Source organism: Chelonia mydas, chromosome 3 (assembly GCF_015237465.2).
Source record: "Chelonia mydas isolate rCheMyd1 chromosome 3, rCheMyd1.pri.v2, whole genome shotgun sequence".
In the NCBI taxonomy this organism is placed as follows: domain Eukaryota; kingdom Metazoa; phylum Chordata; order Testudines; family Cheloniidae; genus Chelonia; species Chelonia mydas.
The window spans coordinates 97,846,758-97,918,846 of NC_057851.1; the positions used below are offsets into that span (position 1 = coordinate 97,846,758).

Here is a 72,089-nt window from a genome sequence, read left to right on the forward strand (position 1 = left end):
ATCTTTGCTTCACCCAGTTAGTTTGTCTATTTTATTCCATTGCTCACAGCATACATTCTAGCATCTATTAAGAGCAAATTAGTACTTTGACAACTTGCAAGCTCTTATAGTACTGTTCAGAACAGTATGAAGTTATTCCCTAGTACAAATTCACAGAGAAGAGTTAAACTCTGGATAAACAGAGTAACTCTTGAAATAGCTATGTTGAAAACTTCTCTATGAATTTGCATTCTCAACTTGGAAATTGCAAGACTCAAATTATTTTCCAGAACCCTGGTCAGGAATTAAGCAGTATTTTCTAGCCAATGGTGTTTGATAATGCTGTTCTTTTACTTCCACTAATTAGACCCTTTGTGACTAAGTGGTGAATTCATCTTAGGACATTTTGTTGGGGAAGAAAAATCTCTCATCTGTACCCTAAAGTAAACCTTCAAGGGCCAGCAGACTGCTATGGCACCATGTGAAGTTGATTTGCCCTACCCTTCTGGGCAGTCATAGCAGGGTGCTACTAGGATTGTAATCACAATTTTTACACTGTTGCAATAACACAAGGAAAGCCCAGGACAGGAACAGGTTCAGTCAATTTCCTTCATCAAACCCATCTGATAATCGCTTGTGGAAAGAGAGACAGAGGCAGAATTGGAGGGCCAAGAGGGAGATACAAGAAAGGTGATTAGGAAACAAACAAAAATAAAGGAGTACAAGCCATTACTTCTGTATTTTGGGCCACACCAAGGATGCTGTCCGAGCTTAACAAATAAATAAGGGGTCCATGATTATTTTTTATGTAATTTGGTTAGGTTAAGTGAATAGATTTTGGGACCAATATATTTTGCCTTATGTTCATTCATTGGGTAATCAGATTCTGAAATAAATTGGTTTCTTGGAGTTGAAATGGTTGTCATTAGCGCAGTCCTCTTAATGCTGCCACATGCCCCCAGCACTATTTAAGTCCTTATAACATTTTAATCTTTTCAATTAGAAGGTATGTCTGTCATACAGCAAGGACATAAGCAAGAGAGAAGTCAGGAAGAGTTCAGGGAACTGAGCCCTCTTCTGTGATCATAACAGAAATGATTACACCAGAAAACTAAAGCCTTTTCAGATATACATGAAATACAATATGCAGAAATGCTATTGTGGTTTTCCTCCCCGAACCATAAAAATAAAACCGCAAGTATATTTTCTGGCTGCAGAAAAGGGTGGCCTTTTGAGACCATCCAGAAAGGGCAATTTTCAACATTTGACTCACCTCTAATGGACAACAGTGAGTCACTGTTCTGTGCAGTAATCAACATCCCTTAGTGTTATACAGAAGCTTCTGAAGTTTTAGACACTTTTTGTTTGTTTCCACTTTTCTTTAAAGTAGAAACTACTAGAAGATTGCTTCCTCCTTCCCCCGCGTCATCTCCTCCCCAAATAATTGTCCCCTTTCATTTAGTCTTGCGGTCTTTATTGAATATTTCTGGGGTTTCAGAGCCCTCCTGGTTTAGGCATATGGTTAAAAAATATTATTTAAACATTTTTATCTAAAGCTGGGTTTGTAAGTGGGTGAATCACAAAATTAATCCACTAGCTTTTTCCTTATGAAATATGTTCTGCTTGAATCTTTCAAGCTCCTTTAAATCAACTAGAGTTATTATAAAAGTTGGGGGGAGGGGTGGGGCGGTGGAAGAGAAGAAAGCATTGAGGCCTAGTTTCTATTCAGGTATTAATACTCAGTTTTATCTGGAGATGGGGGAGAACCTCCAGAGTGTTTTACAAACCAAATTCATACGAATTCCCCAGATAGCTCTTCCCTCCAATACATAACACTCCACTTACAGACTGAACTGAGATTAAAGAGGCCAATTTAAAAAAATCTTTTAAACCCTAAAGATGTATAAACACAAAATTCCCAAGCTAGTTAAAACAAGTTTCATCTTTGGCTGAAGCTGGAATTTTAAGAGACGCTAAAACACTGTATGGGAAGCAATTCCTGTCACATTCAGTCATATATACATCAAAGAGAGGAAAAATATTGGAAAATGATTAAGAAGAAACTCTTAAGGGCCCAACCCATCTCAAGATATCCTTGGCATTGGGAGTTGCAAAAGCCCTGGGAGGCAACAGATACAGATGAAACCTCAGTCTCCTATGAAAGCTATTTCAATAATACTTTGCTGGCTTGCACATTTTAGAGCTAGGCAGCAGCTCAAGCTAATCAGCTGTTTACTTCCCTGCACCCCAACTCCAGGACATTCAGTCTCTCCCAGTATTCTCATTCAGGACCACTTAGTAGGCAAGAGTTGCAGTGACTTTAGGGCTGGAGTAACTATCCTTTTTTGTGGACTGAGCAACTGACCAGGCTCTGAAATCAGAGAAGAGAATGCTTTCCACCTCTTCTTCTGCTCAATCATGGGCAAGTCCTGACAGGGCTTCCATGTAGAGTTGGTTGGGAATTCTTTGGAATGAAAATACTGGTCAAAATGAGAGAATGACACACCAGAATAGCCAATAGTTAAATCACAGCAATGCAATTGTTCTTGAGGCACTTATAAAAACACTTGTTACACTCCTTATCGAATACCATCAGGGCTTGGATGAAATGAGGGAAAACCATGACTGTAAGTCACTATGGTTTGAGTGGAGAAACGATGGAGTAAAGAAAAATAAAATGCTGCTGGCCATTTTCAAAATTGAATTGCCTTGTTTTTTCAACCTGCAAAGATGGGTTAAAGCAATATGCGAATTAAGAAAAAAAAAGGCGAATGTGTAATACTTTCTTGCACTAACAAGCCTTTGACGCTAGACAGGTTCCCCGATTTTATCAGAGATTCCAACCTCTCCCACACAAATTGCTTCCTCTACTGAATTTTTGCACAGAGGCAAGTTTTATATATTATATGACTGACAGTCACCATCACTCTACTGTCCCCTATGCAAAACATTGCACCTTTGCATATGGAGATCAGAACACATCTTGCTGCATTTCCAACCCCAGCACCTTCACATTATTTTAACAGCAGCTAGAAATATTATTGCAAGATGGGAAAGCACCATAGGAGTGACTCTGTACACCCTGAAATGGACACAAATAGACAGCACCTCACTAATGGACAAGCTTCTAACCAATGGTATAAAGAAGAAAACCTATGACAAAATTTGGTCCTCTTATGATGACCTATTTGAAGACATTACATGTTCCTCTCCACCTTTTAAGTCAGAATTTTGTTACAGTTATGGACATCTCTAGTTACAGCTTTTGTACACTTACAAAGTTTGAATAAAAGTATGACCTACCCGTCTTCAATGACAAGAAAGTAAAGAAGAAAACTTAATTATTTGCATGCTTACACTCTGAAAACGGTTGCAGTTTCTAAGGCACAGTTTGCTTTTGTGGTATGTCTTGGGCATTGTTTTCAAGGAAATTGAGTGGTGATAATTAAGCTATTCTGCAATAGCTCTTCCAGAAGAGCTCCCTGTGTGGGCATTCTATTCCAGAATAAAACTCACTAACTCTGGAGTAATTACATATTCTGTAATAGCTATATTGGTCAATTTCCCCATGGAGACAAGGTGTTACAATTTAAGTGACAGATATTGAGATTCAATTTCAAGCTCACTGAGGAGGCACTGTGCCTGCCTTTGTTTGCACTGCACTGGGCACATTGTGGATACTATCAGAATATAAATGTGCAAGTGAGAAATAAGGCTGGTACTGTATGGGTTCATGTCTATACCCACACGCTCCCCTCTCATTAACAGTTAATGCTTGCAAGCCCCAAAAGCGGTTTAATGAAAACGCTAAATTAAGTGACTCCAGAACACAGAACTTGTTCTCTAGCACACTTCAGAACAGCTCTAGAACATTGCTATTTCCAATGCCATTAGCAGCTGGGGATAGAAATCTGATAACCAACTGTATTTTCTCTTTTAGATTACTACCCTCCCACCCCACCCCCTGGACTAAAAACAGTTTAAAATGCTTTAAAAAAACAATTCATTTGATAGCCAACTTCCAGCCAATCCCTCAGTTTCTCAAACAGTGACATTCCAATATAGTTGCTGATTTTATGCACACAGTAAGGGGGCCTGCCAGAACAGGCTGTTGGATAATAAGTTAGTTTGCAGATACTGTATAATACTAAGAACAATTTCCAAGAAGGAAAAAAACCTCCCAAAAACCTCTGGTGTTGTGATTTTCACCCCCTTTGAAAAAGTAGGAAAGAAAAGAAGCTCTCCTGGTGTGTGGTTAAGATAACTACAAAGGAACTATTCTTACAAGGTTTCATCAGTAAAACTGAAATATGCTTTGATTGCCTTTTTTTTGGCCTTGCTACTCTGACATGTTGATGGATAATGCAGAACAGTGAATGTCTGTGTTCTAGAAGACACTTAGGATCTATATGAGACTATCCAGATGTTTTGTCTGATTATCTATTAAGAACCTAAGCTTTCTTTCAATACTTGGGGATTACATTTTTAGAGAGAGAGAGAGAGAGAGAGAGAGAGAGAGAGAGTGTGTGTGTGTGTGTGTGTGTGTGTGTGTGTGTGTGTGTGTGTGTGTGTAGGGGGGGCTATGTCTATAATGGGAAAAAGATTAGGAAAAGTAGCTCCATTAGAATTTCTGTTGTTTAAAGTAATTGCTGACAGACACCTAAATTGTGTGCCTTCCATCACTTAATTGCTTTAAAAAAAAAAAAAAAAACCATCCTCCTCCTCCTGCCTATGCCCCCTTGGTTTTGTCAGGCTGAAGGCCCTGTCTGAGCTAATCTGCAATCAGGCACTTGTCCAGTGGGGCTAGGTTTTTATATTTAGTTTAGGGGGGTTGAGTAGGCTGCCCTACCTCCCAAGAGAGTGCAGTTTGGCTGAATCTGGTGGGCAGCTCACCCTGTCTGATCTACTCCAACCGCAAAGTGACTGTGCCCTGATCAAAGGCTTGCACTACATGGTTTCGGACAACTCATCCCCACTACTATGAGTAGAGGGAAAGGAGGAATCCTTCCTGCTTCCCCCTCCTTTATCACTTGTGCAATGGGGAACAAGATCCTTTGCTCACTCCCTTCCCTAGTACCTAAGAAGAGAAAAGGAAACATCTCCCCCAACCCTTTCCTAGGAGCAGGAGAATGCAAGTAACGCAGACACTATGATTACAGTATGCACAAAATAAAATTTAGTATCTAAGTTATACCATGAAAAGTAACTATGTAAAAATGGCGCTGTGCGATTCATCAGATCTGCCCAGTGCAAGCATTCAGAATGCTGTCTGCTTACAGCTAACTCCTGCAAATGAGAGTTAGATGGCATGCAAGGTTTAAAGTACCCACACAGGGAACAGAAATGTGACAGAAGGCTCTTCAATCTAGCAGACACAGGTATAAACAAGATCCCATGGGTGGCAGTTGAAACTAGACAAATACAGACTACGAGTTAAGCACACTTTTCTCTTTTTAAAAAGCAGTAAGGGTAATTAACCACCGGAACAATATACCATAGATTTTAGTGGATTCTCCATCACTGGAAATTTTTCAATCATGACTGGACATTTTTCTAAAAGATATGCTCTAGTTCAACCATTGCTATTGGACTTGAAACAAAATTAATTTGGGAAGTCGTATGGCTTGATCACCATATTTGGGGTCAGGAAGGAATTTCCCCACGGTCAAATTGGCAGGGATACAGGGTTGTTGGGGTTTTTTTTTGTTTTTGCCTTCCTCTGCAGCATGGGGAACAGAGCACTTGCAGGTTTAAACTAGCGTAAATGGTGAATTCTATGTAACTTGAAGTCTTCAAACCATGATTTGAGGAGTTCAATAACTCAGCAAGAGGTTATGGGTTAATTGCAGGAGTGGGAGGCTGAGAGTCTGTGGCCTGTGAGGTGCAGGAGGTCAGATTAGATAATCATGCTGGTCCTTTCTGATCTTAAAGTCTATAGGAGAGGTGACCACAATGGCCTCTTCTGGCCCTATACTCTAGGGATCTGAGAGCAAATTATCTAGAGCCTGAAGCTTACAAACATTTACACATATGCTTACCTCTAAGCATGAGTAATCCAGTGATTTCAGTGGGACTACTCATGTGCTTAAAGTTAAGTATATGCTTAAATATTTGAAGTGCGATTTAGCTGCTTATACCATGCCAATTTCCATGGTATCCAAATTAAAAGAGCAAACTGTATCTAGTTTTAGCTTGTGCAGTAATATAATTATAAACTAAACTCCAACTGCAAGTCCAAGTTCTGCCCTCAGTTACGCCCACACAGCTCCCTTTGAAGTCAATGAGTTTGCACAGGTGTAACTGATGGCAGTATGTGCCTGCAGAATTTTCAATACCAGGGAGTGGTGGGTGAAGGAGTGAGTCACAAGATGGAGAAGAAAGCTATTTTCAGATCCTAAATTTGTATTTACAGTTCTGACATTTAGGGAATCACAAGTATTTTTGTTGGTTTTACTTGCTGTATCCAAGTAAATGTATAACAACCCCACAGTGACACTGTTAGAGAGTCTCTTTTAGGTCACCATACTCAATTCTAACCAAGATTGAGAATGGACAAAGAAATTGGCCCACATTTTTTTAGAAAAGCTTTTATAAAAAATTCTAAAACCAACAGACCATGTTCCTGCAATTAAAGAGATTCCAGTCGCTGCGCCCCCACAACCAAAAAAAAAAAAAAAAGCCACAGATTTTAAATAAAAGAACATACCCCTGCCGTGTTTGAAACTCAAATACCTCAGCACTAAGAACTGGAAATTAAAGCGTATTTCTTCCAAAATTTAACACACATCTATAGGTGCCCCTCCTGTAATTCTGGGCTCCTATCCTATATATTAAAAATTACAAAGAACTGGTAATAAATATATCCTCCTGAACAGCCAGCCTTCAGAAAGACGTTAATTTCCATTATCCAAGGCTGGGTCTTGACCCTGCAATCTGAACTCATACACATGGATTCCCATTTACGTCAACAGGCCCACACACAGATGTAAAGTCCTTGTGTGGATCAGATTGCATATTTGCATCTTACAATTTGAGTGTGTCCCCTTTACATGAGTTTTAATCACTTGGTAAGTGATGTGTGCTGGTACAGAAAAACCATTCTGAAAAACCTTCACTTTAAAAACAAACATCTTTATTTTGGATTCATGGTTACAATTTTAAGTCCACAGATACTTACAGTTAAATGGTTCTCAATTAGTAAATCTCATCTTGTCATGTAAACAGTGCATTCTCTATCAAACTGCTGTACAAGAACTTTATAAAATACAGATTAAGTGACATTTTAATCTGCACAATATTCTTGATTAGTGCACTATCATATCAATTAGAAAGGCAAATAGATTACCTTTCTAATTATGGATCAGTACAAAATGGCACAAAAAGGAAAAACATTGGAAAGCTGTAAGCCAAGCTTCTGAGCAAGTTGAGTCAGTTCAGCTGATTGGCATTTGGAAATAGAGATCTTAATCAGTCATGAACACCAAATTTAAATATAATCCTTCTCTCTGATTGTGTAAGAAACAAATACATTTTTTACAAACTGGGGTCTGTACTGTTCAAAGTATTTGTACCACAACAGCAGGTTCAGATCACTGGAGTTCAAGTGCAATTAGGAAACTACAAATTTTCCACTGTTCCCAATATCATACTTAAGAGTCCACAACTAAAATTAGACCCAGATGTTCAGTCAAACATGTTCCATTGTGCATAATCATTTTCAACACTTATTTTAGGCATGAAAGTACGAGATTTGTATACATAAATTAGGTGCACGAATACCAACTAAAAATATGGCCCAAAGTCTCATTTCTAAATTTAAGAGCTTAATCAAAAAGCCTATATTAATAATTTATTGCCATCCATTCTACCTATAAAATAGGCTTTGCCTGGCACACAGATACCTACTGCCAGATAAAGACAAATGAAATCTATGAAAGATTTCCTAGTCAAACAGAAACTGAACACCTAATCCAAAGGCTTCAATAGTGAAGGATAGCTTTCTTACATCAACGTGATCTTTTATGTTATAATCTTGAATAATGCATAGGAGACAGCGAGTGGGAAGACCTATTCACCAGCTTAAAAATAATTTGTGACCATAAGTGTGTTGTCCCAATGAGAATAAGTTCAGGAAAGTCTGTTTTCATTTGGCAACACTTAGAAATATCAAAGCAGATTATGCCTCACTTTATCAAAAATTCTGATTAGCCCAAAATATTTAGAGGTGTTTCTTTATTAAATTTACCATGAAAACTAAGTTTATAAAGCTGACTGATTGGCTATACTGGCAAGACAACATTCTCAAATCCAAGAATGGAAGGAAGTTACACCAACTAGTGGTACAAACAGTCATTTTGCAGGTTTTTTTTTTTAAAAAGCAACAGTGATAAAGTACAGAACCATCATTTACTGAACAGCTTCAGAAGCAGACAAAAATGATTGTAGGAGTTTTCTTGCAGAATTTAAATAATGCTCTTTCCACAGTTTTATCTCGTAGATGCCCATATGATGAGTCCAAGAACCACTGCTCCAATGACAAGCACAAGAATGATGATGCACATTTTCTTTCGGGACTTGCGCTGTGAATACAAAAATATAATTGTTGTGCAGCGTTAAGAACTACTTAGCAACTGCTTCTGTGGTTCTGCTATTTACACAATCTAAATGAGCAGTGTACTTTAAAAAAAAAAGACAATGAAGACAGTGAATGGTTAACAGGCAGAAGTCGTTCAGGAAACAAATAAAAATTATAACTTGACTCAGATTTCAAGGGTATTTGGAATTCACACTGGAAAAATTCATTACATTTCTTGTGAGATGCCAGGGAGAATGTATATATAGATTTTTTTTGTCAGTAAGGGGTGGAGGGGGAGGGACAGTGGAAAGAGTAGACTGGGACAGAAGCAGAGAGTATGGGTGGAGATAGGGGCTGTGAGCTGGTTGGGGGTGCAGGAGCCTGGGACAAGGAACCAAGGTGTGTTTTGGGAGGTGGGGAATTAGGACGAGGAGCCCAGGGAGGAAGACAGACTGGGACTGGAACCTGGACAAAGAAGCGGGGAGGGGATAACTGGGATGAAGAACCAGGAGGTAGGTCTCTCCTCCAAGTTCTAGTCTTCCACCCCTCCCCTCAGTAAAAATTCAGTGTTCTCCCTGACACGCAGCCAGTTCCCAGACCCCCACCGCCAGTAACACACTTTCACTCAGTCTCCCAAGCTAACTCCCAGTCTCCTTGCCCAACCATTCTCTCCCATCTCCAGCTTCCAGTCTACTTACTGAGCCAGCCCGAGTTTCTCCCCCTGCACCCTTCCAATCGCAGTCTTGTTGGACTCCTTGTCCCAACCTACTCCTTTCCCATATGGCAATCTGGTTCCCTCCTCCCTCACTCCCTGCAGATGAATCTGATGGCTTCCTCCTCCATGCTGCCTGGGTACCAGCAGGGAAGTCATTGTGAATGCAGGAGAGACAGGCTCTCCATTCCAGGGCCTGAGTCCCAGAATAGCTCGGATCAGCCATTACAGGGAAGGTCTGGCTTCACCCTCACAGCCCTGAACTGGAGGGAGCATACTCGGTTGCTCTGTGGGGATGGCACATATGCAATATGCTCAGCACTAGGAGCTGTGAGAGGTTTGAGCATGCTCAATGAGGACTGAATAATTATATTTTAGCTGCTAAATATCAAGTAAGTCTTTACTGAGTATGCATGAACTATGTTTTTTTTCAAAGGCTTATAACTTGGCCAAATTTGGATGGATTTTCACAGGGATGTCAAAAGGCCCATCCTGACACAAAGGCCATTCCTCAGCCAAATTTCAAGTCCCTCTCCAAAATCCATGGGATGCTAAAACTTTTCAAATAAAAAGGTCACCAGAATTTTTTAGCGTGGACAAAAGTTGTGAATGTTCCGCTAGCCTCGTTCTTTGAAACAGATGAATCGTTTAAGATACATTTTCCATTCCAGCGTCTGCCTGGCTGAAGTTTTCCGGAAAACTTCAGCCAAAATGATTAAAATGTGGAAACTTATAAGCAACTGAAAACAGGGTCTTATAATGGGAACTGTTGGGCAATCTTAATAAGTGGTGCTACCAGCCCTGCCTATATTTTAGAAAAAAGTTGGCCACCTTATTTTGTCCCTTACAAGCCAGCAGACAAATACAGGTTTAATAAAATTTTCCCCATTGATCTGTTTGCCTGGCTATAACTGCAACATGTGTAAGACTTTAAAATGAGAAGGCCAACTTGAGCAGAGAAGTGTTCAAGGAAAAGAATGTATTACTAATAAGATTATCTTTAACAAAGGCCAAAATTTAAGGATCTCTAAATAGACTTAAAAAAAAAAGAAGCCTTTTACAGGTTTCTAAAACTTTTCTCTTTCATTTTATTTTTAAAGTCCATGAACACTGCAAAAACTGGAAAGCAAAGTCTTCTATGCACAGAAGAGATTTATGCAGCCTGACCAGCAGCAGCACAAAACCTCCCTACACTGCCCTACCAATGAACCCCGATCCTGACTTACGGAAATTACCAAGTAAAGGATAGGTTCATTCTCCAAGCACATTCAATCCTTCCCTCACTGTACTGGAAAGGAGAGGGTCAGTTATGATGGTTTTTTAGACTTTCAGAGGGCACTGCCTTTTTGTTACTATCAACCTGGGCTGAATTTGGAACAGTCACCCCGAGATCCTAACCTATGCCAGTCTTGGGCCTTTGAGTAAGTCTCCAAACCGTTAAAACAATTAACGAGGAAGAATTAAATTTTTATTATAGAAGTTGTGGTTTAAGACAAACAACTGAAAGGGACAATTATTGATAGATGACTGGCAGTTTGCACAGATATTACCTGGTAGTCTGCTGCTCTTGACAGCTGCTGGTTTCCCTGCTGGACATGTACCTCAGCATTTTCTACATTGGCTTCTATGCTGTCTTTTAAAAAGAAAGAAAAAGTCAAATTTTCAATTAAAGCCTGATGCAGTAAAAGCCTCATGTGTTTGCCACCTGTTACTAATTCAATTACAGCTGCTGCATTTCTGATCTTCCATATTCCCAGAGCAGACATATACTCTCACAAAATTAAATCCCAACAAGCCTACCCCTAGAATTTCTATGTACAATTGCATCAGGTAAAGTACTTACTGCAAGACAAAACCACCACCCTCCGAATGATTAATGGCTAAAATCAACAACATGGTATAAACAGGACCTAGAGGTAATAGTTTACCATCACCTCATGGTATTTATTTTCCTTTTAACAACTTTTTATTCAGGAGAGTAAGTTTGTATCCCTAAATAAATCAATCCCTAAAAAGCATTAAAACTAACTTTGATAAACACAGTAAATAAAACACTCAAATACACATAGAGCAAAGTGCAAGAACAATCACTTTTGACTTGCATTTACCTTCACTAAAACACAAACTTTATCCTACTGCATTACGGAACTATCCTCGTTTGTCATTTTTCCTGTGTGTACTGTAACAATGACCAGGATAACTTCTGAAGCGCCCAGAGTATTTCAGGGTTGACTTCAGATATTATAAGAACTTCCAAGTTCAGGTATTCTAGAAGCGGAGGGTTGGCTTGGGATGTGGACCAATAAGGATAGTTTCTCAGAAAGCTGGTGTTTGAGAACTGAAGAGTGCCTACAGCTCAGAGAAAGGTGTAGATATGAGAAGAAAGTGGTGACAGATGAAATGAGTGACCCAGAACTTCTTAAGAATACCACTTGGTATTCTTGGTATGAAATCCAGTTGATGGAAATTTTGTTTGAAAGATTTGGTGGATCAGTAATTATTGAGAAGGTTTTGTGGTCGTGCGCGCATCTGCGCGCGCACCCCATAGCCAGTCTGTGAATATTGCTTAGAAGAGTGTTATTTAGTTGTACTCTGAGAAAATGGTGTGCATTTAAATTTGCATTTACTGAACTAACTAAGGGCTTACTCAAGGTAATTTACTGGCATTATCAAACCAACATAATGACAACAGTGTAACTCCCTGCGTGGATGATCTTTTTTTGGAACAACAGTGTCTGTTGTGGGTTTAGCTTAGGGCAGGTCTACGCTACGGGGTTCAGTCGACCTAAGTTACGCGACTCCAGCTACATGAATAACGTAACCAGAGCCAATGTAACTTACGTCGACCTTTTGTGATGTCTACACCATGCTGGGTTGATGGAAGAGTTGCTCCCATCAACTTACCTTATGCTTCTTGTTCTGGTGGAATACCGGAGAGCAGTCTATTTAGCAGATCTTCACTAGACCTGCTAAATCAACCCCCGGTGGATCAATCACCACACCCAGTAAGTGGAGACAAACCCTTAATTTGCTTTGCCCAACATAAAGAACCGAGGAAATAAACGTTGCTTTTTTTCCCCCTGAAGTTTCTTTATACTTTGCATTTTTTCCCCATTTTAGGTTGGTCATTCACTCAGAAATGGGGAGAAAGACATTTCACAAAAATAAGTGCAATTAAAACCTCACAAAAATTGGAAGCAAAACTCAAAACAAAGGAGTAGGACCTGAAACTACAGTTAAAGCCATTTTTCCAAGTGTACTGGATTTCCTGACTACTTTAAACAGATCACCCAACAATCTCTGCCAATGTAGAACTCAAAAAAAGCTGCATCAAAATCATCAAATTTCATTTTGCTAGTTTCTGGAAAATCATGATTTTGTGGTTTAAAAATAAGATCCAAGCATTATTCATCATGATGAATAATTACATAAACCAGTGGGAAATTATTCTCTTTTCTCCCCCACCAATTTCTAAATTTCATGTAAATTTTCTAAAATATTTTATGATCTGTGCTTACCTATCACATCACCCTGTTCATGAATCATCATTCCTAAATCTTTAAATATTTCATTGATGTCCATAATATCTGCCTGCAAGAGAAATTTTTTTAAAAAACAAACAATTAGCAAATACCATGGGACACTCCTGTAGTTGGCTAAGCATTGTGCATTATTTCAGACAAGGCAGCTATGGTTTCCTGCGCCAAGAAGCTAATATAAATTCTTTTTCAAGCTCAAGTTTTAATTTGGATTAAAAGAATACTATCATGTTCACCTAAATACGCAAAATCAGTTGCACTGTGCATCCTATTAGTGCAAGAGGCCAATTTCTAAGGTCTTGTCGACACAGAAACTTGCAATGGCTTAACTAAAGGTGTTCTTAAACTAGCTTAGGGCTTGTCTATGCAGAGAATTAATGCGCAGCAAGTTGGGGTGGAAATCTAGCGCTTACTCTCTGCATAAACATGACCTTAGTTAAATTAGTGCAAAATTCAACGTAAACACACTGTCAGTTTAAGTCTAGCTTATGTCAATATGCCTTAAATAATTTCTTTAGTGACTTAAACCAAATGGAAATAAGTCTTCCCATAAGGTTTTCCAGCAATTTAACTATGTCTGTTAACTCAAACTTGTACAACTCTTATTGACCAGCCCTTAGTTACCAAAAATAGTTTAATCCAGTAGAGGGCAGTAACACATACACAATATTAACTATTACAATGTGGTCATGATAAAGTGACATGTCACCTTGTTGTTTTGCTTACATTTCCTATTTATCTAGTTACCCACATCTCTTTGGTTTTTCACAAAAATAAGTTCTTAAACAATCAGTATTGCAAAGCCTATGAAGAAAAAGAGGACTGGATTTTATTTGTCTCATGCGTCACCAAAATTGCCTGCTTAAGGTCAAATTCCAGACTCTTAATTGTTGGAGGAGTTTGTTGGAGCTCAATATAATATCAGTCAGTCTGGAATCCATCATTCATTTCCACTGGTGTTTTAAAAGGGAGTTACTTTTTCAAAACCCACAACAGCCACAATGCCATTAATCCTTAACCTATATTTCCATTTCTGAGTCATTTAATATGTTCATTAGTACTTATTTTGATTTAAAATATTGGAATTTCCCCTGCCTCTCCCATCCAAGTTTTTTGTTTTGCTATTGGTAGATGAATGCACAGACAGATGGATTGTCCTCAAGTATTCCTGTTCAGTCCCAGAAAAATTCAGTCATTACTGGAGTCAATATTTCCTGTGCCAAACTATTGGTACTTTATATGCATATATAGTATAAATAGGAGTTAAACATATTAAATGTAATAAAAATGGGTATCCTGCATTTCCAGACAATGATATTAAAGGCAATGGATACCAGGAAGAACTGAAAAATACCTACACCTGGAAAATTCTGTAGAGGGGACATTTTGCATTTTATTTAAATTTGCCTTTGAAAAAAGATGGACTTAATGGAGGAACAAGCCATGGACAAGAACGAATGGCAATACTGGGCTACACTGCATGTCTGTAAAGATGCTTTAGGATGAGGAGAAGTCTTTGGGGGAAAAACGAAACAAAAACAAAAAAACACCACCCCATAGTTCTAAGGATATCTTCATGAAAACCCAAGTTCTATCTTATTGGTAGACATATGGGTGACTACTTATTCCTCAAGTGAAGTCAAGAGAGCTTAGTAGACCATGGCACTGCTTAATAGAACAGCGAAAAGTTGTTTTTGTGTAGGGAATTCCGTGTGCAGTTCTTTACTTACTGCGTAAAAGCAATTTCTGCATTAAAAAAATAATTTTCTAATGTTTAATGATGGATTCTTCCCAATAATGTTAATACCTGCTGCATTAGGAAGTATTCTCAAGTTTGTTCTAACGCTGCACATAGCAGCGCTGCTTACCTCAAGCTGCCTGATGGAGGACTCTCTCTCCTCAATAAGACGGAGATCATCTTCTGTAATGTCTTCATCTTGCACTTGTGCTTGAGGTTGACTGTACAAAACCACAAACAACCCCAAAAAACCCCCGAAGAATATTCAGACCGGCTGAACTGCTCTTATACACAAAGTTGAAATACACTTCATGTTAAAAAAGATTAAAGTACAGAGAATACACATTAAATTCACTATTAACAAGACATGATGTTTTTACCTTTGCAAAATCTAAGTAGAGCTGATGTGAAAGGCCTGAATCCTCAGGCCCTCAATAAAGAAAGTTATACAAGCAAGCTATTAAACAGCTTTGACATATGAGGGGGTTAGGAGGAAGGAGAGTTTGGTACAATGCCTATCACAATTAGGCCCTTATCTTTGTTGAAGCTTCTGGGCTCTATTGTAATAGAATTGTATTACATTTTTCAGCAACTAATTTTAGTTTTCTATTTCCTTCTGCAGGGAGAGGGAGAGATCAAATTCCATTGTTTCAGTTAACAAACAGAACACATTAAAAGCCAGAAGACCCAGAAACTGAGTCTGACAGTGTTAAAGCAATAACTTTAAAGATTTAAAAAAAAAAATAGAAAAAAGAATAAAGAAGATATTATTGAAATTGATATTTTCAGTTCTAATTTCAACTTCTGTAGAATACTAGCAGCTTGTGATCATTAGCTTTTAGAGGGGTAAAAAAAAAACAACAACAAAAGAAACATAGCATGCCTTAACAAATAGGTTATTTAAATGCACTGGATAAGTGATCTTAATGTTGTTTCACCACACAAGTTCTCTTAAAACCGGGGACTACAGTACACAGTGTATCTCAAGTAAGTCCCCATTATTGGAGTTAACCAATCAATTTACAAGACAAGTTATAAGGTTTATGCACAGCCATCCTACCTGTCCCAAGAGACAAGTGTTCCTTCTTTGTAACCATCTTCTGAAGGACCAGCCTGTAGGAAAAGCAAAAATTACCATTTTATTTGCACATAGTAAAGGGCACATAGTAAAGTGTTTGTCGACATTCCCACAATGAAACAAGATTAAAGGGCCTTTAACTTCAGTTAGCTCTAAAACAAAATGCCACTTATGTTCTCAGCGTGGGGCTGGTGTGTGTGCGCAAGAGAGAAAACTGAGCTTGGTAGCAGCCTGCAATATATTTTATGCCAATACACAGTGCTGTTGTATTCATTGAGTCAAAGGTCAGGATTGAGCCTATACTACAAAAAAAATAAAAAAAAATAAAATAAAATAAAAATCAGAGCATAATTTTGCATTCCCAAATGTCAAAAGTTTAGTTTTCTAAAATTAACTAAAGTTCAATTTAAAGACGGACATAAGTAAAGACACTCTAAATGAAAGCTACTACTTTACTCAATGTTTCCTGCTCCATAGCCCATTACAGCCTCAATCCTGCAAAGGGGTCTAGCAGATGGATCCTTATGTCCAAAAAGAATCCCTGTTGCTTTAGGGAACACTACAGACATACAAAGATCTACCTATATGATTCCCACAGCAAGATCAGGGAATATGCACTATGCGGAGCACCTATGAACACCTTTGTAAAACCATACGTAGGCACAAGGACAAAGTAAATCTTTTAAATCAGGAATTATTATGAAGCTATATTTTCCTTAATCAAACCATTAAACTGAAATGCAAGTTTTAAATTTAATATCTTGTGTTCAGAGGCAAAGTAAAAAAAACCCCACCACACAACTATGCAGGCATTGTGTGCACATTCTACATCTCCTGCGATACTCACAATTCCTGTAAGAATGCGGCTCTCAAGCTAATAAAAAGAGGCAGGTTTTATGTAAATAATGTTTGAGTATAATAATATATTTCTGGATACTTACAGATACCCTAGAGCTGGCTCTTACTCTGGCTACAAGATCTTTTTCTTTCTCAGCAGCTTGCCTTTGGACCCTCTGGAAGTTGGTTAGTGCAGAACTGAACTCCCCCACAAGACGATCTTTCTGTATTTTTCTTTGACGCTATTGGAGGAAAGAGACAGATTTTAACAACAACATAAAACAAGCTGGCTCTTGTTCAAGGCTTTACAAATAAGTTATTTCAAGGGTCCCCCCCCGCCGCCTTCTTCCTGTTAGTATGGGCCTCACACTTTAAATAGAGAGTATCATGGGCATGTTCCCTCCCATTTGAGACTGTATGGACTACCTCCCATTTGGGTTCACATAACAACCCTATCACTATTACAGCAGTTGTGAAAAAGTAGTATTAGGAATGCAATGTATTTTCAACTGTCTTATTGGTATTTAAAAGCTGGAATTAAGGAGGATCCAGCATCACACATCCAGACAGCTTTCAGTAAACCACTAGTGAGAACTTCTGTCTTATTTATTAACTATTAAGTAGGTGTACTGTACAATTGCTGAATATTTTGATATTGTAAAATTTAAACTGTGTAAAAACAGCCCAGAGCATCAGTGGGAGTAGGGGAAACTCACTGATTTATTTATAAGACAGAAGCGCTGAATGTATGCCCTGAACTGTACCTGAGAGGAGAAACGACCTTGTAATCATGTGTCACAAAAATATCAATTTCCAATATCTACTCCTATTGAGAGTGGACACTGGGAGGGCATGAGAGAATTTCCTCGAGATTTCCCCATCCACATAGATCACATTGACCCTCCCTTTGAATTTGCAAAGAGCTACAACTTGCCCTTAGTCAATCACCTCCACTTTTCCATCTTGGAGTCAGGAGCAAGGGTGGGAGGGAAGAGTCTGGTCAAACAACATGGTTGAGTTTCTTACCACAAACTTTCAGACTCCAGGGACAAGCAAAAGAGGCACTTCAATTTTTTTTTTCGGGGGGTGTGGGGGGGGGGGGGGGGGGGGGGGGGGGGGGGGGGGGAGGGAAGGGGAGGTCCAGAGGTATTTATGTACCATGTGCAAAGTTTAAGCAGCAAATATGAATGAGAGAAGTGATTAAATAATTATAATCTGTGGACCATATTCACTCATTTTAAATCTCTTAATCCTACAGGTCACAACAACACACCATCAGCAGCAATAGTAATTACCCTATGTGGTAGCAATTCTTGTCATAGTGCTTTAGTTCTGATACATGGTAGGAGCAATTGCTTACAGAAAGCTGTTGTGCATTTTACTGCAGTTGAGGCCTATTACGGGACTTCTACATAGCACTGAACATTCATTTTAAACACAGACCTCACTTGGATGTTGTCAACGTCTAGTATTCATATTATTGCTCATTACATAACTAAAGCCATTCAGATACTTTACATCAGCCAACATTATGTCCAAACGATCCATGTTCTTCATTTTTATACCTGTTCGCTTGTCGCAGGCAGAGCCCCAAACTCTTTAATGTTCTTGTCAGTTTCTTTGGCAAGCTGGTTTGCATGCTGCTGCTTCTGCTGCCTAAACCAAACACAGTCTATATTATAGCCACTGGATTATTTTGCTGGAACAATTTCACTGATGCTCAGGAGCAGTATTTTTAGAAGAAAGTTACCAAGTGTCTTACTAAAGATTTATTTATTGGCATTTCTATTAGTCACTATACTATCTGTGAACTGATCACTGATAGTATGGGTGTTGGATGAGACACAGACCCTGAAAGAAATGATGTTAAATTAATGATCTAGCAGTGGAATCGGCCACAAGAGGGCCACTGGCTATTGTACAGAAAAAGTTACAAATACCAGAGCAATTTTGGGAAATATCTATAGGCAAAATTATTTGTAGAAAAATAAAAAGTAAGTTGCAACCTCAATGAAATGAATCAAGATGGTTTTGCAGTGGCCCCTGAACAATGAAGTATACATATAGCAGAGTTCAGACACGCTAAAAAAGAGAAGATCCGGAAAACCTGATTTATCTAAAAAGGAAACTTAGCAGTCAAACTTTCATTTTTTAAATTGTGGTCTTTGGCTCAGGTGTAAATTTAGGATCATGCCACCCACTCAATCTATAGCAAATTTCTTCCTGATGTCAATCGGAGATTTGTACCAATATAAGGGGAGGATGTGTTTTATGTGGTAACTAAACTTGTATTACTTGTTCAGTATCTTTTAGTGGAGAAACACACTCAGCGTTAGGAGCACAGCTATTTATGCCCTTTGTTACTCTGCCTTCCTCATCCTCCTTTCCTTCACTGCCTTTTCCATGCCTGTGACGCTCCTTACTTTCCCTTTCTATTTCCTTCCCTTCCTCACCCCCAGGGGTTTAACTTCAATCACCTCCCCCATTTCATCTGCAAAATGATCAGCAATGAAAGGGTTAATTTGTGTGTTTGTTTGTTTTAATAAAAAGCACACCAAAGTGTCCTCATTAAGCTTTAGAGGCAAAACATTTCAATGAGGTAATAGAGGCCAGGAGTTCCCACCTCTCAGGGTATGTCTTCACTGGCAATGTTAAAGTGCTGGCTGTGTAGTTGTGGCACCAGTGCTGGGAGAGAGCTCTCCCAGCACTGTAAAAAAACCACCCCCACGAGAGGAGTGGCTCCCACCGCTGGTGCACTGCCTATACATTACAGCGCTGAAACTTGCATCGCTCAGGGATGGGTTTTTTTCACACTCCTGAGCAAGGAAGTTGCAGCGCTGTAAAATGGCAGCATAGACTGAAATTGTGACAGACGCGTTGTCTATCTGGAGACTGAGGCAAACAGCACTGCTTAAGTCAACCATTCAAAAGTGACTGGAAAGTGATCTTCACAGTCTCAATTTTTTTTTTTTTTTTTTTTAAAAAGAAAGCTTAGATTCTGCAGAATGACTCAAACAGAAAAACATGAAGCATGCCAGACCCATCCCAAAGAACAGATATTTTAAACATCTGCCATATCATCATCATCATCTTCCTGAACATTTAGAAGCAGCCAGGGACACAAATGTATTCCCAGATTGCAAATCTGTACAACAAAAGGCGCATGGCTTCCCCAGTTTCAGGGAGCAGAGCATCACTCCTCTGGTATACGTTCAATTTTCCCCCACACTGTACCAGAATAACTTTGGTTTTGTAGATGTAGTTGTAGCCAGTTTACCCTCAATCCAAAGAAAACATTACATAAGTCAGAGATCCCCAAAGTGCGGGACATCCCACGGAGGAGTGTGGACGAATGTTCAGGGGAAGGGGCACAGCTGGGGCCCAGGCCAGCTCTCACAGCCCCGCCTCCAGCTGGGGCCCCAGCCTCCGCCACCTAACTTCCCCTCCCTCCCAGGGATGCGTCCCTGCTCCCGGCCCTGGCTCACAGGGCACATACCGGAGGAGAGGGGGGCACGCGAGGTAAAGAGTTTGGGGACTACTGGCATAATCTGATCAAACCACACTAGCCAAGATCAGATTTTCAACTAATGTAGGTATGCAATTATGTCCTTAATTTTCAATATATAAATCACTGCAATCATATGTGCAAATGGCTAAAAAACCAGGAAGCAGCACTAGAATGCCCAGCAGCATCCCCTCCCGCCCCCTATTCCCCGCTCCATGCTGAATGATGCCAAGTGCAACAGGAACTTTACTAAACTCAAAGATTAGTTACTGTGCAAGTGTTAGAGTTTACTTCCAATCACTGTCATCAGTAGGAAATCCATTGTGGATCCAGGGTTGTATGTCACCAATTTTGTACTCCTAACTCAGAGTAATTATATGTCCTGCCCAGAATGAATGTAATAGGCCTGGTCTAATGTACACTTCCCTCCTGCCATTCAATGGCTACCATGCTATATTAACAGCCACAGAGAAGTCTGCCAGCTTTCTCACTCAAGGAGTTTGCAGATGCAGCCTGTGCATGTGTGTGTTAGGATTAAAGAGCAAAAGTAGTAGAGTTTGGTCCAAGTCGAATGAGCCTCTGTATTGAGAAACAGAGTGGCTAGTAGTCTCCTTCAATGGGACATGAATGAAAGCCCATATTCAGCGGGCTGAACTGCAGTGTAACTTCTGACAACTGGCCTTATTTCACTTCTGCTTTTTCTAGTATTTTCGGCATATGTTCACCTTGTAATTTCACTAGATACTGTGGTTAGCATTGTTTAACAGTCTCACTTTTCCCTCTTGCAGTACCCCACAAAAGCATCCCCCTCTCCAGACTATGCCACATTGAGTGCTCTACAAAAAGAATGCTCTGGAGGTTTTTAAATCCCTAGAGCCAAATCAGTACCTTCCAGTGCTGTCAGGTTGTCTGTGTTTACATTTAAACACGCATATGTTCAGCAGAAGTACTGAGAACTGCCAGTTAGGTAGGTTAGCATGGCAAGATCCTATAGGTTACAAGAATACCTCAGATTAATTTTTTCATGTTTAAACTTTAATACTTCTGTTCTACTTCCACCATCCCACTCCCAACAAGGCTGGGCACTTTGCTAAAATCACTGTCACCTACTGAGGCAGTATTTACAATACAGTGAAATGAAAGATCTTCATGTAAAGTACTTACAGCTGTTGCCGCAATTCAGGCGTGTCTTGTGGTGTTCCAAGTTGATGCAGTATTCTTTGTATTTCTGCAGCTGTTGGTGAAGAGGAAGAGATTTTAATGATCCAATTAGATATATTTCCCACTTTAGTTTTATGCACTTTTGCTTGGCAACTCTAAAACCATACACGTTTTTGTCAACAAGCGTATGTACACCTGTGATGGGCCAAACAAAATGTGATTTTAATAAGCCTAAATTAAATCCTAGACTATATTACCAAGGAACACAACATGCTGAAATATCTAAGCAGCAAGTGGTGATGCACAGATGAAGTTAGTTTAAGCCAGACTCCTTAACTCAAATTTATCTACAGTTATTTTAAGAGGCAATACAAATTGTGTACTGGTTTATTCATCCTGTGTGCGCCAGATCAGACAAACATCTGAAAGCCTGACAAAATACTGACATGTGTATAAATATTCATAACTAGTACGTTAGTGAAACAGCAGCTCACAAAACATGCCTAAGCTTAAAAGTAGTACTGATACAAAATTAATATTGAGGGTTACATTTGAAGTTTGATTTATACATTTGGTTCAAATGCTTTAAAGAGTCATTTTCTTATGGGATACAATGAGAAAAAGACAGTTACCTTTTCCGTAACTGGTGTTCTTCGAGATGTGTTGCTCAGGTCTATTCCACAATAGGTATGCGTGCTCGCCACATGGACCGGTGCCGGAATTTTTTCCCCTAGCAGTACCTGTAGGGGGGAGTGCCCCTGCCCACCCCGTGACCCCTGGAGCGGCACCTGCCTGGCATGGTATAAGGAGGGCTGCACTCCCCCCACCCTCAGTTCCTTCTTGCCAGACAACTCCAACAAAGGGGAAGGAGGGTGGGATGTGGAATAGACATGAACACCACATCTCGAAAAACACCAGTTACGGAAAAGACAATTACCCTTTTTTCTTCGAGTGATTGCTCATGTGTATTCCACAATAGGTGATTCCAAGCTATATCTGTTGGAGGTGGGTAGGAGTTCACAAGTTCCCAGGACAGAGGACAGCCCTGCCGAAGTCGGTGTCATCCCTGGCCTGGGAGACTATTGCATAGTGCGAGGTGAACCGAAGACCACGTGGCGGCCCTACAAGCGTCCTGGATGGGGATGTGGGCCACGAAGGCAGCCGACGAGGCCTGTGCCCGAGTTGAGTGTGCCCTCACAATGGGTGGCAGGTGAACCCCTGCCAGCTCATAACAGGAACAGATGCATGAAGTGATCCACTTAGAAAGCCACTGAGTGGAAATCGACTGACCCTTCGCACACTCAGCCGAGGCAACGAATAGTTGTCAAGACTTTCTGAATGGCTTGGTCTGCTCGAGGTAGAAAGCCAGAGCTCGCCTAACGTCAAGCATGTGGAGATGGCGTTCCCCACTAGTCGCGTGAGGCTTGGGGCAGAGGACTGGCAGAAAAGTGTCCTGACCCATGTGGTAGGTGGAGACCACCTTCCGGAGGAATGTGGGATGTGGGCGGAGCGGGACCTTGTCCTTATGAAAAAACGTTGATGGCAGTTCGGAGGTTAAGGCCCTGAGCTCCGAGAGCTGCCTAGCTGACATGATAGCTACCAGGAAGGCCACCTTCCACAAGAGGTGAGACCAGGCATGTGGCCAGTGGTTCAAACAGGGCCCCTGTGAGATGAGCCAGCACCAGGTTTAGGTCCCACTGTGGAACCAGGGGCTTGGAATATGGGTAGATGCGGTCCAAACCCTTAAGGAACTTGCCGGTCATAGCATGGGAAAACATCGTGTGCCCTTGCACCGGGGGATGAAAGGCCGATATGGCCACCAAGTGTACCCTGACTGACGAGGGCGCCAGTCCCTGGGCCCTCAGGTGGAGGAGGTAATCAAGGATAAGCTGGATTGGGACGGCCGTTGGGGAAACACCCTGGCCCGCCACCCACCTTGAAAACCAAGACCACTTCACCACATAGGAGCGGTGAGTGGAGGGCAGTCTACTTTCGAGGAGGACACGCTGAACCTGTTCTGAGCACGTCCTTTCCTCGCCACCTAGCAGCCACACGGTGAGGTGAAGTTTTGCTGGGTTGGGATGGAGGAGGCGGCCCTGGTCCTGAGAGCGCCACTGCCATGTGGAGCTACTGCCAGCCGTGAGAGGGTCCCGTACCAGTGCTGCCTGGGCCACACTGGGGCAATGAGGAGGACCCTGGCCTTGTCCGTCTTTATTTTCTCCAGTGCCCTACTGATCAGAGACAATGGGGGAAAGGCATAGAGGAGCTGGCCTGACCATGACAGGGTAAAGGCATCGGAGATAGTGCCCCTCCGTAGGCCCCCCAGGAGCAGAACAGGGGGCATCGTTGGTTCTGCCAGTTTGCAAATAGGTCCACCTGGAGAGTACCCCACCTTCGGAAGAGTTGGTGAGCCACTTCTGGGTGAAGAGACCACTTGTGCGGAGAGGAAAAATCCCTGTGCAAGTGATCCGCCCTCACATTCTGGGCGCCCGGCAGGTAGAAGGCTTTTAGATAGATATTGTGGGCTATACAGAAGTCCTACAGACTGAGGGCTTTGTGGCAGAGGGCAGAGGATTGGGCCCCACCTTGCCTGTTGATATAGAACATGGTGGCCCTGTTGACTGTGAGGACATGGACTACCTTGCCCTCCAGGTGCGAGCAGAAGGCATACACGCCAGTCGCACCACCCCGAGTTCCTTGATGTTTATATGAAGGGGTAGGTCTTGTAGAGACCACAGGCCTTGGGTTTGAAAGTTCCCCACATGGGCCCCCCAACCCAGGTCCGACACGTCGGACACCAGCTCTGATGACAGGGCCCTGTCCCTGAACGGGATCCCTTGGAGCATGTTGTTTGGGGCGGACCACCACCGCAGCGAGGTGATCACTGCATTTGGCACTGTGAGGACTTTGTCCATTCTGTCCATGGCCTGGGAGAACTGCGAGGCCAGCCAGAGCTGGAAGGGCCTCATTCTGAGTTGGCGTGACGGACCACATATGTGCACGCAGACATGTGACCCAGCAGTTGCAGGTAAGCCCTGGCTGTCATCACCGGGACCTTGAGACCGAGTCGATGAGCCTTTCAGGGTCTCAAACCTGTCTGGTGGGAGAGAGGCCCTAGCCGACATTGCGTCCAGTAGCATCCCGATAAACTCTATGTGTTGGACTGGGACGAATGTGGACTTAGCGTTGTTTATCAACAGGCCCAGGGCAGTACATGTGGAAAGGAGGAGCACCACATGATCCCTCACCTGCGACCGGGAGGCGTCTTTGGCTAGCCAGTCGTCCAGATATGGGAACATTTGGACCCCCTGGCATCTGAGGTAGGCCGCTACCACCGCCATACACTTTGTAAAGACCCTGGAGGCAGTGGACAGACCAAACGGTAGGACCATGAATTGGTAGTGACTCTGTCCCACCACGAAACGGAGGAAGCGTCTGTGCCCCTCGAATATGTGGATGTGGAAGTACACGTACTGTAGATCGAGGGCAGTGTACCAGTCCCCGGGATCCAGGGAGGGGACGATGGAGGCCAGGGAAACCATGCAGAACTTGAGTTTCACCATGTAGTGGTTCAGGCCTCACAGGCCCATGATGGACCTGAGCCCCTCTTCGGCCTTCGGGATAAGGAAATACCAGGAGTAATACCCCTTGCCCAGGAACTCCTTGGGCACCACCTCGATAGCTCCTAGGTCCAGGAGCTGGCCCACCTCCTGCTTGAGCAGAGCCTCGTGAGAGGGGTTCCCCAGGAGGGACGGGGGCGGGAGGGCAGGGAGGAGGTAAACTGAAGGGTATAACCTCGGGAGATGGTATTGAGGACCCTTCAGTCCGAGGTGTGCCGCGACCATTCCGGAAGGAAAGCACACACACACACACACACACACCCCCCCCCCTCTCTAACTGATTGGAGGAGTTTTATTGGGGGTAGGTCCCTGCTGAGAACTGGCGTGGTACCCCGAGTGTCCTGTCAAAAATGACTTTTGCCTGCCTGCTTCACCTTAGAAGACCCAGGCTCGGGGGGAGGCTGGTATTGCCGTTGCGGGTGCTTTCTATAGTCCTGCTGCTTTTTGTGGGTGGCCTCATACTTCGGGAGGGCAGCCTGGGTGGGAGCCTGCTGCAGCTTGAACTTGGGTTTTGCCAGAGGAGGGACATAGAGGCCCAAGGTCTGGAGGGTCGTGCGGGAGTCTTTCATGCCATGCAGCCTTGTGTCTGTTTCCTCAGCAAAACAGCCTTCCCGTCGAAAGAGATCCTGTATTGACGACTGCGCTTCGCGGGAGAGCCCATAGAGCAGAAGCCATGACGCCCACCTCATGGACACCGCGGCCGTGTCCGTTGCATCTGAAGCAGCCTGCAGGGATGCCCTTGCGACCGCCGCCCCTTCCCCCACAAGCACCTTAAACTCCTTATGCTCCCAGAGTCAGTCCTCAAACTTGGGGAGGGACTCCCAGAGGTTAAACTTGTAGCGACCCAGGAGAGCCTGATGGTTTGCTACTCGTAACTGAAAGCTTGACAACGAATAAACTTTTCTCCCAAAAGCATCCAGCCTCCGAGAGTCTTTGTCCTTGGGGGTCGGGGCTGGTTGCCCTGCTGCTCCCTGTGGTTGACTGACTCGACCACCAAAGAGATGGGCGGTGGGTGGATATACAAATATTCGTGTCCCTTTGTGGGTACAAAGTACTTGCGTGCTGCCTTTTTAGAGACGGGAGCCAACGAGGCTGGAGTTTGCCACAGGGCATTCAAAATTCTTGCCACCCCTTCATGGAGTGGCAAGGCCACCCAGCCCATTGCTGAAGGGGACAGCACATTGAACAGGGAGTTTGAGGGCTCTTCCATCTCCTCAGCCTGGAGGCGGAGGCTCGCTGCCACCCTTTTTAGGAGGTCTTGGTGGGCCTGGTAGTCCTCCTGCAGGACGGAGGGGGGCAGGGCCGCAATCAACTCCTCCGGATGGGGCGAGGCCAGTGCGGTGCTTTGGGTGTCGTCCAGCACCGCAGGATTCACCACCTGGTCGGACTCCGGGCACAGTACAGAGGACACAGGTCCCACCGACCTTTTTTCTGGTGATCTAAAGATGGAAGCACCAGCGGCATCTAAGGCCCCAGCCACCGAGAGAGCCCTGATGGGGGATGCGCTGGAGGGCATGGTGCCCACTGGTGCCATTGCGCTTGCTGAGGCACTGGCAGAGCCAGCTGTTCGGACTGGCTAGCTTGGCTCTTAGACTGGAGGCTGTGAGGGGAAGCCGGGCTGGCGCATGATCTGCTGCCGCCTCTGGACCGGGAGCATCAGCAGTGCCGGGATATATGTTGGCCACAGGACCGCGATCTCGACGCGGAGGAGCGGCACCGACGGTACTAGCTGCTCCATGAATATCCTCGATGGGCAGACCCGCGTCGGCGATCAACACCCGGGGCTACGATGCCTTGGAGGAGACTTGGAACAGGAGTCCTAGTGGGAATGGTGTCAACGATTGTGCCGCGACTCGCTGGAGATACCTCAGTCAGACGAGGACCATTGGCGACATTCACTATAGTCCTGTCAATATTCGTTACGCGAAGATGAGCGGTGCCGGGAGTCCCAGTTGGACGGCACCCATCCAGACAGTCCGGCCGGCGTCGAGGGCGATCCACATTGACTGAGCCCTGAACGGTCGCTGGGTGGTGAGCGGTGTCAGGAACATTCCCTCGACTGAGGCCGGTACCGGGCTAGTGGCGACTGTGGTGATCCCAGCGGAGGCTTGCCTCTGGAGTGTGGGGCCGAAATTGGTGGAGCTCCGGGTACTGGCACGGACATGAGGTCCCTGGCTGCCTGGAGAGCTTTGGGCGTAGATGGCACCCGGACATCTGGAGAGGCCTGCTCCGAAGGGGCCAGGCTACTCCGCTCAATGTGAGTCAGAGGCCTAGGGCCTGATGGGGATCGAGGACTACCTGACATGGGCCTAGCCTCTGTCCCAGTCTTCCCTCGGTGCCCTTGTGAAGAGGGAATCTTTCTGGTCCTCTTGGTGTGCCCCATGGACGGGGAGCAGTGCTGACTAGACGATGGTACCAGAGGGTCTCTGCATACCGATGCCGCGGTGCCGGTATGCAGGAGTCAGGGCCAGCACCAACTCCTTCAGGATGACCCAGAGCCTAACGTCCCTTTCTTTTTTAGTCCGGGGCTTGAAAGACTTGCAGATCTTGCACTTTTTGCTGATAAGGGTTTCTCCCAAGCAGCGCAGACAATCCGCATGCGGGTCGCCCCTTGGCACAGAACTCCTACAAGAGCCGCACGACTTAAAGGCTGGGGCGCAGGGCATGCCCCAGCCTGGGCTCAATGACTAAACTCAACTAAAACTAAACTGAATAAGCTCACTGACTACAGGTTACTACTGAACAAACGAAGAGTTCTGGGGACGAGCTGCAACAAAGCTGGAGCAGAGCAGTTCCAATGCACCTTCACTGGCGGCAAGGAGGATCTGAGGGTGGGGGGAGCTCAGCCCCCCTTATATCGTGCCAGGCAGGTGCCGCTCCAGGGGTCGCGCTTCCCCCCGCAGGTACTGCTAGGGGAAAAACTTCCAGCACCGGTGCACATGGCGAACCCCCACATTGTGGAACATGAGCAATCACTCGAAGAAGAACTCAAAGCCCCATGCCAAGTTTTAAGCTTGTTACATAAAATGTATCTCAGCTCTGATTTAGCAAAATGAAGAGGCACCTAAACCCTCCTTTTAAGTTAATGTGTCCGGGGGGAGGGGGAGAGAAGAGGAGGGATGAAATGTTACAATAGTATTTGCAACGTGATCACTAGTCTGATTCCAGTGGCACATTTTCAGAAGGCCAAGACAGGGAGAATATTTAATGGGGAAAATCTATATTTGCATACCCTCAGTCAGTTACTTGTCTCCCCAAAACATATTTATCCCCGTGCAGTCTGGGGCAGCCATCTAGGCAGCAGAAAATATGATGAAGTCATCAAACCCAGACCTCTTCCTACATGATACATAATTTAGTGTGTTTTGAGGAACTAAAGAAAAATTGCAAAAAATTTAGCTAAAGTGAGTTTAAGAAAGATGCCTTCTTTTATGTTTCTTTTATTAGTGATTAAGAACTGGAAAAATAAAGATTCAGGGCATTATACACTCAGTCTACCAGGCATTATGTAAACTAAAATAAATATTATAGCAAGGTGTTTATCCAATCACAAAAATTTAAAAAAAAAAAGAAAAAAAAAATCAATCACTCAACTGCTAATGCTTTTTAAAATGTTTCAGTAAGGGATTCTCACTTTAAGAGTCCTCAATTAGTGAATCATTATATTGCATTTTATGTGTTTAGTTTTGAATATATACATTCCAATATTCATTATTGTTAAAGTGACTGATTACTTTCTATATTATGATGGTAGAAAGAAAATTCTTAAATGTTTTGGGAAAAACTGATTGTGCAAAGTTTTCTTTAAAAAAAAAAAAACTTTCTAACACACAAATAAGCTTTTGAGAAGTTTGAAAGTGAATTTAAACTACACAACAATTTAAGTATATAAACTACTGATCTAAAAAAAGAACTTAATGGTTTTAAATCAAGTTAAATAGAACAGATGTAGAGAAAGTTCTAAGAAAAAAAATCCTGAACCAACAGCATAATTTGTTAACAAATGCCACCTGCTGGCAAGTTTGAGAGACAGAGCTTTGGGGCTCAAGTCACATTAAATATCCCCTTGAGAACATGGTGTCCTAAAACATATAGACAAGGTTTATTGAAAATGAATGTTAACTCAAGAGTTGAATAATGAACTACTAAGCTGAAATATACTGTACTAGAAATCCTCTTTATTGGTAGTTAACCACAATAGTTATTTCTGAAGTCTTTTTTGGGGGGAAGTGGGGGGGGGGTCCTAATACACCTAAGTATTAAGTAATTACTTTAAATGTAAAATATCATTTAAATTGGTAACTCTTGCAAGTGACCCTGTGAAATTAATCAAGATGTTGGTTGATTGGCTGTTAGAGACTATTTATAAGGTTTTACTGGGTATTAAACTCTCAAAGCAAACCAATTTCTGATATTCTACCTATAGAAAGATATCTTGGACATAAGAACCAAAAAAGGTGCTCATACATTTACTGATAATTTCGTCTCCAGAGTGAAACACTTCTGCATGTATTTTGGACATATTAGCTTTTAAGCACTCTACTATACCTACATCTATTTGACAGATGTTTGAAAGTTTACAAGTTTGGATTACCTTACTGCCATCTGGAGGATGAATTTTCTAACTGCAATATGACAGGTTTCAGAGTAGCAGCTGTGTTACTCTATATCCGCCAAAAGAAAAGGAGTACCATCCGATGAAGTGAGCTGTGGCTCACGAAAGCTTATGCCCAAATAAATTTGTTAGTCTCTAAGGTGCCACAAGTACTCCTTTTCTTGTAACTGCAATAGAAGATTAAAAGTGAATGAAGGTTTAAGCAGAGGCCATCATATGTAAGTTACTCTGAACAAAGTCGGCACTTTCACTATATTTAGTTCCAAATGCCACAGGCATGACTTTCAAAGATATATATATTGTACCATAGTTTTAAAGCTTCCTCCTGAATATTTTGGTGATTGGAAGGGGGATAGAGAACATGAGGGGGCCGGGGAGGGAAAACTTAGTCCCTACAAAACAAGGGCTGTATGTAAAAATTCCGGACAACCCCCACCTAGGGTCAAAATGGTTTGTTGCTCACAATTAGGAGCACACACACACAAAACAAAAAAAAAAGACCACACAATTAAAAAAAAAAAATCCATCTAGTCCATTATCACAGTTCTGAAACTGATCGCTACTGTACAATTCAGGGGATGTTTAAAAACCCTACCAGGCAACTGGTCAATAGTGTTACACTAAGTTAGAGAGGTAAATTTATTCTAGCTCTATCCTTAGCTAGCAGGATTTTTGTAAGTTACAATACACATGAACCCTGGATGGGTCAAGAGATTGGTATAGGTTAGAAGTTCTTCTTGTAGTGTTCAGTCCAGTTTTCATAAATACAGCCAGAAGGTACCACTGTGATCATTTAGTCCGATATCCAAAGATTGAAATCTTTTTAGAAGCCTTTGGGAAGCAAGTTTAATTTCAGTCTAGTTTCCAGTGGGCAGATATTGACACCACAAACAATACTCTATTGAAAGGCAAGTGTGGAGTGGACATGTTTAGGCCCAACAAACAAAAACCTTTCTCCCAAGAACCGTGTTTTGACACAGTAAAGCAGAAAGGTGTTAATGCAGTGTGAAAAACTTCATTAAAAAAATGAACCCAAGGAAAAAAAAAACCAAGAACTGAATGAATTACAGCTCTTTAGTAAGCAGCCGGGGAAAGTTTTTACTACTACTGTCTTCATTATGTACGCTTTATGAAAAGAACACTTCAGTACCCAGAGCTGCCAATCCAGCAACAGTATATGAGAGCAGGGTGGGCATGGAAAAGCATCCAACCCCCAAGTACATACGCAGGAAAAAACAAAGAATGGGTACATCTAATTGTAGGCCTACTATCTTGGCAGCATCCCTTTCGATACAATATGCCTATGTATAAGCCAAGAGCTCATATTTTTTATGTAAGATGAGAAAGTCAGCACATCAGGAAAGCCCACAAAGATTCCATGCAATACAAAAAGGCCAAATGCTTCCTTGAGTTGTAATGGCAATGCCTGGGGTATAAGTTGTGTAAAATTTTCCTTTTAGCACTAACGAGGTTGACTATACACCATATATTTAAATCAAGAAATCTTCAGATACAAGTTAATCAGGGATTTAACCCACAGTTGGTGAGGCAACTGCCCCCAGACTTTTTAAATCTTAACAGGTTTGTCAAGCTGCAGTGGTTTATAGCGGGTTTGGCACATACAGGAAAAAGTGTGATGAAATAAAATAAACTTATTTTCATTAGGGGAGTGGGAAGGTAACTACCCACACACTGACACCTTAAAAAAAAAAGACTGGTTTTAAAACAAGAACTAGTTTAAATTTGTTAAACTACTCAAGATAAAGACAAACAAAACAATTCCCAATGGAACTTTAAGATGGTCTATTTCCTGGGAGCAGATGGACCTTAGCTTCTCTTCCCCAGGGGAACTGGTAGGAAAGCTACACAGAAACACCTGGTTTTGCTACTTTCACCACCAATTCCCCCTGAACTAGGCAGGTGGTAAGACACAGGACAGCAACATCTTGGAAGTGTGCAAGGAGAAGAAGGAAGATAACAGCACTGGAAAGTCTGGAACCAGTTTTCAGACTTGGGGGCACAAAGCTTCCTGATTTACAGCAGTTGTAATACTGCTGCCTTGGGCTGTTCTATAACATCTCCTCATCCCCCTCCGTCTCCCTGCCATGAATATTAAGGGACAGTGAATAAAGTCATTTGGTGCTTTACTTAGATATATTCAAGAAATCCAACACAGTCCTAGTAATTTCATCAATACGCTACATTCTGAATACGCCGGTAATAAAAGCCAGAGGCCAATTAACACAGCATGATTTAGAGTGGTTTCTAGGTTGCCTCCAATTTTTTCTGTCCTATATGTCAACTGAGGTTGGTACCCCCTTGCCCCCACCTAGTCAGGCTATGAAGAGACACATTAATTCCAGCACTTTCATACCCATAAAATAACCTTGCAGAAGCAAAGTCTCAGTCAGTCAATTTTAAAGACAAGAATACACTCTTTTTATAATGAAAGTCATTTCCATGAACTCAGGGAGCAGGGCACTGTTTAGTGATGACAGGAAACAGGACAAGCTTGTCTGGTTTACAAAATGCATTTTTCCTAGTAATTGACATCTCATGTGCAAAAAATTACCCAAGCCTCACCCTTTTTCCACCCCCAGTCATGAGTGCTGCATTAAGACAGCCTAATGCAATTTTAGCAGTCGATTTCGGTTTTTCTTCCCAGCATCCCTAGTCCTCAGTATCTTGCAGCACAAAGCTACTGGCTGATTAAAGCTACTCTCCATTAAAGATGTAACTGAAAACTAGTCTGACTTGTTTAACAGAATATGTGAGCCAAAAAGAGAATTGCAGAATTCAGTCTGGAATTTTGCTGATAAAGTTGGGAGAAAGTCTCCCCATAATTACATGGCCAAATACTGGTTCAGCTACAGTCAAACCAGGAGTTCCACCGCTGATGGCAAAGGGGATCAGAATGTGGCCCACAGCTATATGGATTTAGTCTACCATTATGGCTCACATCTACACAAGGTGCAACTGTTAAGAAGGCATCAAGCTCTACTCTGAATTTACTGTTCTCCAACTAATCCCATCATTCACCCTTCTTACTAAAATGGACAGTGAGTATCTAGGTGAGAATGAGACATCAATATAGTTCCAGCCCCACCCGAAGCACAGATTATCTTGTGGGTCAGAAAGGTTTTAAATTCTAAATCACAGACTCTCCTGGTCATACAGCACATTATTTTGCATGGACTAGGAAAAAGTTTTAAAATATATTTTTGTAACAATTGCACAAATCTGCAGCACCAGTTAGAATACCACATTAAAACTACACTGACGTAGTTGATAATAGTGCTTCTTGAACAAGGAAGGAGGTATTTAAAACTGCTTATGGAAATAGAAGTTTTACAGAATTAAAGAAAGGATCCAAGAAATCAACCAGGAGATAGTTTTCTGCCTTTAGAACAGAGGAATCTCCAGTTCAGACTTCAAGCAAGCATGACTGCTCTCTGCACAATCTGCAATGCAATAAGACATCTTGGATCAGATCCTGACCTGTGGCAGAGAAACACTTGGCAAAACCAAGACTATGGAGTGCAAAAGGTGACTTAAAGCCACCTTTGTTCTCTGCCAAGACTGAGGATATCCATGCACTGCACTGATCCCTAGCAGAACAGTGGTCACCAACCCGTAGATGGCAATTGACTAGTCGATCCTGAAGCCTCCGACAGTCAATTGCAATCTCCGGTCACTAAAAGTCCGGTGGTGCAGCAGAACTAAGGCAGGCTCCCTACCTGCCCATGTCCTGTACCGCAACCCAGAAACCGTCAGCATGCCCCTGCAAGCCGGGGGGAGGGGGGGTGTCCATGCACTGCCCCTCCCTGCAAGCATCACCCCCGCAGCTCCCATTGGCTGAGAACGGGGAACTGTGGCCAATGGGAACTGCGGGGCATTGCCTGCAGGGAGGGGCAGCGCGCGGAGCCATGTATCCCCCCCCAGGGGCAGGATAGCTGCTTCTGGGAGCGGCGTAGGCAGGGAGCCTGCCTTAGCCTCACTGCACTGCTGCCCGGGAGACACAAGAGGTAAGTGCTGTATGGCAGGAGCCAGCACCCCATACTTCCTCCTGCACCCCAACCCCCTGCCCCAGGCTCAGCCCGGAGCCCCCACCCACACTCTGAACCACTTGGCCCCAGTCCAGAGCCTGCACCCCACCCCCTGCCCCAGCCCAGTGAAAGTGACAGAGGCGGGGGGAATGGAGTGAGCGGGGCAGGGCCGTGGGGTAGATCCTGGGTTGCATGTAAATTCAAGAAGCGATCTTGTGCATAAAAAAGGTTGGAGACCACGGAGTTAAAAGAACCTGAGTGAATCTAGATTTATGCCAGCTGCCAATGGTCCAGCAGCGAAAGCTCAGCTGGCTGTAAGAAAGTCTGGCCATACTTTTTCCTCCAGCTCTACCCCTCATGCCTGAGGCCGGCAATGGAGTGGAGTCAAATCATACTGGCTCTATGCCATCTGAGAGACTTCAGCACAGCTTTGCACATGGAGAATGATGGGAAACAGCCCAAATAAACCAGAGAATCTTTAAAAGGCCCACAACATGTAAGTACATAAAAACAATGTGAGACCTTATTTCAGAGGACCATATTTATGACACATAGCTCATCTGTTATAATAATTACAACTACATTTCTGTAGCCAGATGACGACGCTCAGCTGACACAGTTACCGAGTTCTGTCCGCAGATCAGCAGTTTCTACTTTGATTTTTTATAACATCACAAGCACACATCAGCCATGTTCTGAAAACCACACCAACCACATTGCCTAACTGCATCTATCCTACAATGCCCCAATGGGGAGACCGTGCCTAGTGGACATGCACACAACAACACCAGCAGTAGACGGAGCAACGAACACTGGGATGTCGTACTGCACAAAGACCAGATCAAACAGGCAAAGGTGGGGGTGGGAAGGCGGAGAGAAAAGAGATGTGTTGATATTACAAAACTACAGTGTTACGACCAAGTTACAGGAAGATAGCCCTATTGCAGCCTAGGCCACCGGCAAGGGTGACATGATTAGTGGTCACCATTACTAGTTGAGTATTAACCATGTTGAGTAGGGACCCAAGCCATGCCTGGCGCTAAGCATTTCAGTAACTGGTTCAAACTCAGTTAAAAATTAAAGTGTGTAGACAAGGCACTGATGCAAGTCCAAGATTTGCCATTCTAAACACAGCATGGGGCCAGTGAAATTAGTGTTAGAGATTTAAAATTGTCAATTTCAGTCACACTTCAGATCTTCAGCCCAAGAAGATTAAGTAGAAACTACAAAAATACTATAATTTTCCCTTTCATCTGCTTTAAGCAGGGTTTTCCCAAGACAAATCAGCAGTATATAAAATGCCACTGCATGTATCTTTCACAAATATTTAGACATTTTACTGGCACTGGTTGGGTAACAGTGTGTGAAAATACTTAACTTGTTCAACTGGAAGTAAGAATTTGAATAAATGGAATATCCAACTACAGATGAAGTTGAAATCTAATAATTTAGATTATTTAGAAGTCACTCGGGAGCAGTCTACTGAAAATACAGAATGATTCCTCAAGTTTCTCTCCCCCCCCCCCCCCCACCTCCCAGGTTTATTTATTTGAATGGGGGGAGGGGAGGGTGCTGGTTTGCTTTATTTGTAGAAGATTCAAAACATTTTCCTCTATTCCCTAGACCAGAATACTTGATTAAATAGACAGCTAGATACAAGAATATATGCAAATCTACTGGATTAGTTTACAAGTCTCTTTTTAAACTGACAGGTTTCTTCTAGCCCACGAAAGCTTATGCCCAAATAAATTTGTTAGTCTCTAAGGTGCCACAAGGACTCCTCCTCATTTTTTTAAACTGAGATATTTAGAGAAAGTTACATACCCGCAAAATTTAGTTAAATAGTGAATTTACATTAAAGCATTCCCCTGAAGGATTTCAAAGCATCTCACACATGTTAAAGATTAATTAAGCTCAACACTGCTGTGAGGTAGGTAGGCATCATTTCTGTTTTTAAGGTGGTGAAACTAAGACACAGAGGTTAAACAAATTGCTCAAGGTCACAGAGTGTCTGACAGAATTCAGATTTCCTCCTTTCTTCAGCTAAAATACCCTGGTAGATACCATGCATTTCTTGAAGAAACTGGGGTTGAGGAATAGGAAGAACTTGAAGTGACAGAATAATATGGTTATACTAGCATGGGGGGGAGAAGAAATGGGGGAAGAGAAGACAGGGAGGAAAAAAAAATTTGTACCTTACTCACGACCTTTTAAATTATTTCTTAATTCAGTATACTAGAAGCTTTAAATAAAAGAAAGCTATGTCCCAGTGTAATCAGCAAGATAGTTAGAAATATTAATATTATAGCTAAGGATTTACATTTACGTAATTATTAAGCTTTTCAACAATTAATAAGACTTGAAAGCAAACTGCATTAATAATTTTATTAATTCCCCCAAATCCAGGACTTTCTGCACATTAATATCTTTAATTTACCATTAGTATTTAGTACTTTTATTATGTAGTATACAAAACAGTTATACCCACACATGATAAGTGACGATGAAATAAGGCAACAGTTGCATAGACTTCATAACAGCCAACCAAAGTAAGGGATGGCACAATCTCTCAGTCAATATGCCAATGCAGTAGACCTGTAAGTTTAAGGTCTGTGACTGAGGTAAGATAATATTTCTAAATATCCCTGGTAAGAGGGTAGTGGGCCCCTTAAATGGAATTGGGCCCAGCTCTCCTGTTCCAGTCCACCTTCACCCTAGTTTGGTGTAATGTGGAGGATTGGGCTGCCTTGGGAGTTACACAGGAGAGATCAGAACACAGAGTCTGGAGAGAGAATGACAGAGGTTGAAGAGCAGAGCTTCAAGGAAGTGATGCCCATGACAGAGGGGGCGGAAAGAGTTCCCTGGTAAGCAGTGGAGCAAGATCAGGCTGGTGAAAGCAGAAGGCAGTCTGGTGGAGGGGAGGTTGGGGGTCACCTACAGACCTCTCTAGGCCAGAGAGCCAAAGGCTGAGAGCAGCAGAGGGAGACGCCTACTGCCTCTTGAGCTGGAGAGCAGAAGCTGAGGAACGATGGAGGGGTGAGCCCACAGATGCTTCCAGGCAGGAGCTGGAACCATTTCTGGGAAGAAAATGGGGAAGAAAAGCATGCCAGCTAAAGGGTCTGGGACAAGAGATGCTGGAGTTGTACTGGAGTGCCAGACTGCAGAGAGACGTTCGAGCTGTACTGGTGTGTACTGGACTGTCAGAATTTGAATGAATGTACTGTTTGGTTTGTGCTGCGGAATTCTAGATAATGGTTGTGGGACTTTTGTAACAAATTAACCCTGAAAAAAAGAGTTATTTATACTTGGAAAGCTAGCATGGAGTTATTAGGGACTCCAGAACAAAAGGGGAAACAGACACATGCACTGGTCGTGCCATGGCCTGCTGCAGCACGGCAACCCAGGAAGGAGCCACCATATCGCACATCTCTTAAGGCTGTCAACAAAGATAAGTAACAATGATTTAATGTCACTTGAGTCTAGTTTCTGACCTGGATTTGTTCTGGGCCACCATAAAAAAGTTGACAGTCGGCAGAAAAAAAAAAAAAAAGTCAGTAACAGAAGAACTGCAGCTACCAAGAAGATTTTATCTTCTCAGGTGAGACTTTGTAAAGATGCACTGACCCTCACAGCCAGGCACTTTTGTAAGGTAAGGCCTGATGCCCCCAGCAGGCTGTACATACAAAAAGAGTTTACAGGACAGAAACTGGCTGCTTTTCAGCTTTGTTACAGAATGCCCCCAAATCTCATCCTACTTCCTGTTCTGTTGTAGATTTGCTTTACCAATACCAGTACATGACACCCTTAATTCATCAGGACTCTGAACTCTTGTTTTGCCTTGCTGTAGGATCTTTTTTTTTTTTTTTTTTTGGACAGTGAACCATATGGTTCTGCTCAATCTCACTTGGCTTTGCTGGTCTGAAATGTTGCAAATGGAGTTACCTAAAGACACGCCGACTTTACACCTCTGTTTAAGTATTCAGAAGCAGGCCATGGTGGTTTTTCAAAGGATCGCAACTTTGGGCAGTAGGTCTTGGCAACTGGGACATAGACTCCTCCACCACCACCCCATCCCACCTCTTCTTTATGGCTTGGAAGGATTAGCTATTTTTATCATGAAATGTCAGTAAACTCCATTTCACCATACATGCACAAACTCACAAAAACATATTTCCATCAATAATGAAAGTTTACAGCTAGGCTGAAAAGTTATACTTAAGAACAGAGTTAGATTTAAAGATATTTACTTTATATATTTTGACACGCGATGTTGACAATTGGTGTTTTAAGAATTATAAAGCTAACTTTTTGAATCTTGTCATCTATAAGCACTAAATAATTGTCTGACCACCTCAATTTCCTGAAACTTGAAATTAAAAAGTGAAAAAAAAAAGCCTAAAAATAGACAATGATATCCATCAAAATTACAAATAAATAAATAAATAAAAATAAATCAAAATCCAGTTTTGCCAAGCCTCGTTATGTGATGCTTATGGTAGGGTCCAAGGGTAATGCTCAGCACTTGCCTATGAATTAGAATTAGAATCAGCTCTCCCTCAAAGGCGGACAGGGCTGATCTGCAGAGATTCCCAGGCACTTCTGAGACTTGGTGGTGTTCTCTGAGTAGTAGTGTAACCAGTTTTTTTGAGCAAATAAAGGCCCTGGAATAAGGTGGGCTCTCAGGAGCTTTGGTTTAAATGGGTCAGTTATATCTTAGAAAAAATTTGAGCCTTTGGCAGTGGTGGGAGGACTGCGAGGACCCAGGATAGGCATAGCTACCTTCCTCCTCCTTTAATGCTACTAGGACAAGCTGCCCCGGAGACATTTCCTGTTTAGGTTACTCCATTTACATTTGCTCAATCCATAAAATTAGCAATGATTGTCTGCTCTCATTGGTCCCCTTACTATTCACAGACAGTACTGTGGCTCCATGTATATCACCTCAACAAATTTCCAAACCCAAAGGGCTCAGTTTACAAGTAACAGATGCTTTTTTCTGACTTGAGAGTAACGCTAAGCATGAAGGGCTGAAAAGTCACACAAGGATTTCTTCTTCTTTCAGGCACCACCACCACCAAATCAGGAGCTATGTAGGTCAAATTAGGATCTCATTTACACCTATGAAATTATGCCTTTTGTGAATAAGATTTCCACAAATGCACTGGCATTTGTGTTTGTGATGCACATGATGGAATAGCATTCTCAGATCACTACCACAAAGCCAAACACTGTTAAAAAGAAACAGGAATAAAAAGCAGAAGAGGTACATTTTTGCCACTAATGTGAACAGATAAGACTTTGAATTCACACAAGAAAAACATCCGTTACATATAGAGACAGATACTTTTCAGAGCAGAACCACACTTTAAGAACAGTATGTAAATAATCTGTCACAGAAAAGCTGGGCTTTTCTCTAAGTCTAATTTTAAACACAGTTGTACAAAACTATAGATAAGATGGGGACAAAAGACAAGTAAACTGTTTTTTGTACAGGCTTGGACTTCAAAACATCAGTGAACTAAAGTACTTTTCACATGCATATTTGTATGCCCCTTAGCTAAGAGCAATTCTGCCTATATCACATGGACATCCCCAATTATATCATTGACCTTATTTATAGGATGGCAAAAGATGTTTTATAAGAAGCAGTCACTGCACCATTTAAAAACAACTAAAAAGACATCAGAAGTTTTCCATCTTCCAAGAACCAATCCATTTTTGTAACTTTACACTTGCCAGGACTGAAGTCATGTCGCAAATATAGTCCTGATTCAGCTCATTTTAATAACACTTAGCAAAAAAGCTTACTCCCAGCACACATGGAATATAATAAAAATATCTGATGGACCTGACTTCACAGGACAGAAAAATTTAACATGCTAAAATTTACCTTCATGTGCATGCAATCTGTACTGATGGTTGTATTGCCTCAAAATCAACAGTAAGTGACTGGGGTAGGAGAACTCCTCCTTATGGGAAAAATTCAGTAATGCTTGTGAGACATCAGGGATTGACAGTCTCGTTTCTTTTTACCCAGGTGAGGATTATGCCTGATTATTTTAATCAATTTACAGTATCCAAAATGCATATGCTCCCCCTGCTACATTTCCTTTCGTAATGTATGCAACAAGGTCAAATACTGTATCAGTCACCTTGCGAGTACTGAACAAATTTAGTCGCAAAGACAAGTCAATAAGAACCATATGATTCATAATCTGCTATGGGTCAGAAGCATGACAATCTTTTTAAATGGAAAAAAATACTGTTACACTCACAAGAATCAAGAAGTTAAAGTTACAGCTTCCACACCAACTCCAACTTAGCCACACCACAGATATTTTCTATTATTTTATAGTGCTACACAGGGCTTTGCCCTGCACCTACAAGCTTTGGGCAGTATGTTATTGCCCTGCCCCTAAATCAAACCAGAAGGCTGAAGACTTAAGCCTGATCTACACTGAAAAAATTACATTGGCATAGTTGCGTCTCTCAATGGTGTGAAAAATCCACACAGAGATGTAGCTAACCTAACCCTCAGTGTAGCCAGCATTAGGTTAATGGAAGAATTCTTCCATCGGCCTAGCTGTTGCTTCTTGGGGAGATGGATTAACTACAGTGACGTGAGGATCCTTCCCTTTGCTGTAGTGTCTACAGTGAAGTGCCAGAGCGGCATACCTGCAGTGCTGCAGCTGTGCTGGGGTTCCCTGTGCAAATCCTCTACATGGTACAGTTTACTTCTCCCAGCACATCAACGTCGCTACACTAACAAGAGCTTTTCAGTTGGGTGATGGCAGCTCCACTCCCATTCTACCCTGTCCTGCCCTCTCCCAAAAGGGTGGAAATACCAACCTCCCAACGGAGGCTGCTGTCCTTTCTGTGAGTTTACCACCATGCAAATTAGGCCACAGTCTGGCCATATGGTATTAGTGTTAATATTTTATAAAAGGAAACTAATGGAATGTAGTGGTCACACAGAAGAAAGCATCACTTAAAAGTTTAAACACAATATTTTAAAATAAAATGAAATAGTATACTTATAAAAAAACAACAATATATTTAATGTCCAAAATGCTAGGTGCTTTACAGACATGTAAGAAGAATGGCCAAAAAGAGCTTGCAACTTAAACTAACAAAAATGTGGAAAAGGGACAAGGGTAGTACAATGAGGAAGGGATGCTACACAGAACATTTTTAAAAGCTTTTCCCCTTTTGTGTGTGCACGCACGTACATACTCACAAGTTTGTTTTTTCAATCAGGGCATATTTAATAAGTGTCCATCTAGTTGCAGCCAAATTACAGCATTTTTCTATAATACTTTATACATCTGGAAGAGTTACAGTCGCTGTGAGAGGCAACGCTATCAATTTGCATATAAGTGTCACTTATTTTGAAACTAAGAAAATAGAAGGATTGTATGGCACAGGGTTTGGTAATGAATATAAAACCTTTCCTCTCTACATCATTGTTTGTTCATAACTAGCTATGTTGGTAGTTTACAAATAATAATGATTTTTAGGTGACAACTAATGGAGAGGCCAAGAGGTAAGCAAGCATGCAGACTGCATTACTTCCTCAAGCGTAGAGGTGGTTGCTGCAGGAGATGGGCAAAGTACAGTGGTATCTCAGGGTGGTGAAGGCTTTCACTGCTGTTGGCTGTGATTACCAGTTCTGTGCTCAGACTGAACACTGGAGCACCCTGCACTGTCAATCCAACACCTGGCACTACCACTAATTTGTTATCATATGAGGTATCTGATTAAAAAAAAAAGGTACCGGGTACCATGTATGTAACTTTTCTGCTTCTATATACACCACCCCCTCCATAAAGGCCCGGATATTTATTTTTTAACCTAAACGTTTTAAAACTATTTTCCTAGGGGTTGTTTTGGCTGGAGACTCCAGAAATGGAGTGGGAACTTTTTTCAGCCCCAACTGAAGAGACAGGGGTGTTATTTCTTTAACAGAAAATCTTTGATTTTATCTTGTTCTCACATTTGTCAGAAGTTTGAATTCAACAGATAAACAAGCAAGAGTTTTAAACAGACTCTCTCAATTGCTCAGGTTTCAGTTTCTTGTGGTGTCATAATCCCTTTATTTCTTTAGTCCATCATAGAGGGTTCTTCTGCAAGAGTGAGAAAGTGAAAACCTAATATTCTTCTCTCAATGGACATACTGTACTTCTAATGTACAAAATGACCTTAGTGAAAATAAATACAAAATTAGAGAGACTCAAGCCCTTGTATGTGATAAAGCAGCAGACAGGTGAAGAATTTTTGCACATCTTGCTTTTGTGATTTATAATTCAGTTCTGTAAGAAAAATTCTCCCCACCCCTTTCAGTTACAATGTTATTTTCATAACTATTCTCCAAGTATTGAATTTTCCATATGACTAAATAGTGCCAAAGCCTCCCCTTCTAGCACCCAAAATAAGTCCACATGCACCCACACACACACACAACACATTCAGGCTTACTCCCTATCCTGTCTGCTGCTCCCTATCTATTCCAACATCCCAAAATTTGGCTGAGGATAGTGTTGTGAAATGGTTCTTTAAATATGAGGCAAGGTGTTTTACAGTACAACAATACGATTTTTGTTGCTCTCCAAACATATACAAGGAGGAATGAATAAGAAAGCTCATCATAATCAAAGAAGTTAATAAGAAAAACTTAAATCAACAGGGGATATTTTCTATCTTTGTATTCTGAATGCATTAAGAGATTTCAGTCTAGATTCACTAAAGCTGTCATTCAATTAGCATGTAATTGAGCATGTGATCTCTGAAGCCACTGGTGTTTTAAAATGGCTGTTCCTTTAGTAAACACTGATTAATTAAAAGTATCTTGATGCTGTGGGTTTCTTTTGTTAGGCCAGTAAGCTAAAGACCTACATGTGGTTTGAGCGATTTGATTCACATAACTTTTAAAAAAAAAAAAAAAAAAAAAAGAAAGGAAAAAAAAAAAGAGAGTAGGAACAAATCTCAACCACTTTGGATTTAAAACTACCCAGCAGCGCACTCACATACAAACAAAAGAGTCAGAAACAAAAAAAATCACCCTTCTGTCCAGAACTGAGCCATATACTACCATCCTTACTCATGGTGACTAGTATACGTAGCCCCACTGAGATAGAGGTAAAATTCTGGCCCCACTGAAGTTAATGGAAGAACTCCCATTGACTTCATTGAGGCCAGGATTTCACCCAGTGTCTCGACTCACAGTAAAGAGCTATTCAGTGTGAAGAGGAGCAGCAGAACCTGGTCTTGTGCACTTTCAGAAATATCTTGCCTATACAATTATTTGCATCAGACTGAACTATTCTTCTCCCTACACAATACTGAGGGAAGTTTGTGCTGGTATGGAAGAACAAATGGATTCCTCATAGCTACTTCCACACAGATAGTTACTACAGCACCAAAGCTGTTCTCACTTTTATTGTTTTCCCACTCTCACTCTGACCACCAGGAATTTTAACTTACCATCAAGTTCCTAGTTACAAGGCTAACCAAAAAACCAGGGCTTCATTTCCCTTGCATCGCCCCCACCCCCCCCAATGCAGGACACAATTCCCTGAAGTCACTATGAGAACCATAGGTGTATGGCACCTCAGGAAACAAACAAATCAAGCCACCTTTATTTAGGTGGCTAAGTATATCCCTAGGCAACTATAGTTGCAAGTTTTGGTCAGTGCTAGTGCTTTAATTTCAACCATCAGCAGCAGCTTCACCAAGAGGGTTACTCTACAATAATATTTTTTGCTTCACAGAGGCTCTGAAGTGTTGGTTGCTGTATGTGAGGAAGCACCTGAAAAACTGCTTGAGTTATTTATGGGAGTAAAACATGTTTTACAGATCTGTGGTTTATGAACAAAAGAATTTAATTTTTATATAAACAAGAAAAAGGAAGAAAGTCATCCGTATTAGATCATTGTCTGTATTACAATCTCACTCGTTACTGAAATTACAGTTACAACCCTTTAAGAATCTGTGAGCTAGAAACTGTTTCTAGGGGGATTATTTTATTCTGTTATAAAAAATTAATTAAGTAAATAAATAAATAAATGCAAGTTATAAGAGGGGAAAGATAGAAATACAGAATTCTAATAGTAATTCAAAAGGCTACATTCACATAATTTTATGTTTAATATAAACTAGGCTCTTTACAAGGAAAAAAGCAAGGACAGAGGTGCTAATGATTTAAAGTTTTGTAACAATAATAGAGTGGGTGAAAAAGATCACTCCTCCTTTCTCTGCCACTTTTAGGTTGCCTGACACTCCAGAGGTTAAAAGGGGTTGGTGATCCTAGTGAGCGGCAGTGCTTATCACAAACGCCACTATCACAAGCTAGTACTTTTGTTGGTCTCTTTCCCGAGACAAAAACTGAAACAGCAGACTCTTAGAGTCAATATCAAGAGTTAGCGCATAAAGGCATTTTAAAAAGTGTGACACATACAACATCGCATGTGTGGTTTAATACCATTAGAAGAACCATGTCAGGTTAATTTTTTTTAATCCAAATACGGAGAGTACCCTTTAAATAGTATGCCCTCAACTTTTAAAATATGTAGCATCTTTCTTTTCCCCTGATGATACTTACAGAGATCTTTCAGGAAGGGAGAAACAATGTACAATGAATTGACAAAACACGAAGTGCTCTCAGTATACACAAAAAAAAGGGAACAAATGCCAATAATTTTAAGAAGCGTTATGTACAAGCACAGAAGCTACAAAAAGTTATACAGAAATGGGATTCTCAAACTGACAGAAAAGGAGTACTTGTGACACCTTAGAGACTAACAAATTTATCTAAGGTGCCACAAGTCCTCCTTTTCTTTTTGCGGATACAGACTAACACGGCTGCTACTCTGAAACCTGTCAAACTGACAGCATTTCTTTAACATCAGCACAATTTTGTTGCTTAGCTACAGGCCTGGAAGTATTTTCAATAGATTAGTTTAAAAGAACATGTATTAATTCATTCAACTTACTGCACTGGGTGATCTTCCGGATATTAGAAGTTATATGTTGAGCTAGCTGGGTTGGATCCCCATCAATGCCTGTATTGTTCGACATGGCTGAATAGACTGTCCACTAAGAAGATCAAAGGTGTGAGAAGGTCAGAATTTCATCAAGTGAAGGCACCTAAAAATAAAAAGGAAGTAGTTATACACTAGTAATTCTGCAAGTCCATAATGCATTTTATCAGGTTAGAGCACACACAGACTGAAAAACTCCAGCAACATGGAACTCCACCATACAATCCTATTTGGCCTTTATCAAGTAAGTCTGTTTTGAAAAGGGCATTTTAGAGAATGATTTCTCAAACTAAAGTAAGGATGTGAAACCATTTCAGAGCCTGTTACATAATATAGGCCTGAAATTTTGTGACTATGACTGTCAATTAGAAGATCAGACTAGATGATCACAATGGTCGTATCTGGGCTTGTAATCTATGAATCAGCAAATCACAGAAACAGCTTCCTATGAGAACAATTAGGTCAAATCTGTCAAGTTTAATATAAGGTTTTTCCTACCCATACAAATAAGGAAACCCTCATAAATTGGAAAAAAACAAACAAAACCAAACCAGAAACTCTATCCAGAGAAACTACATTAGAAATTCAAGAAAATGAATATATTAGAAATATTCACACTTTACTCCCCGTGAAAACTGAAGTCTCTGTTGCAACTTTAACTATGGTCTTCTGACTACTTGTCCATAACATGCATATTAAGGCAATGAACATTATTTTTTAGGCTTTTCTCTCAAGAGATTCTAACTCTTGTAGTCTTATCTGTAATCTGATTTTCCTTTTAGTGCTCGGACAGGCCATTTTACCCAGTGTAAATGACACTATTGCTCAAAATGGAGATGTTTTTGTGCAACCTAGGGATACTACTTGAATTTTTAGTTACAATAATTTTGAAAAAGTATCTCATCAAAACAAGCCTTACATGAATCTTTTACAAGACAATCTTCGCTATACAGCATAAACATACATAAAATCTTCTACAAGTGTAAACTGCTTTCCCTAGTGGCCTGATAACCTAGGTGACTGTACAGTGGCTTGTACAACGGGGTCCTAATTGCTGTTTGGAGCCCTTAAAGCATAACTGAAACTACAGAGAAACATTATATAGAGCACAGGTCCCTAAACTTTGGGGTACACTCCCATCTGCTCCTGGGCCCCCCCACAACATGCCTCCACACCACCCAGTTTGGGGACCTCAAGGAAATACTCAACAATTCAGTTTATAAGACTACAAATACAGGTGAATTTTTCATTAGTGACAAGTAGGTTACTGAATGATAGGCTAAATGCATTTCTCACAGTGTACATACACACAATCATTCTGTTTTAAGAGCTTTTGGTCTCAGTTTTCAGAAATGGATGCCCAGTTGGAGACACATTGAAAATCAGATCTTTAAAAGTGGTGGCCCTGCTCAAACTTTGAGAGCAATGTCAGATGCTGGTAAGAACAGCTAATGAAAGTTTCTTCATCTTTACTCAATTTTGTAAGACAGCAAGAGAAGCCTGATTACATTAGTATAAATAAAGGATACAGGTCAGCACAATATGAGAACAGGTTAAATGGTTATTTTATTACAATACACTTTTCATACAGACTGGCTCCCCATACACTTGTACATACATTAAAAGAGATTAGCGGTGAAGGCAAGGAAGAAAAGCTAGGTTTCCAGTCAAGATTGGAAATGAAATCGTAAATAAATGAGGTGGCAATATATGGGAATGACATAAGTACGTGTGACTGAGAAGATTCTCACACCAACACCACTTAGATTGTGTAAGCTATTTGGGGCAGGCACCAGCTTTTTTGTGTGTTTACATTGTGCCTAGCACAATGATTGTACTATCATAGCACCTAGTAGCCCCAAACACCACACACAACAGTGAGCATGCTTTTGATGGACAATTTAGAGTCGATATAAACAATATTTACCACATTGGGGAAGCATCTTAAATACAGCAATGCCCCAACTGCGTTAAGACCAACTGTTGCAAAAATATTCTCCTCAGTAGACAAAGCTAGTAGATTCTGGCAATTCTGCTCTAGACTGTCAGCTGAAACTGACAATCTTCAGAGGGCCATTCAAAAACTACCACCTCTCAGTCAATATCACAAATTCCTCAAGAAATACCCCAAAGGAGCATAAGACAGAAACTGCAAGGCCGGATGAAAATGGAAGCTTTATGGCCTGTGCTTTAGTTTATAAGAAGCAGGAGAAAACAAAATTCAGACAAGGCTGGAGAGCAAAGGAGGCTGCTGGACTATAATTAAATACAGACAAATACATTCCCCAGCAAACCCAAGTCTAATTCTTAGAGCTTGTGACTGATAAACAAGGACGAGAATAGATCCAGAAAAAGCCAACACCACAACCACCACCTCTAAGTGCTTCTCCATTCAGTACCATCTCAACTTGTTTAATCTGGGTTGCTCAAGTCTGCCTGCGAACACAATGCGTGAAATCCTGGCCCCACTAAAGTCAATGGGAATTTTGCTATTGACTTTGAGGCCAGTATTTCACCCGCTAACAAGAAGTCAAGAAATGTACCGGTTTAAAGTAACATGTACATACGTACCAAGTTGAAGTCTTATACCTTACCACTTTAATATCACAATACCAATACTCATTCAGATACCTCATCTCTACAGCAAACACGCTTTCACTTCCAATGTATGACCACCCACAATACTCCCCTCCCCGCAAAACTCTCTCACACACATCCCTTAACTACAACTTCAGCAAGATCAAGATAAAACTAAATATGTTTTGAACTTGTTGCCTGCATAACTTTTTGAAGTGAATAAAGAAAAGGAGTACTTGTGGCACCTTAGAGACTAACCAATTTATTTGAGCATAAGCTTTCGTGAGCTACAGCTCACTTCATCGGATGCATACTGTGGAAAGTGTAGATCTTTTTATACACACAAAGCATGAAAAAAATACCTCCCCCCACTCCACTCTCCTGCTGGTAATAGCTTATCTAAAGTGATCACTCTCCTTATAATGTGTATGATAATCAAGTTGGGCCATTTCCAGCACAAATCCAGGTTTTCTCATCCCCCGCCCCTCCACAAACCCACTCTCTATTACCACTCCTTTTGTTTTTTGCGAATACAGACTAACACAGCTGTTACTCTGAAGTGATTAAGTTAATGTGTTGTATATTGTTCTTTGAGAAGACAAGGTTGGAAAAGGGCACTTTCCATTCAAACCAGAATGTAGCAATGTTTGCAATAGTCCTTAGTTCTACAGACTGGGGTCAGCACCTGAGAGAGATCTGTCTCCTCTGCCTACCAGCCTTATCTTTGGGATATATATTTTCGTACAGTTACCCCTGTATTGAGTTCAATAACTTGTGTTTTACCAAAGCATACCTTCCTGAAAGGCATCCAGTCTTGATTTGAAGACATCAAGAGATGAAGAGACCCTACCACTTCCCTTGGTAGTTTGTTCCAATGGTTAATCACCATCCCTGTTAAAAAGGTGCACCTTATTTCTAACTTGAATTTGTCTGGCTTCAGCTTCCAGCCATTGGTTCTTGTTAGGACTTACATGCTAAAAAACTGCCTTGTGCCTGGACTTCCCTCCCTTACATGTTGCACAGGACTCCACATTTAAATAGAAAATATCCACATTTGAAAGCTCACTATGATAGGCACTGATGGGAGAAGCACAGATCAAGTTTTAGATTTCAGCTTTGACAACAAAAATATTTTCCCCCAAAAGCAAATCAGTTTCAATTATTGAGTCTCATGCCTTGTTTACTGGTTTGCTACTTTCGACTATATAGCAGAAGGGTCTTCTTGAAAACTAGCCTATGTATGACATAATCAGAACTATTTACCAAGGCCCTTACAGTTTAAGTGACAATTCAGGTCCTTGTCAACTGCTGGAAATGGCCCACCTTGATCATCACTACAAAACATTTGTCTCCCCTCCTGCTGGTAATAGCTCACCTTACCTGATCACTCTTGTTACAGTGTGTATAGTAACACCCATTGTTTCATGCTCTCTGTGTATATAAAAATCTCCCCACTGTATTTTCTACTGCATGCATCCGATGAAGTGAGCTGTAGCTCACAAAAGCTTATGCTCAGATAAATTTGTTAGTCTGTAAGGTGCAACAAGTACTTCTTTTCAATTTAGGTCCTGACCTTGCAAAAAATTTATCCGCATACAATTTTAAACATACGAGCAGTCATTGAATTCAATAGAAATAGTCACATGCTTAAAGTTAAGCATATCTGAGTCTTGCAGGATCAGAGTTTTACTCAATAAGTAGCTCTAGAGAAGTCAGTGGGACTCCTTGCTGAGTAAGGTTCTACCACCTTTACACTGAATAGTATCAGCTCCACCACAAGCAATCTGACCATTTTTCAAAGAAATGTTATTTTTTTAAAGTTTCTTTAGCTGGAAAAAGTATTTTGTTCAACTTTCTTCAAATTTCCAAAACAAGTTCTCACTTTCAGTAACCATTTTTTAAATAGGTGCACAAAATATTTACAGGAAAATTTGGCTCAAAATGAAACCTGTTGTAATAGGGTTGCCAACCCTCCAGGCTTGGCCCGGAATCGGCATCAGCATCGATCTCCCGGTAACCACTGAAAGCAATCCAAGAGATTTTAATAGGATATTTTAAGAAAATGACATTACATCATGTTTTATTGTTTTTTTTTTTTTGGGGGGGGGCGGGGGGGGGAGGAGAAGGGGAGAAGAAAAGAAACCTCCCGGAATAGCTTCAGTCAGAGTTGGCAACCCTATGTTGCAACCTTAGCTGTAGAAAGACTATTGTCTTGCTATGCTCATGGTAATTCAACAAAGTATTACTCAATCCTCCTCATTCATACAGGTTTCACCATTGTCTGTATAATATTTTGATATATTAAAATAAAAGGCAATCAAGAGGTTCTTGAATCTGCAGTGGTTTAAATGGGAACCATATCTATGAACCGACAGGTACATCCATACCAGCCCAGCACCTGTTACCGCCTTTAGCGGTCACTTTGGAATAGGTAATTTTTTATTTGTTTATTTTTTAAAAGAATACATAAATTCTTGTTAGGATGAGCCTACAAAAAGTAAGTGAAGGGATGAGAGCAGCATACTACACCGTACTACAAACATTCCCTAGGTCTAGGAGACAGACATCCTCACAATTGACTCCTAATATTTAGCAACAAGCAGGGAGGGAGGGAGTTCTCAACCCAGAGTATGTATGTAAACAAAATTGTTATTTTTTCCCCTTTAAAAGTTAAAAACCAAATCCCTTTCTACAATCAGCTTTTGGATACAGAAGAACTAAGTTCTGAGACATTTGAGAAGAAAGTTTTAAAGATGCTGAAAACCTCACTTTTGCCCATCATTATTGCAGCATGAGAGCAAAGAGAATAAAATAAGTCAGCCTGCTTAATTCTCCAATACATTCTCAAAATACTACAGCGTCACTCATACATAAAAAGATGGCAATGATCCTACAGGCAGGTCCCTGAGATAGTCAATATCTGGGACCCCTCTGACCTTCTTCGCAAAGTCTAGAGATACTATTTTAGTGAAATAAATTGACCCAGTTATCAAGTTAACATGGTAGGAGAGTTTGCAATGTTTTTGTTTCCTTTCAATTCAAATTAAAATACACCACAGGATATATGTTTTTAAAAGGTCCTAAGCATCAAGACACTCAGGTAATTCAATTTAAAGTTTATAAGATATACCAGACATACAAAGAAGAAAAAAATGACACTCTTAACTTCAACACCCAGCTGAATGTATGAAGATTTAAAAAGCTAAATTTGCTCGTTATCAGACTGTGCAATCGGTTAATTGATTTAGTAGGAGTCTTCTCCGGAATTAACTCTGTTTACATCAGGATGGAATTGGAATCAGTCACATGGGTCATGTAATATTTATTAAGTACTGGTGATTTTATTCATAAGCACTGTTCTTAACAAAAAATAAATACTGCGCTTATTATTTGATTTTCTTCCCCCACCCTTCCTTCCAACTTTTCTCTTCTTTTGATGTCACACAGAATGGAGGAGACATTTGACTGGGTTAGCATTTGCAAGCCTCACAGAACAACTGAGTCTTTAGGATAGATTTGAATAAAAAGAAACTGATTGGAGGCCTGGCTAAATAGGATCAGGAGATCAGAGAGAGCATGGAAAAAGGTACAAAAATGGAGTGGAAGAAGAAAACAAAGAGCTAGTAAAGCTGGTATAGTTGACAGTGAAGACCAAGAAAGGGTGGAGCAAAATATGATGCAATAAGAACCTGCAGTTTATCTTGCAGTATCAGATTTCTTATCCTGTACTCATTTTGAGGCAGATAATGTCTGTACATATTTGTACACCATCTAGCCTAGCTGGGCCCTGATCACAATTAGGGCCTCTAAGAAATACTATAATAAAGTATAATAAGCTCTGTTTCTAAGAGCTCCTCCTCAGATTAAAAAGTTAGTTCTGCTAACATGTAAAACCCCACCTGTCCTCAATGTAAGTCATGGAAGTAACTGTTTATTGGAAATAGCTAAACATGTAAAACATGAGGGGAAACAAAATATTTTATGGAAGGATATGGTTTCCATTTTGTGCATTTAGGGGAAGCCTCACTAAATTGTTTCAGAATAACTTACTTTCAGTTTTAGTTTAGGGTATTTAAGAATTGATTATTTTTAACTAGCAGCATTTGTTTAGATAATACCAGGCTCAGACACTTTGTTCTCCTTCAAAAACTAATGCAATTGTGAATCATGTCAGTAATCCTTGTCCAGACATATACATTGCAGCTCAATTGGTCAGTGTGTTGAGTATTTTGCACTGTTTGTACACTTATCCTGGTAACTAATGAACATATCCATTTAATGAACATTTGCTCTGAGGTTTTCCCATAAAAAACAAAACAAAACAAAACACACACACTTTGAGTTTACTTATTTGCATTTCAGAGTGGACAATAAAACCAGTCACGTTTAACTTTTGTTTCTAGATACTGTCAATTTTTCTTTTCTCGTACTGTAGCAAAGAGGTGCGCAAATTTTTCAGCCAAGGTCATATTTGCACAGTCCTAATTAAGTAAAATCAGTTATAATTTTATGGGTATGTGTGTTTTAATTAGGACTCTACGTTTGTCATGGAGGTCACGGATTCTGTGACATTCCGTGACTTTTACAGCCACCAGTGTGGCTGACCCTAGGGTCCCCCAAGCAGCTGGCTCTGGGGACAGCCACACCAGCTCCTGCTGGAGCAGCTCTGCAGCCAGTTGCCAGGTTTTTCAATAACGCCAGTCGCACCGGCCGCTGCTGGAGCGGCCCTGGGGCCAGCTGCACCAGCCACTACTCAGACAGTCCCCAGGACCAAGTGAGCAGGAGCCGGTGCGGCTTTTAATTTCATCAGAGGTATTTATAATGTAAGTCATGAACAGGTCACATGCCATGAATTTTTGTTTATTGTCCATGACCTGACCATGACTTTTACTAAAAATACCTGTGACTAAATTGTAGCCTTAAATTATAATATTTCCATCTCCTTTAATATGTTTTACTCAGAAACAGCCCAGGACTGAAACAACAGGACTCATGCATGTAAGGAATTAGGCACTAACAAGGACCACTGAATATCATCTGTATTAAAATTCACCAAAAATTGTGCTAATTGTACAGCACCTAAGACAACTGGGCCCCCATGGGGCCTCTGGAAACTACTACAATATAAATAAAGAACAATTCAGCAGAAAACTGTCCCAAAAGTAAGCTATTTAAATAAAATGTGACACTAGCTTCTTCAAGAGGAAAGTTTATAAACTTTGGGGCAAACAACCCAAAGTAACAGAAGAACAAAACCATTACTTTGAAGACATAGTATTAAGGAAAGAGTATACCCTCAGCACACTTTATGACTCCATTTACAGAATTTAATCTATTTAGGTTGATAAAGAGTAGGTTAAGGGGTGACCTGGTTACAGTCTGTAAATACCTACATGGGGAAACAAGTATTTAATGATGGGCTCTTCAGTCAAGCAGAGAAAACAACATGATCCAATGGAAGTTGAACCTAGACAAATTCAGACAGGAAATAAGGCATAGTTTTTTAACAGTGAGAGTAATTACCATTGAACCAGTTTACCAAGGGGCCATGGTGGATTTTTCATCACTGAAAATTTTAAAGTTAAGATTGGCTGTTTTTCTAATTTAAAAGATATGTTCTAGGAATTATTTGGGGGGAAATTCTATGGCCTGTGTTTCTCTCTGGTTGAAAACAACTGTGTGCTTCTGGCATTGGAATCTATGAATGTATTCGAGACCCACATCTCTCTGTAGGAACATAGCTACCTGCAACATATCACAAATTATCCTATGTGACAACAGGCCAAGCAGACTTTGAGCACATTAGCTTATTTACACAAAAATATATATGCTTAACAACACAAATCTTGAATGTGATAATGAGCACAAGATGAAGGATTCTCTTCCTCAGGCTTTCACATGCTAACTTCCTGCACACAGAGAGTCCAGCAACTTCCCAAGAACACTACAATGCCTGCTTTTAAGAGGGTGAAGGGGAAGTAGGGGAAAAAGGGAAAAGGACTTTGCTTCAAAATACGTGCAGATAACTGGGGTGTAAACCCACACCATGCTAGCCTGCCGTGCACAATGTGGACCCTGCTGCTGCATACTAAAAACTCAGTTGTACACTTTGCTCTATCCCACTTTGAAATGGGAGCAGATTAAAGTACACAATGAACCCTTTCGTGCCCGCATAGGCAGTTGGTGCACAGTAGGCTACTGCAAGACAGCCTTATGCTCCAGCTTGCTGAAAACTGTTTGTGTAGGCAACCCATAAAAAGGGATACCTACAAGGATGTGTGTGTTGGTTAAAACTATAGCAGGAAGCCAGGCAGCAGGAGAGCAGGGCAAGATTTAGGCAGAAGTTCCACGGTCAAGCAGAGAAGTAGCAGCTTTGGGGTAGCACTGAACTCATATGAGATTCCAATGAAGCTCCCTGCGCAGGCAGAAGACAGGAACGCCCCAATTCTTTACCCTCGCAAGACAGAAGGGGCCGGGGGTGGGGGTGCTTTGGCTTGGCATGCATCCGATGAAGTGAGCTGTAGCTCAAGAAAGCTTATGCTCAAATAAATTGGTTAGTCTCTAAGGTGCCACAAGTCCTCCTTTTCTTTTTGCATGTACTAAGCCTGTCTCTCTGGAAGTAGGAGGCACACCTGCGCACAAACGCGTCTGCACTTCACAAGCACTGCCCGCACCCGAACGCGTCGCTCGTCCCACAAGCTCGGCGTGCACGGCACCATGGGCCACTCCCGGCGCGGGGACAACAGGCCGAGAGGTGGAGGGCTGGGGCGGGGGCTGTTCCGCTCCACGCTCCCGGGGCCGCCAGCAGAGCGAGGGCTGCCCGCTCTCCAGCCGGCTGCGGGGAGAGGCAGGGCGCACGGAACTGCAGCAACTGGGCTGAGGGCCCCGGGAATGCGGAACTAACCCCTTCCCGTGGGCGCCGCCTCAGCACGGCCCCTCCCTCTCCCGTGGGCAGTCCCGGGGGCTCGCCTGGCGGGCAGGGCGGCCCCGGCGGCCCCCCTTGCCGCAGAGCAGCTGGGAACAGGGCGGCGCCCACCCGAGACCCCCACAGGGAAAAGAGAGTTCCGCTGCGCCCCAGGCTCCCCGAGGCGCCTCTTACCAGGCCCCAGCGGCTCTGCCTCCCAGCGCCCCCCCCAGCACAGCTGGGCTCCGGACCCCGCACTGCCGCCGCCGCCTCTCAGCTGACCGGCCGCTCCCGCGGCTGCGGCAGAAGTCCCCGGGAAAAGAGGCGGGGCTGGGGACGCCGGCCCCGCCCCCTCTGCTTGGCCCGATCGCGAGGAGTGGCGACGAAAGCAGCTGCCTTCCGCCCCGTACCGGGCTGAGCTGTGGGTGCAGCTGCTGGGGCTTGTGGCCAGCGCAGGGCGGCTCCATAATGGGGAAGCAGGTGCCTCCCCGTCCCCACAGGCAGGAGCGGCAGGTTTGTATAATTTTTGGTGGCGCCCAGAGCGGGTCCAAGTCCCTCCCCCCGACCACACCTGCCTAAGGCTCGGGGAGGAAGTTTGGGTGCTGGGTGCAAGCTCTGGGCTGGGGCAGGGGGTCGGGGTGCAGGAGGGGTTGCGGGCTCTGGGAGGGGGTTTGAGTGCAGGAGGGGCTTAGGGGTGCAGGCTCTGGGTGGAAGTTTGACTGCGGGAGGGATGTGGGCTCTGGGAGAGAGTTTGGGTGCTGGGTGCAGGCTCTGGCCTGGGACAAGGGGTTGGGATGCGGGAGGGGGTTTGGGGTGCTGGGTGTGGGCTCTGGGAGGGGGGTTGGGTGCGGGCTCTGGGCTGGGATAGAAGTTTGGGGTGCAGGAGAGGGTGTGGGGCTGGGGATGAGGAGTCTGGGGTGCAGCAGGCAGGCTGCCCCCGGGGCTGGGGAGGGGGGCCAGACAGGAGGACTCCTCCCAGCCCTCTCCCTGTTGGCAGTAGTGAGCTCGGGGGGAGGGCTCTCACTGCCCCCTCCTCCCCAGCACAACACTCACTCAAGCCTCCCCAGGCTGCTGGTCAGAATGTCCAGCCAGGATAAGCCCCCCACCTCCCTCAGAGTGGACTCAGAGTTGCCTGCCAGGGCGGGGGGCTGCTATGCGCCTCCTCCCTCCACAGGCGCAGCAGCCGCCTCAGCGTGCCCCCAGCGCTGCTCCCTTGTAGCCGGCAGCAGCTGGCAAGGGAGCACAGTGTGGAGCTGCAGGGGGCAGCTGCTTGCTGCCCAGGGCTGGCAGGAATGCTCGGGGGAGGGGGCACGCGTGGGCGGCAGGCAGGGCCAGGGGAGAGACCTGGCCCCGAACATTGGTGGAGCCGGGCCATGAATTTGCTGGAGCACCACAGGCCCATACAACTCGCCACCCCTGCTACAGATAGACATCATCATAAGGGATCCTAGGAGGATTGGATCCTCATTGCTCGGGATCTCTTACCCCTTTAACTACTCAACCATCTCTTTCTCAGCAGGGATGCTGCAGCTAAGAGTCTAGAGCACAGTCCTGCAGTACAGCCTGGGCTACATCTTCTGCAGCAAAGTTCCTGGCTGTGGAGTGGAGCTGATTATCATCACCCTTGGGCTACTTTGTCCCGGTGCAAAGGATCCAGGGGTACAAGGTGATGTGGAGCAAGACTCCCCCAGCAGGATGGCACAGCGAGGCACAATGCCACAGATTAAGTAGCTGCCGCATGCACCACCCCCTTTCTGGGCTAGCTCTTCCACTTGGGTTTGAAGACCAGGTCTCAACAACAGGCCCACTTGTTGCTGCACACCCGCTAGGGTGGCTGATGGCACCATAAATAAGGCTACCTTTTAGTCACGGCTATTTGTAGTAAAAGTCACGGACAGGCAGTAAACAAAAATTCACAGTCCATGACCTGTCCGTGACTTTTACTAAAAATACCCGTGACTAAAACTTGGGCAGGGGGCTGTGGGTGCTTTGGGGGGGTGCACTCTGGGGGTGTTGCAGGTGCTGGGGGAACTGGCCCAGGGCACCCCGCTGGGGGTGGGGGCCAGGCAGTGTGGCCCGGGACCCTCCCTGTTGCTGGGGGGGAAGGGTTGGCGGGGCTAGCAGGGGCTCCCTACCCGGCTCCACGTCCCTGCAGCTCCTAGGCAGCGGAGGGGTCAGGAGGCTCTGTGCGCTGCTCCTGCCACAAGCACCAGCTGCCGCAGCTCCCATTGGCTGTGAATCGCAGCCAATGGGAGCTGCGGGGGAGGGGCCCGCAGGCATGAGCAGCATGCAGCGTGGAGCCTTCCTCTGGCCCCTTCTCCGCCTAGGAGCTGCAGGGACGTGCCCCTTCCTCAACCTGTTGGCCGTAGCCCCCTCCCACACACCCAAACTGCTGCTGCTGGCTCTGGGGCTGTCTGGTTCGGGCAGCCCCTGAGCCAGCAGCTGCAGAAATCATGGAGGTCACAGAAAGTCACGGAATCCATGACTTCTGTGACCTCTGTGAAAGACTCATAGCCTTAACCATAAACAACATTAGCTTTCTGTCTGTTACCCACCCACACTGTCTGTGCATAACCTTGACCCCTAGGGTTTTATCTCTGAATCTGTTACAAATCTTGATTTCTTCAGTCATTACATTTTGAATAAATAATGAATAGAATCTGAGGATTTGAAGGAAAAAAATCATGAGTGCAAAACTCCAAGTCAGTCAACACTTAAGTCTTGAAAATAAACAGCAATATTTTCCATGAAAATACGTGACAACAAATTTGTAATCTTTGCTTGCTTATTTTAAAAATACAATGCCAGAAATGTTAGAGCTGGTAAAGATGCATTGGCAGAGCCTTGGGAAACTAAAAGGTTTCATCTTGTGTGTTCTTTAAATCTGTGCTAAGGTGTTAAAAGTTTCAAGGAGCCTTTTTGTGGTTGCACCTTCTGAGTTTCACACAGAGTTTAGAATTTGAATGAATACATGGAAATTCTGAGAGCTGAGCTTGGCTTGTACCACAGTGTTTAACACCTCCCACACCCAACCTACCCACTTTTTAGAGAACTTTTCTAATACACATGGGGAAGGAAATGGTTCTTTATGAAACTCCATCAAGGTTTATGAAAAACTTATCCTCAGTTCTCTTACAAGTTTTGCAAACCTTAGTGAAGGTTTCAGTGAACATACTTTGACTTTCAGATTATTAACGAAAGGTCTTGGGATTTGACTACAAAGATACAGCTAACATGAACGGATTTTCAAATTGAAATATTGGGCCACTTCCCTTTGGAGAGGAGATAGCAAAGAACAGTTTTGGTGGAAAACAGATATAGAATCATAGGACTGGAAGGGACCTCGAGAGGTCTTCTAGTCCAGTCCCCTGCACTGAAGGCAGGGCTAAGTATTTCCCTGACAGGTGTTTGTCTAACCTGTTCTTAAAAACCTCCCATGATAGAGATTCCACAATCTCCCTAAGCAATTTATTCCAGTGCTTAACTAGATATGTGTATAGAAGGGTTTTCACAGGTAGGGTGAAGGGAACAGTGCCTTCATCCCAGCACGCAGCATCAGAATTTGGGCCCCATTGTGCTGGGTACTGTACATATATAAAATAAAAGACCCTCTTTGCCCCAAATAGTTTACAATCTACTAGAAGCACATAGCATACTGTTCCAGCTGGCTTTCAGATGCTGACCAAATACACCCCGTTAGAGAGAGAAAATTGATAAACGTTTGAGGCTGCAGAGGTTCATGAGATTATTTGCAGGGTCTTGATTTCATGCTTGTGGCAGACCACAGTTCAATGGTGACAAATGCATGATAATGCATACTGGAAGTAATAACTGGAACTAATCATGCACATTACCGGGTTCTAAGTTAATTGTATTCAGGAAAAAGACCAGGGTATACAAGTAGACAATGTAATGGAAACCTTTGCTCAATCAACAAGCAAACATAATGTTAGAATACATAAGGAATAGGATTAAAAATAATACTGAAAAAGTGATAATGCCTTTACATAAATCAATGTGATGCTCTTGCCTGGAGTTCTGTGTTCAGTTCTGTCGCCTCATCTCCAAAAGGATATAGCAAAAATACAGGGGGATTGGAGACGAGATATATTATTAGAGGTATGTGACGGGGCGCACTTGCCCCGCACTGGATGGGAAGGAGCTAATGCCGCATTGTGGGCTGAGGAAACCACACCCCCTTCTCCCTACTGGGCATGCTCCAGCTGTATCAGTATAAAAGAGAGCAGCCCAGCTCGGTCAGGAGGAGATGCTCGTGGGGAAGTTTGTGTGCTAGGAGTGCCTGCTAAGGATGGCCTCTAGCCTGTGCCAGAGGGGAGTGGAGATGGGGACCCTCGCCTCAGACCCCAGCAGCCCATGGAGCCCCAGGGAGCGGCCAGTGCTGGGGAACTAAGAGGTCCCAAAGCCTCCTGGACTATAACGCCCGAGACTGTGGTAGGAAGTGACCTAGGGGCAGTGTCGTAGTGGTATCTCCCACCAAGATAAGCTCGGTGTGTTTTGGTGGGACTCCCTGCTGAGCAGTTAGCTGCTTGTTCCACTGATACTAGGATCCTGGGTCAGGGCCCAGTGGAGTTGGGTGGGCCTGGGACCCCCTATCTGGGCCACCAGCCCTCCTGCCAGCGGCCCCCATGAACTCTGGCCATTGGACCACACTGCCCTGATAGTAGGGATGTTTCATGGACTCCAGCTGCTAGGCTGTACTACCCTGAATGAGCAGGGTGTGTGCATAGACTCTGACCATTGGGCCACTCTACCCCACAGCTAAGCCCAGATGTGCAGACTTGAGTTGGGGTAAATAGGCATGTAGGGCTCATGCACCTGCCCCTATTCACCGAGGAAGGAATGCACACTTGCCCTGCACAGGATGGGGCCCACCTTAATTGTGTCACAGGATACCAAAAGGCTGACAAGATTGAGACTGTAGTTTAGAGAAGACTCCCCCCCCCAAGTCCGACCTGTACCTCATGGTGGTGGAGGGGGGTGTAACATCTGAAGTTGGGGGTTGCTTGTTGGAGCTATGCCATCAGTGATGAAGGCTTGTCCAAAATATTACGTTGGGTATTATGCGAAGGTGGACAGATCTAACATGAACCCTGAAAATGATGGCTAACACAGGTTGCGAAGATGCAGGGCACCTAGCTACCTGAGGTGAAGGAAGTCACTGAGAGACTCAACGGCTCAGGTCACACAGTGTGAAGCCAGTATTGGTAGACCAGGAAAAGGGTCATGTTACTGCGCCTCAGTCTCATCCCAGTGGGACGAGGTATTTCCCTGGATAATCGTTCGCTCTTGTTTGTTGACCATGAATAATCTAGTATTCAGCACCAGGGTTAAAGCCCCTGCCTTATTTTCAGCTGTAGGTGCCTTGTCGGTGCATCTCCCCTCAGTGCAAACATGACAGGTTTGTGTCAAAGCCCCCCTGGGGACGTGCGTCCTCTGATGTCAGCAGGCTCGTCTGCAGTACATTGTGACAATGCATCCAATTGTATCTGGGATCTCTGGCAGTCCACCAAAATTGCAACTTGGAATGTTGGAACTCTTCACAAGCATGGTCATCAGGTCACTGTCTAACGTGAAATGGACCGTCTTGGTATATCAGTCGCAGGACTAAGAAGCAAGGCTGATAGATTACGGATGTCACGAGTGGAAGATTACTTCTGTATTCTGGCAGCCCCAATCATTTATATGGGGTAGCCCTGCGACTGCGAGGCGAGGCGAGGCCAAGTCCTCCCTGACAACTTGGACACCCATGTCTCCTCATTTACTTATGGCACATCTTAAACATCGGCACAGTAACATCACTTTCATACTAGTCTATGCGCCGACAGAGGAATCTGACTCAGTTAAAGATCATTTCTGTGATTAATTGGAACATCTAGTATGTACAGTCCCTCCATATGATAATCTCGTTATCCTGGGTGACCTAAATGTAGTTACTGGCTCCCTGCGAACTGGATTTGAATAGGTCATTGGTCATTATGGCTCAGGCACACCGAGTGATAACTCTCGCCACTTGCTTACATTCTGTGCCCCCCAGAATCTTTCCATTCTTGGGTCATGGTGCAAGCAGTGACACATACACCAGATGTCATGGATCTCTCGTGATGGCATCACTTGGAAGGAGTTGGACCACATCATTGCAGGAGGCGAAGAGATGCCTATTGCGTGTCAAGTATATGGTGGTGTGGAATGCGTGGCGAACACAGATCACCATCTAGTGGTCCCCCATATGATGCTGATGCTCCAAAGAGCAGGTAAACCCTCTGCGATGATGAAGAAGTTTGACATCGACACACTCTATGTTACAGGTTTAGCCAATAGGTTTTGTACTGGCATCAGCAACAGATTCTCAGTTTTAACTAGTCTGCCAGATGACATGGAGGTTGCCTGGTCCCTGTTCACTTCTTCCCTCAACCAGTCTGCTGAGCAGACGATTGCCTGTAGGCATCCAGCTTGCCGACCATGGCTATCAGAGGAGGCCTTCCAGATAATTAAATTGAAGGCTGCAGTCTATCAGCATGGTGATAAGCATATTCATAATCAGCTGAAGAGAAAATTTAATACCCTGGCATTCCGCGATCGTGAGTCACAGTATAACCAAGTGTTGGATGATGTCGAATTTGACTTAGCCAGGAGCGACTTGAAGCCAGCATTTCACACCATTCACAACCTCAGTGGTCAAGAGGTAGTCAACTACAAACGGCATCCTGAATGATAGCCAAAGCCATCCATGTAAATTGGATGATGAGATTCTTTCACTGGCTGGAACGTTTAGTGTCCTGAACCATCCTTCAGCTGCCGCTTGTTCAGAGCTGGATGATCTGGCAGCCACTGCAGTTCCAGATCCAGACATTTGTACTGATGCACCAACATTGGATGAAGTGAAGTGTGCCATATTTAAACTGAAAAATGGGTGTGCAGCCGGTGCTGATCACATGCCCTCAGAGGTGCTAAAATGTGCTGTTGATCCTGTAGCAGAATCACTTCTGGCCAGCTTTCGTCTGGTGTGGAGAACTGGAACCCTGCCAAATGCCTGGAAGGACAGCATTGTGATCTCACTCTATACAGGCAAGGGACCGCACAGTGAATGTAAGAGCTATAGGCTGATCGCCTTGCTCTCCATTCCAGGGAAGGTGTTTGTGCATGTTTTTCTGGTACGCCTGAAGCCTTTGCTACATTGGAAGCATCATCCCCAGCAGTCAGGCTTTATGAGGAACAGGTCCACATTAGATGCCATTTTGGCTCTTCACGTGTTGACGGAGATACACTACATGCAGGGACTTCCTGAACTTGCGATGTATGTCGAACTTAAGGCTATATTTGATTCCATAGACCATATCACGTTATGAAAGTCCTTAAAGGGCATAGGCGTCTCTACCACTCTGCTGGACTGATTGGAGAGCTACATAATGGAACCACTGCCGTGTTTGTCTGTCTGGGGAACCAGATGTCAGCGCCTTTTAAATCAGTATCTGGTGTTAGGCAGGATTGCGTTCTGGCCCCTGCACTCTTTTTGTCGGGCAATGGATTTCATAATGCAGCATTCCGTCAGGTCCATAGGCATTGATATTGGTAATCTCTCGCTCACCGACCTTGACTACGCTTATGACATTGTTCTTTTAGTACAGAACTCCGACAGGTTTTGTGAGGCACTCCAGCATATGGAGGAGGAGTCAGCTAAGATTGGCCTCCGTGTTTCATGGTCAAAGAAAAAACTGCAAAGTCTAGGACCAGGTCCATCTGTGACTCCAATCTCTTTGAACAATGAATCCATCCAATCAGTTTCCAGCTTTTGGTATCTGGGTTCTATACTTACCTGTTCCTCCAATTCTCACACGGAGTTTCTCCATCAGATTGGTATCGCAGCATCTGCCATGGGCTGTTTACAACTGATATGGAATCAACATCATCTTAGTATGACAACCAAGTTCAGGATTTGTTTGAGCTGTACCCTTCCCATATTGGTGTACAGATGTGAAAAATGGACACTACACCACTCAGACTGGACAAAGCTGGAGGCTTTCCACACAATGTCAGCATCATATATTGGGCATAAAGTGGAATGACTTCATCTATAATGCAGATGTTTATGGTCACTTGGGTCTACGGAATACTGGGGCCTTTGTCTGCAGGCAGCGCCTTACATTTTTCAGACATGTCACAAGGGCGCCACAAGATGTTCCAGCAAATGTCATTCTCCAGGTGGCTTGTAACATCCGGGATAAAATTCCACCAACCAAGGGGTGAAGACGACCCAGAGGCAGAATCCCTATTACGTGGGTTCATCAAGTCTGTTCCGATGTTGAACTCTCAGGCCATCAAGCCTTCGCTGTTGTACAGGAACGGACCAAATGGTGAATGATTGCTACATCAGACTGTCTAGCTAAGCATTGAAGAAGTTTAGGGAAGAGACACATGTGAGGGGTCATGACAGAGGTATACAAAATAATGAACAGTATATCATGCACTTCTGTTTATCCTTTCTCATAAGAGCAAAGGAACTCTTCAGAAAAATTGAAAGGCAGATAATTTTTTTTTCAGTTTTAAATTATTTTTTACATAAATATAACTGACCTGTGGAACTTACTGCCACAAGATATCACCTGTAGGATTCAAAAAATAATGTGAATATCATTTAAATTAAATTTTTAAAAATGGAAGTTTATAAACTTTTTGTGCTTTAAGGCATAAGACAACCACTAAGTGACAGGTGTTAGGAAGTGTTATAGACCAGGGTTGGGCAGCCAGGCCAAGTGGTCTGAGCACTAGTTCTCAAGGCTAGTGATCAAAGGTGGAGCCAGAGGCCAGGAACAGCACTGATGGCCAGTGCCAGAGTCAGGAATCAGTCAGAGCCGAGGGTCAGAGAGAGTTGGGAACCAGGAGCCAGAGCTCAAGGTCAGAGCTAGACACAGGAATTGTGGAGTGGAGTGGACTGGAGCAGGGCAGGAGTGAGGCTGGGAACAAGGTCTGTGCCTGCCTTGCTTCAGTCCTGCTCAGGAGCAATCATACCTGCAGGTGTAACACTGAGCAGGCACTAGGTTGGTGCTGCTGTTTGGGCTTTAATTGTCAGCCCTATGCACCAGAACTATTTTAATTGCAGTTAACTCATATGATTTAACTCAAAAAATTAATCGCACTGTTAAACAATAGAATACCAACTGAAATTTATTAAATATTTTTAGATGTTTTTCTACATTTTCAAATATATTGATTTCAATTACAACACAGAATACAAAGTGTACACTCCTCATTTTATATTAATTTTGATTACGAATATTTGTGCTGTAAAAATGATAAACAAAATAGTATTTTTCAATTCCTTCATACTAGTACTGTAGTGCAATCTCTTTATTGTGAAAGTGCAATTTACAAATGTAGATTTTTTTGTTTGTTTGTTACACAATTGCACTATTAAAAAAACAACAACAACAACAAAAATGCAAAACTTTAGAGCCTACAGGTCCACTCAGTCTTATTTCTTCTGCAGCCAATCACTAAGACAAACAAGTTTGTTTATATTTTTGGGAGATAATGCTGCCCACATCTTATTTACAATGTCACCAGAAAGTGAGAACAGGCATTTGCATGGGACTTTTGTAGCCAGCATTGCAAGGTATCTAAGTGCCAGATATGCTAAACATTCAGAAGCCCTTTCATGCTTTGGCCACCATTCCAGAGGACATGCTTCCATGCTGATGATGCTCGTTTAAAAAAGACTGAACTCCTTGGGGGAGTATTATGTCTCCAGCTCTGTTTTACCTGCATTCTGCCGTATATTTTATGTTCTAGTAGTCTCAGAAGATGACTCATCACGCTGTTCATTTTAAGAACACTTTCACCGCAGGTCTGACAAAGCATAAAGGAGGTACCAATGTGAGATTTCTAAAGATAGCTATAGAACTCGACCCAAGGTTTAAGAATCTGAAGTGCTTTCCAAAATTTGAGAGGGATGAGGTGTGGAGCATGCTTTCAGACGTCTTAAAAGAGCAACACTCCGATGCAGAAACTACAGATCCCAAAGAAGATTGTGGGTTTAATATTTAATTTTGATTAGCCATTATTTTAATGCTGCAATTTGTATTGCTTTCTTTGTCTTACAGTTGAAATATTCAGAATAACCCAGTATTATCCACTAGATGGCATAACTGAAGATTTTGGGCTTGATTTTGATCTCACATAGGTTTTACACTTATATAACTCTACTGATTTCAGTACAGTCACTCCTGATTGACAGAGACTCAGCTGAGATGAGAAACCCTTCTCCCAAAGCAATATACCTACCAGTATTTTGTTTTGCATTTGTATTTATGATCAAAAATGTCCTTTTCAGAGGACATTTTGTCTGGAACTTGGGGGACAATTTACTTTGATTCACAGCATATGGACAGCTCTGTCTACTTTTCATGTCTTCTGATGGTAGTGTGTGATGCCTGTGCTCTGAAGCAGAGGTTCCCAAACTGTGGTTTGCAGGCTATCCATGGAACCATGAAGATCTTCCCAGTGAGCACATGGTGCTGGCTTCTCCTCATTTCCAGCAGCCATTTTACATTACAAGGCAGATAAAAATACATTGAATATTTATCTTATATTGTTCCTTGTAGGCAATTGTTGTTGTTGCCACAAGGATATTACAGGATGGCAAGAGAGGTAGATCACAAAACAAACCCAATTGCCCCAAGGGGAGGGGGGAGGGGGAGAAATACTTCTGAACAATAGTCTGTCTCAGACTCTCCTCTATTTGTTTCTAGAGCCTCCCTGCTTGTAGCATTTGGGTGCTGAGTTCAGGGTTAAATAGCTGTCTGATTATGTACCATCTTCTCTGCTCCTCTGGAAGCAAAATCGTGTTTCATGTGCCCATATTAGGCAGAGGAAAACTAAGGGGAATGAGAGGAAAAACGGGGGGGGGGGGGGCGCGATTTTCAGAGCTACTAGTTCCCAAAATTCTTTTTGAAGTCCGTGGAAGGTGTGGGTACTTAGCACCTCTGAAGTTCAGACCCGCCCCCTAGTCATTCTGTATTCCTCCTTATTGTGGGAAAGGCTGCATGAAGAGCTGTCTTTCCCAGCACCCAAAATGGGGATGAGTATTCCGTATGGTGTTCTGGAAGTGAACTGGAAAGATTAATGTGTTTTTTGAACTGATCAGACCCTGGTGCGTGGGTTGGTCGTGTAAAGTTTCATTTAGCATTCTGCAGTATAAAACTCTGTCGAGTGCTTGTTAGAGGTCTCAAGATTGATCAGTCGCAGCCCTCTTCTCCAAGGAGGGCTGCCATTGGCCCATGAGTACTGCAGTATCATACACCTCCCCCCATTCTACAGTCTCTTCTTTTATCTTCAGTTTTGAACAATAAAACTAATGATAAATACGTAGATGATAAACCATATAGCAGATGTGTCCAAGGCAGTTTTTATAAGTGTGGCTCATCAGAATGAATAACAATAATGTATTATTATATGCATTTATTTATTTATTTATTTGTGTTAAAGTAGTGCCTAATGAAATCTCAGCCCTACTGTGCTAGGCTCTGTACAAACGTATGGTGGAAGATGGTCCATGGCCCAAACAGTTTAGAAGCTAATTACATGTATTGCTTAAACCACTTAAACAAATTTACACTCCATAGTGTTTTTCATATTATTTAGAGTGGGACTTAATCTTCAACAGGAGCAGAGCTAGGCCAGTGCTGGGTGCTTTCGAAAATCCCACACTACATTCTTAAGTCTGTGCTCAAGTATCCTTCAATCTCCCTACCTTGCCCATGCTCTTGTTTGTCTCATCCGTCTGTTATATCTTATCTTTTAAAACACAAGTTCTTTGGGGGGGGGGGGGGGGGGGGGGCTTGGGCTGTCACTTATTGTTTTGACTGTATAGTGCCTAGCACAATGCAGCCCCACTCTGTCTGAGACTTCTTTTTTTTCTTAATCATGCTACAAAATCACTATGACTTTATATTTCACATTACTTCACCTGAAAAAAAGAAACTACAAAGGTTTAGAAGAAATGAAGAGTAGAAAGGTGCCCCAGGGTTCACTGACAGAAGGATTTATATGTTGTTCAAACACAGCCTCTAGACAGATTTTCAGTCTGAAATTCAGCTTTGAACAATCACCAGTTATTTAAATTTTAGGACTTTTTTGCAGTGCATCTTAAGCAAAGATAAAAGCTGGCATAAATCAGAGTTGACAGAGAACTTATAATTAACAAAATTATCAGCCCACAAGAATCAGCAGGACCGTCAGATCAAGAAAAAAACATCTATTATGTTAAAAAAATGGTGATCAGAACCCCAGAAAAGCTCCTTTGAATACTAACAGAGCTTTACTTTTCTCTCCTTTCACTATTACCTGCTGTGTTTTGTGTGATGATGACTGGGTTTCGCTTGTTTTACTTCGGTTAATTCAAGTCTGTTGTTCAGCTAGCACAAACACTTTGAAATAAAGGAATAGCCAGTGGATCCTGCCACTGTGGCTGCATGGATATTTCCCTGAGCTCTGGGCTTCTCCAGTATTTGTCTCAGAATGTGCCATACTTTGCAAACACTGGATCTTGCGAGATTTACCTCTGGAGTTGCAGAAAAGTGGTGTTCTGCAAGGTCCAGGGGTAGGAACCAGTGAAGAGGCTACAGGTGACTGCTTCTGAAGGAGGCAGGATGAAGTGGGCTACCTGCCTATCCCAGTCAAAAGGCTGTGCCATGAGAAGCGGGAGTAGACAGATACTCTACTTCGAAGTAGAGGCACTATTTTATATGATATTTGATTAATATTAAGATGTTGTTTATTCAACTGAAAGTCAGTTGTCGTCCTATTGCTATGTATAGCTAAGTACGTTTTCTTGCAGAGGCGGTGAGCGACTGAAGTTGGTTTAAAGCCTTGGGTCAGTTGGACATTTATAAAATATGTCTCATGCTCTCATTAATGATTTGGATATAAGCAAGAGGCACAGTTTTTTCTGTTGTGAAGATGCTAATTTATATCTGCCGACTCCATGTCACTGCTTTGTGGCTTGTTAACTCCACTCCGGTGGTGAAGAAAGTAAGAGTGGCTCCTTAGGCAGAAGAATGTATGGCTTGGGACAGAGAATTCCTACATGGAGAGCCCTGAGAACTGCCAAGCCTGGGGAGAAGGTTTGGACTGAAATTTATTATTATTTTCTTTTTAATAACCTCAGAAAGAAGGAGAGTTTCACGCTAGGCAGTTTGAAGCAGGCAGGGAATACTTGCCACTCAAATTGTACTTTAAAGAAAATTTATTTTTGGAATTTGTAAATTAAACTTTTAGAAGCTTTTATGAACACAATCTAAATTAGTTTTTGTGATACACAGCTAACTTACCAGCTACAGTAAAGTCAGTGGCATGCTCCTACTTAACTTACAATTTAGCAAACCAGATAATAGGCAGGTATTGTTGTAATACGACAATACGGCAAACTGACAAATCTTTCTCATTCACAACTGGCATGTCCAATTGATACTGTAGAATAGCTAGCTATTGCACTTTAAATTCGCACCTTACTTTAAACCAAAATAACTTTCAAGAATAGACAAGCCCTTAGAATGTTGCTGTGACACAGAAGACTATTCTGTGATTGGATTTTCTCCTGTAATGGAAAGGACAGTTTTCTCTCAAAACAGCAGGTGTAAAATCTTGGTCCTGTTGATGTCAAGGGCAGTTTTACCATTGAATTCACTGGCATCCGGATTTCAGCTCCGTTTATTGTTTTCTTTTAGTGACTGTTATTATTAGAACCCTCCCAGTGCACAAGGATTCTTCACACATGAAAGTGTCTTATTTCTGCTCAATCCTTCCCCAAGAGAAAGGTTGGCCTTGTGGTTAAGGCACAGAGCTGGACATTTCCTGTGTGAATATGGGCAAGTCAGTTCCAGCTTATTCTTGCTCCTATTACAAGTCAATGGGAGTTTTGCCACCAATTTAAAAAGTAGCAGGATTGGGTCATTGATCTCTTTGGGTTTTTCAAAGGCGCCTAAGGGAGTTAAATGTCCATCTCCCTTTGAAATTCAATTTTCTTATCCATTAAATGAGGATAATAATATCCATTCCGTATGGGTGTAGGGGGACTTAATTCACTAGTATAAGTAAAGAATTTGAACACAGGCTGACAGTAATATATAAGTATAAAATATTAAAGTTGACTACTGATTTGGTAAAATATACTATCTAGGTTTTAAAGGTATGGAAAAACATTTGTTTCTCAGTATTGTTATCACTTCCTAACAAACAGATGAATAGCACTGAAACCAATTTTTGATATTTTTTTTGCCTTTGTTTAATTCTGGATGGCCTTTCTGTCTTCTCAGTCACACAATTACAACCAGTGGACATTGCTCTATTATTATTTCATAGCATAATATAGTATTAACAGTATCTGTAAATAAATTGTCTTGATATCATGTGATAAACCAGTTTTTCACAATGATAAAAAGTTTTACAAAGTATAAAAGCAAGATGACAGTATTTCATCCAGCAAAAGAAATACACAGCTAGATTTTATGAAAAGGACAATGACTGTGAAATGTGAGTTGAGTAGCTTTGTGCAGGAGCGGATAGGTTTTCATTCTGGAAACAAATTCATTGTTGAACAATCAAGTCGGAGCATTTTACAGCTCAGAATCACTTTCATTCCTTTTCGAAACCAAGGATAAAAGACAGAGTAAATCAAAGGATTAATGGCAGAGCTGGAATAAGTGAACCAAACCACGATGTCAAAGAGAAGGGGTGAAGTTATGAAGTTAAGGAAAGCATCAATTATTACAGTTACAAAAAAGGGTGACCAACATACCAAAAAAGCAATCACAGCTATACCCAGGGTTTTAGCAGCTTTCCTCTCTCTTCTGCTAACTCTGTCACTGTAGTTATCAGGTGACTGGGTGTTCTTGCTTCTCTCTATCATTCTAGCTTGTCGTTTAGCCACAGCAAAGATTTTGCTGTAAATTGCTATCATTGTAAAGAAAGGTATGAAATAAAGGAGAGAGGTTACAACCACCCATGTTTTGTTGAAGACAAGTTGACAGCTTCCTACACAAGAGAGGGCATTTACTAATTCTTGTATCCCTTTGTCATTAGCCCCAGTGAAGACAACAGAAAAACTGTATACTAAGGAAAATGTCCACGTAACAGCTATGCACATGACTGAAACTGGCACTGTGAACTTGAGAGGGTAAATTAAAGGATCAGTAACAGCAACGTAACGATCAACAGAGATGAAAAACAAGTGAAATATTGATGAATAACAAAAAGATGCATCTAAACAACTGTGGAATCTACAGAATGTTTCCCCAAAATACCAGCATGTTTCGACAGATCTTATACTGCTGAAGGGCAGCACCGTCAGACCCAAACAAAAATCAGCACATGCCAAGGAGGTGAGCAAAATATTCGTAGGAGAGTGAAGCTGTTTGAAATAAGCAATTGTAATAATTACCATTAGGTTTCCACCTAGTGTAAGAACTGTCAGAAAACTAAGCACAACATACAAAGTTACGCGGATTCCAGAAGACCACGATGTTTTATAGCAAGATCCATTAATATTCTCAAAGCAATATTGTGTTTCTTCATTCTGAAAAAGCGCTGAAGTCATGTTGTGCTCTTAACTACTCTAAACTTTTTTGTGTTTGCATTTGTATACTAACACTGATGGCGTGAAACTTGTTGATCAAGCTCTTCAGTTTTTAAATCTTTCTGAAAAAGAGAATTAAAGTTGTTATGAGTGAGAGTACAATCATTCCAATGTGTTGATGATTTCCATAAGTATACTAAAAATGTGTATGTAAATACAAAGTAAATAGAACATAGCAAAATATTTGTAACTACAGCTTTCAATGGCATTTTGAAATAAATAAGTAGCAAAAATACTTTATAATTGAAAAGTTTCTCCTGTGCTATAATGTAGAATTTATTTTTACCTATTCATATTTATTTAAATTCCCACCTTTATTGATCTTGCAGTGGGGTATTTTTATTTCTCTCCCTCTCATATTTTTGGCCATTTTTCTACACGCTGGGCTAAACTCATTCTAGTGCTAAGAATGGAGGAATGATTGAAGCAAATTGTGTCTTCTGTAGTCCAGAGCAGCCCCCAATGCAAATTTGGGCAGCCCTAAATTGCACTCTAGTTGCCATGGCTTCTATGGCTTTGGAATAGCCAGGGTGCGGAAGTTCCCTGAGTACACCTGGCCAGGCTGCCAATATATCCCCTCCTTCCTCTGGCCTAACCACAGAAATTCCCCTGCCCCATGGGTTTCTGCAAGTGTAAAGTTTGTGGAAGAAGCTCTGATCTTCCCTGGAGGCCACTTGCTAAGGGACTGTGTAGCTGCCAGGCTGGTGAGGGCAAAGGAGTTGTGGGCCACATATGATTTAGGTCCTGTCTTCCTCAATGAGATTGAGTAGGTGTAGAAGTATGTCGAGATGGCGCTTCCATTCCAGAACCTTCCATTCTCCATGGCTTATAGGTTCCTTAGAAATGCAGGTCGATCCTTTAGTGGTGTTCAGGTCCTTAGGCCTGGTCTATATTATAAACTTATGTCGGTATAACTACATCGCTCAGAGAGATGAAAATCCACACCCCTGGGCTCCACCGCAGTTAAAGAGATCTCACCCCCACTGTGGCCAGTAGTAGGTTGATGGGAAATTTCTCCGATCAACCTAGCTACTCTAGCTTGGGGAGGTGGATTACCTACACAGGAGAACCCCGCTCGTCTATGTAGGTAGCGTCTTTTCTGAAGCTTTTCTATCACTCCTCCGCCAGCCCACCCCGCCCCCCCCCAGCTGGAGGACATGCTGTTTTTACCCCCCCCTTCCCTCAGCCAGTAGGGGGACGCACTGTTTTTACTTGACACACACACACACACACCCCCCTCTGCCCCCCAGAGTGGGACAAGGTTGCAAACTCATACCGGGGTCGGTAGGGAGTTTAGCTGCTGCTGAATCCAGGCCTGGAGTGTCAACTGCTGTATCTGGAGCCCGAACTGGGCTTTGTTCAGAGTTATGAACATTTCAGAATTACGGACAGCCTCCATTCCTGAGTTGTCCGTAACTCTGAGGTTGTTCTGTACTACCACTTCGCCAGGGATTCTGCATTTGTTAGTTGTGCATTTGATTTTTTCCTTCCTAAGTGAAGTACTTTGCACTTGTCTTTATTGAATTTCATCTTATTGAATTCAGACCAATTCTCCAATTTGTTAGTCATTTTGAATTTTAATACTGTCCTTCAAAGTGCATAAAATCTCTCCCAGATTGGTGTCACCAGCCAATTTTATAAGAATAACCTCCACTCCCTTTTCTAAGGTATTAATGAAAATGTTGACTAATACTGAACCGAGGCCTAACTCTTGCAGGACCCCACTAGATATACCCTCCCAGTTTGACAGCAAACCATTGATAACTACTCTTTGAGTAGGGACTTTTAACCAGTTGTTGACCCACAGTATAATAATTTAATGTAGACCACATTTCCCTAATTTGTTTAAGACACTCATGTGGGATTGTGTCTAAAGTCTTACCAAAATTAAGTAAAAAGAAAAGGAGTACTTGTGGCGTCTTAGAGACTAACCAATTTATTTGAGCATAAGCTTTCGTGAGCTACAGCTCACTTCATCGGATGCATACTGTGGAAAGCTTATGCTCAAATAAATTGGTTAGTCTCTAAGGTGCCACAAGTACTCCTTTTCTTTTTGCGAATACAGACTAACATGGCTGTTACTCTGAAACCTGTCAAAATTAAGTATATCATGTCCACTGCTTCCCCCTTATCCACTAGGCCAAAGAAGGAAATTAGGTTGGCTTGCCATGCTTTGTTCTTGACAAATCCATTTTGCCTATTCTTTACCACCTTATTATCCTCTTGGAGCTTATAAATTGATTGTTGAATAATTTGTATCAATATCTTTCCAGGTATCGGAGTTGGACTGACTGGTCTATAATTCCCTGGGTCCTCTTTGTTCCCCACTTTAAAGAAAGGTACTATGTTTGCCCTTCTCCAGTGTTCTGGGACCTCACTCATCTTCCAGGAGTTCGCAAAGATAATTGCGAACGGTTCTGAGATTGCTTCAGCTACTTCCTAAATACCTAAGATGAACTTGAATACATCTAACTTATCTAAATATTCTTTAACCTGTTGTTTCCCTACTTTGGCTTGT

The 72,089-nt window shown here is 42.5% G+C and overlaps 2 protein-coding genes across 5 annotated transcripts; both read right to left on the reverse strand.

Annotated features, from left to right (window-relative positions):
* Nucleotides 1-7,089: 7,089 nt before the first annotated feature.
* STX7 (syntaxin 7) lies at nucleotides 7,090-54,387 on the reverse strand. 4 transcript variants are annotated; one of them, XM_043542925.1, is made up of 11 exons: nucleotides 54,174-54,352; nucleotides 51,665-51,670; nucleotides 44,394-44,547; nucleotides 21,128-21,197; nucleotides 18,024-18,114; nucleotides 16,563-16,700; nucleotides 15,604-15,656; nucleotides 14,674-14,764; nucleotides 12,785-12,857; nucleotides 10,817-10,899; nucleotides 7,090-8,558 (listed from the first exon to the last, which is right to left on the reverse strand). In XM_043542925.1, the coding sequence occupies exons 3-11, from the start codon at nucleotides 44,476-44,478 to the stop codon at nucleotides 8,466-8,468; spliced, it is 777 nt and encodes a 258-aa protein (XP_043398860.1). In that variant the 5' UTR covers nucleotides 44,479-44,547; nucleotides 51,665-51,670; nucleotides 54,174-54,352; the 3' UTR covers nucleotides 7,090-8,465. The 4 variants fall into 4 exon arrangements, with proteins under 4 accessions (XP_043398860.1, XP_037750743.1, XP_043398859.1 ...); XM_037894815.2 differs by lacking the exon at nucleotides 51,665-51,670 and having other exon boundaries at nucleotides 54,118-54,387; XM_043542924.1 differs by lacking the exons at nucleotides 51,665-51,670; nucleotides 54,174-54,352 and adding an exon at nucleotides 53,651-53,890.
* A 14,085-nt stretch (nucleotides 54,388-68,472) lies between these two features.
* Nucleotides 68,473-69,810, reverse strand: LOC102943203 (trace amine-associated receptor 7a-like). Its single transcript, XM_007062253.4, has one exon. It carries the CDS (start codon nucleotides 69,530-69,532, stop codon nucleotides 68,507-68,509), a length of 1,026 nt encoding a protein of 341 aa, XP_007062315.1. The 5' UTR covers nucleotides 69,533-69,810; the 3' UTR covers nucleotides 68,473-68,506.
* Between the last annotated feature and the right edge of the window lie 2,279 nt (nucleotides 69,811-72,089).

Coding starts and splice junctions, on each gene's coding strand:
- STX7 (XM_037894815.2), bottom strand. CDS start 44,478: ATGTCGAACAATACAGGCATTGATGGGGATCCAACCCAGCTAGCTCAA. Junction 12,858..14,673: donor CCTCCATCAGGCAGCTTGAG/GTAAGCAGCGCT, acceptor TTTCTCTTGCAG/GCAGATATTATGGACATCAA. Junction 10,900..12,784: donor TGAACAGGGTGATGTGATAG/GTAAGCACAGAT, acceptor TCTTTTTAAAAG/ACAGCATAGAAGCCAATGTA.
- LOC102943203 (XM_007062253.4), bottom strand. CDS start 69,532: ATGACTTCAGCGCTTTTTCAGAATGAAGAAACACAATATTGCTTTGAG.